Raw genomic sequence first — 72,089 nt, forward strand, 5'->3', positions numbered from 1 at the left:
CGATCGCCTCATAGCAAGAGTGCTCCTAGAAATGAAGGAGAGATTGATGAGCCGAACCCAAACTGGATGCACATTAAGTGATTCAGTGAGAGGGTTGAAAGAGGTTGTCCAAGGCTTGATGGAGAGGGAGTGCACTCCCCAAGCCCAAATCTTGCTCAAAATCAAATCCCTATAAGCAGAAGGAGTGAAGGAAGCAACAAAAAATCCTTTAGCATAGGGAAAAATCTTGATATTGAGAGCAACCAAAGGCCACCAGGAGTCACTTACCCAGTGGTCAAGGTCTAATAGGGAAGGCTAGAGCCCGGAGAATTTGCACACCAAAGCACAACGCTGGTAAAACCCAATGTTGTCCACAACATCCTGTCTACAAACCACCACAAGGGAGGATTTCGCACAAGGGAGAGGACGGACCCCCTTAGAGGGTTGGGCAAAAGATCTGGCCACATGAGCAAAGCTATGCTTACCAACAGGATTGGGCAAAGGACCAACAACACCAGCGGCAAGCGGCAAGGTCGTTTCCCCAGAAGCCAAAGAGTCGAAAACAGCAGGATCCACAGTTGGGGAACTGGGGGGTGGAAGCAACACCGAGCGCATCAACAACCACCAGAGGGGTCGTCGGCCAAACAACAATAGCATGGATCGTAGGAGCCGAGGACCCCGCGCCATGAAGGGGGGGGATTTGAGCCCCAAACATCCACAACAAAACAAGGGGCATTCAAAAAGAGGGAGGCGAGAGAGCCATAGGAGGGAGATGGTAGAGACATTATAATTTGTACACGTTCATGTTATTTTCAATTAAGTTCAATGTTGCTAGAATCTAATTGACACCATACACGTGAACATGAGCTTGTATACTTGCACCCTCATGTTTATGTATATGTGCTTTCATCTCAAGGATTTTGCAATTATAAACTATACTTTTGTATTACCAACATAGTTGTAATAACAAGCTTTGACTCATAGTATTAGAGTGTGAATACTTGCTATACATAGAGATGGAAATATACCCTCCCTTTATTTATTCTTAAGAACTGAATTCTTAAACATTGTTTAATTTGTTTTACATCTTCACCATACGTGGTGGTACAAGTAAGATTTAAGCTCAGTTCCAGCTACTATTTCTTTTCAAGCTTATCTCAGCTTAATTAGACAACCAATGAGCATACAACTGTATGCATCAACATTAATTAATATGATAATAATTAATTGCCGCTACTAAGGTTTCTACCCTTTAAGGGTTTGAAAAAATACGTATTCATTGCTTGCATTTTTAGATTGTAAAAATGAATTATTTCTAACTCTGTTATGTGTGTGAACAATTTCATATTGATTTTGCTATTGTTTTGTCTCTTTGCCTCCTTAAACAGGGACTCAAGCAAAGTGCAAAGCCCTGCAATATTAGCCTTGCATTAAAAACATCAAGGCCACGGTTAACTTAATACTATCCTCTTTTTAGTTAATAAACAACTAGCTGCTATTATGAGCTTATTCGACCTGTTTTCTCAGGTCAGGAATGCACTTCTTTCAGTAACAAATTAATTAAGTTAAACTTCTTTCAATTTCCAAAATAACAATGTATTCATAGAACATAACTTGGCTCTATGCCTACTAACTAAGTCATTATAGTTATATGCACCTTCTAATTTCCTTGAGCAAAGTTCCTCCACTTCACTTGTTCCATAACACAGTCTTTTGTCTTTGGCTTCGTCAGAAACGATGTTTTTATTAACATACATATGCCTTGAGCCTTTAGAATGTCTTTCCATTCCCTTACTATGCTACTAACTTCAAAAACCCAACAATGATCTTAATTCCAAAACAGTTATATGTATTTCATTTCATTTCAACGAGTTTCAAATTCATTTCAATGGATTCCATTTGCTAATACATTGAAGTCCATCACCCATGTTGCTGGGTTATATATATCTAAATCCACGATATTATGTGGCTTCCAATTATAAATGCTTGGCACCACCACACTTTTATAAATATGGCCAATATACATGTGGTTGCTCATACTTACATAAATATGGCCATCGACCAATATATAAATTGATCATGATTTAAAGAATGATTCATACGATACTCTTCGTATTACCACCATATAGTTGTTTGACTATGTACCACATTATTATATATATATATATATATATATATATATATATATATATACACACACTCTTTATACTATACATACATAATCATTTATGTATTAAATGAATTGCATTTAAATTATAGTATAAGTTCAAAGTGATTTATCAAGTCAATTTTTAATTTTGAACTTAGTTATACAAAGGCTTAAGTCAATGTCATGAGTTCTTAATACAAAAGGAATCCTAACAACTTAACTGGTAGTCTAGGGCTAACCAAACTAGGAACCTAGTTAGTGATTTCACAATCCTAGACTCAAATATCACATGAAATGACCAATACTTGCAGGCTACAGAGACTCAGATGGCAACTCAACCGTTCACCTTTTTACCTCCTCCACTTGATGATACTTCCCCTCCCTTTCCAGAGGACAATGAGTTTCTTGCAACCACTAGGTCATAAGGATGTAGTTAGCCCAAAATCGCAACTATCATTCTTAAATGTAGAAATATGATTAGATAGCAATACGAAACTTCATTAATTGTCCAATGAAATCATTTATCATAAGAAATTCCAAAGCAATGTTTGATTAACTTAGATTAAATATCACATAATGATGCATATAAAACATAGCATAGTATCAATGAAAAAGAGGGATGTAATACTAAATGACAAGAAATTGACAACTTTTAGCAAAAACAATGAAATATAGAGCTAGAAATCAAAACAATAGTTCGGATTTGGAAAAAGGATGTAGAAAGGAACCTATAGCTACAAACTAAGCTTGAAAATATTGAACACGGTTGTTGGACCCTAGTCTGAGCATGTCCACACACATAGAAAGTTGTAGATTCATAATTAGGAGGTCATGTAGGTCGGTTTCTTTGAAATACAACCAAAGTGTTGAACATAGTTGGAGGGCACCCTAGTCCAGGTGTTTTTTCCTATTAAAAACTTGAGAATGTTTGTCACTATTTTCTTTTCACACCTGCAACACTCTGTATGGCTAGATTTGAACTTGTGCACATGAAAACATGGGAAAAGTGCTACGTCGTTTAGGGGCTTGTCTAAGTCAAATCGCATATTGGTGTTCCCACCTCCACTACAACAATGATTGATGAAAATAAAGCTTTTCCTTAGAAGGGCAAAGATTGAAACAATAATATATTGCCTTAGAAGATATGATACCCTTATCTTAAAGTCTAAAATAGGGCTTGATGTTGCTTGAAAGATGTTAATGCATGTCATCATCATGGAGGAACACATTGTGATTGATCATGATTGTTGAAACAAAGATGTGGACTTGAATGCTTGGACTTGAATGCTTGACTCCTTGATTACAGATCTATGCTCAATTGTGTTGCTTGTGCTCAATAGGAATTGAATTGTGTGACTTGATGTTTGAAATGAGAGAGGGAGTTCTATTTATAAGTAACTTACACCTTTTCAAATTTAGGTTTTGGGGAACGCCGAAATTGGAAGATAGTTTACCACTGCTTACAAAGCCAACATTCACAATTCAAAGTTTGGGGATAAACTGCTTCGATAAGGGCGTCGGACACCCTAGTCCAGGATAGGGGTGTTGGGTGCCCCAGTATAGGGTGGGAGTGTTGGCACCCTAGTCCTAGTAGTTTGGGCTTGAACATAGGATGTGAATGCACCAAATTACCATAAACAATCTTGAAAATGAGCACAATCAGACGAATTAGATACACCTTAGGCACAACCGCCAAAGTGGGTCCAAACTAAGTGTGAAATTGTAAAGGGGTATAATTTAGTATACTACATTTAGCCCCCACTTTAACAAGAGTGTCAACTATTAGAATCTCTGATACCAATAGTGAACCAGAGGAAAACTGAGAGGGGGGGGGGTTGAATCAGTTTTCCACAAGTTAAACAATTAATGCAAATTATAAACCATTTACCAGAGCACAATATAAATAGCACAGTGGAAGATAAAGCATGAAAGCACAAAACACACAACACCAATATTTTTGACGTGGAAAACCCGGTAAAGGGAAAAACCACGGTGGGAAACCCTACCCAAAGCTAGATAATACTTCTGCAACAATATGTGAAATAATTACAATGGGGATTGCACTTGCAATCAAGCCAACCACCTAGAGCTCACTGCTCATCACAAAAAAGAAGTCTCACTGACTTACATGAACATCAGACTACAATCCAGAGAAAATGAACTGTGAAGATAACATCTCCTAATGCTTGATACAGTTCTGGTTAAGCATAGATATCTACCCTGCAACTCTAAATCCTTTACACCCTTCGTTGAATGATATATCTTTGTTCGCACAATTACCTCTCTCTGATAATGCAAACATAACCATACATACCATACCATCCACACCATACCCAATTACATGAATAAGTCGCCTATAAATACATATCATCAACCTTGATAACAAGGTCGACTAAACCTTAAACCCATAAATCATAATTACAAAAATTACATCACACGATACCACCAGACCAATATTAAGATTTACATTACATAGCATGCACCTAATACAAATTCCCAAACAATTATATCGGCCAGAAATTCCGCTAAGACCAATATCAACACGTTTCACCAACCCGTAGAAACCCTGAGTGTAATAACACAGAATAACCAACCGTATCCAAATAGAATCACCAAATCATCACTCCAGCCAATGTGAAGCCACCAAACAATTAGGACATGATCAAGAACACCTTCTACACATTAGGAACCATTTCAATAAGCTAGACCAAAATCACTTAACTATTTCATCGAATATCACCAACCGGTAAAGCCAACTGGTACCGAGAATATCAACTGGTAAACCAAAACATAAGCGATAGCTTCCGGAGCACCAAATCATGACCAACTAAATGTGACAAGCATATAACCAACCTGAATAACCATCCAAAACTGAAACCAACGATCCGATGATACCATATCAAAATCAGGCCAAAACCAAGTCCAACCAGGACAACAACAACCAACCGGGTAAGAACCATATCCAACCGGAGCATGGTTTTGACATTAATGACAACACATAGTCACTATTTCCAACAATCTCCCCCTTTGGAATTGATGGAAATACTAAATGTGAAAAACATCCAAGTGCCAAGGAATGCCAACAATCTCCCCAAACAATCAAGAACCAACACAATATCTCTCCCCCTAAGATTATTTGTTTTTCACATGAATACTACCTCCCCCTTTGACATCAATGACAAAGGGCTGATGCCAAACCAAACAACTGACTACTCCCCCTGAGCAGCAGCATCATCCCATCAACCCAGATCAGAAGATGTATCTGATAAGCTCATCGGATTGATGCATCCCTACATCTCTAAGTCTCTGCCAAAGGGGTGGTGACTCCCAACTGATCTCTGAGATATTCAAAAGTATCTTTAGGCAATGGTTTTGTTAGGATATCTGTAATATGTTCCTTAGTAGGCACATAAACCAATCTGACTAACTTTGCTTCAACCTCTTCCTTCAGGAAATTATACCTTATAGAAATGTGTTTTGATTTGAAATGAAATACTAGATTCTTTGACATATCAATAGCAATAGTATTATCACAGTGAATAACAATAGGCTCATCGTAACTTACCCTTATATCCTTCAACATTTGCTTCATCCATAAGATCTTAGTGCAATTTGTTGCAACAGCTACATATTCAGCTTCAATAGTAGATAATGAAGTGCATGATTGTTTCTTGCTAAGCCATGAAACCAACTTCTTCCCGAGAAAGAATGCACCATCTGTAGTTCTCTTCATGTCATCAACATCTCCTGCCCAATTTGAGTCTGTATAGGCACATAATCTGAAATCATCATCCTTTGGATACCATAACCCATAGTCTGTTGTTCCTGCCAAATAGTTGAATATTCTTTTAACAGCAATATCATGACTTCCTCTCGGATCAGACTGAAATCTAGAAGCAATGCATACAACATTCATTATATCCTGTATGGTCAGAGTTAAGTACAACAATCCACCAATCATTGATTTGTATCTAGATGGCAATTTGCAACCGATTATCATAGGAGTACCAACAAGTTTTGAGTTATCAAGACCAAATTTCTTAAGCAATTCCTTCACATACTTAGTTTGACAAATGAAAATACCTTTATCAGTCTGAGTAATTTGCAAACCTAAGAAAAAATTCATCTCACCAATCATAGACATTTCAAATTCATTCTTCATATCATTGATTAAAGTGTGCAAATTAATTGTGTTGATCATATCCTCAAGCTTCTTGATCATATCCTTAAGTGTGTCAACTTTCATACTTAATGCTTTTAGAGTCATAGGATGTGGTGGAAGATCATGATAGATAAATCTAGTTTAGAATATTGTCCTTGAGTGTAAAATTCAAATTACTTAAGCTTAAGATTTATAAGTATAATTTAGAATATTGTTCTTGAGAATAAAATTCAAATGGTTGAGCTCTATTAATTCCAGACCCTAGGTAAGAAATATTAATTATAATACCTTTCATAACTAGTTTGATTCATTATGATACCCAGTTGCTTCACCTCCTACATGGGAGGTCTTAAGTTCAAATTTCAAAAGCATTGTTCAATATTAAAAAAAAAAGGGACTAAAATAATTGTAAGTTTTTCAAAATGGTTTCTCTCACCGTCTGCAACCTGACTGTTGCACCCTCTATGCCTAAGCTTGTGCCTTCGTCTGTTCATGTTTGCCCTCATGTGGGTGTTTTTCGTGTGCCTAGTGTGGACATTGCGACTAGGGTGGGCGATATTGTCGTGAATGGTTCTGCTCCCCCACCCATGTGGGTGCTCTCCGGTGTCCTACTTCGTTTGTGTGTGCCTTGGTCGGGTCCTGCGTTCGTGGTGGATGTCCTACAGTTTATGTGGGTGCACATGTCCCTTCTGCACCCACGACATCTATTCTATGTGATCGTTCCTTGGTAGGTACCTCTATGGCGAGTGTCTCTGCTCCGGTTTTGGTTGTTGATGCCCTTCCTAGGGTTGTTGTTGCTAGAGATGCTCGAGTTAATGGGGACTCCCCTCGACTTGGTGATACTAATGGTGACCCTCCTACAGGGGGCTATTGTTCTGCCTAGACCTTCCTTTGCTGGGAAGCGTAGCTTTGCTCGTGTGGCCAAATTCGCTACCCAACCTTCCAAGGGGGTTCATCCTCTTCCCTATGCCAAGTAGTCCCCTGTGGTGGTATGTGGATAGGACGTTGTGGACAACATTGGGTTCTACCAACGTTGTGCTCTGGTGTGTAGATTCTCTAGCCTTTGGCCTTCTTTACTTGATCTTCACTACTGGGTGAGTGAATCATTGAAGCCTCTGGTTGATCATAATATTGAGCTCTTTCCCCATGCTAAAGGTTTTTTCATTGCTTCCTTTACTTCTTCATTTGATTGTGACCTGATTTTGGGCAAGATGTGGGCTTGGGGATTTCACTCCCTCTCTATTAAGCCCTGGACAACTTCTTTCAATTCCCTTACTGAACCACTCAATGTGCGTCTGGTTTTGAATCTTCCTCTTCATTTTTGAGTGCACTCTTGCTACGAGGCCGTCGACAACTCTTTTGGTCGATTCTTCATGGTTGATGATGTCGTGTCTTCCATGGGCCACTCTATCTTTGCATGCATCTTGGTGGATGTTGACATCTCCTCGCCCCTCTCTAGGGATGTGGTCCTTACAGTCGGGGATAGGCCTTGGACTCAACTGCTGGATTTTGAGGGCCTCCCCTTCCACTGCAGAAAATTCTTTGCTACAGGTCATTTGGCATCGAATTGCTCCCTCCTATGTCACAAGGGTGCAACTACTTGGTGGCAGGATGCCACTTTTGATCACCTAACTGTCTATGCTACTAACTCAAATGACAAGCCACTTACTGCCAATAATGTTGTTGTTACTGTCCAAGAGGATTCAACTCTCGTTGCTCCTGATTTGCAACCTCATTCCACTCCTTCTAAACCTGCTCCCTATATTGTCTTTTCATTGTTCCTCTACAACAGTTTGTCACTGTTTCACAACAACATGTTGTGGTTCTTCACCAACACTCTATCATTGCTCCTGATCACAACTGTGTGGAGTCACTCCCACTTGATCTTTCTCTTGATGGGTTTAATGATTGTATCGCCTAAATTGTGGTTCGTCGTAGGCAAAAGGGGAGGTCCTCCCCTCTTTCTCAAACCTCTCCATGTCAAGGCTTGGATGTCTCTACCCCTCCTTGAGTTGGCCCTGGTTAGTTTTTGGTCTGATAGGCTTCTGTGTTTTCTTGTTTGACCTAGTTGTTTGGGGTCTTGCTCCCATGGTTGATTTTCTCATTGCTTGTGGGTTGTTGTATTAAGGGTCAACACCCTTGTTTGTGCTACTTTAAATATCAAAAACTAGTTTGATTCATTCATTATATTATTTACATTCTATGAATCTTGTCAAAATTTCTTCTAGTTTTCCAATAATGGTGATTGACTACTCATATGTGTCAATTTTGTTATAGAGTGGCACCCTTTCTATTAATCCATCTGATTATAATTTTTCACTTTTCATATTCTTCCTGGCATTCTCGATCAAGATGTTCATCACATGGAAACTCTACCACACTCAAATCTACAAAACCACTAAAAAATAATACCATTAACATAGAAGTTTTATTACTATAATCATTTTGAATTTGATTTACTATATGCAATGAAGAGTTGATGGTATAACAAACTTTTGATGTATCTAAATTTCAACAAAGTTTTGCAAATTTTTCTTTTTAATAAAGTGTTGTAATTTCATAAATAACTTTGATGTTTGATGAATAAATAATTTTCATGGATTTGAAAAATATTATTCTTTCTTATGTTTTTCTTTTACATGAAAAGTTTCATGAATCACCTTTTACATTTGAAGAATAATTTATGATTTCATGAATGCAAAATTATAAAGGTTTTATATTAACTTATATATTGAATTTAAAAATAGTTTAGTTACAAAATTAAATGTTTTAATTATGTAGATATTTCTAGATATGGATGATCATATTTCTCGTCACGTTGATCAAACTTTTCATTAGGATGATAGACTTCTCATCAGTCTAATCAACCTAATGAGTAGATTCATTCTAGATCTAATCTTATATGCTAACACCATTCAAAGGTTAGATCATATCTTGCATTGTCTAGACCACACAATATATAGTACCTCAAACTTGTCAAATAGAGACAAGGTAGTCACTGTTAGGAATGAGTTTACATGTATGGTTGACTTTATTTGATCGTATAATCCCTACAATGATATAAGCATTGAGTACTTTTATGATTCTCATTTTAGGAGTGCTAGTGCCAATGAGAAATGTTCGTCTATTTTGAGGTAAGTTTCGTTAGATAATATTCATAGCATGTTCCCATTTTATCAAGGATGAGATAGACTAAGAGGGCATGCCATCACCAGGTGCACATACCAACTTGTGGCTCCATTTATTTATCCTAGATGGTTGGAAGAACATCATAGATAGACTCATAATGATATGCTACCGCTTTATTTTTGTAAACAATTATATACTAAATCTTATAATTTATAGTTAGTTGTTGATTATACAACTTTTCCTACATATTTTGAATAGGGGAGAGGGAGGTTTTTTGAAAAACCTCAATATAGATTACCAGACTTTTCATCACCCATGAACAAAAGGATGTTAGTTGGTCATGTTGGAGACTATTGATGTGTTGTCATTGATGTCAACATATGTGGAGATTGTTGATGACAAGATTGTTGGAAAATTTTCTTCTATGTATTCCAGAGTTGTAGTTTGATTGGATGAGTTGGCTTAGCCCGTGTGTTGCAGATGAACTGATGCGGTTTAAAGGGTTTCTGGTATATTGTTTGTAGATGGTTCATTTCCATTTTCAGAGGTCCACATGATGATCTGATTAAGTTATGAGATTCAGTAGTGAGGATGTTATGCAGTTGTTCGTGTTATTCGGTATTCCAGTTTGTGCTCTGTATTGCTCCGAAATTTCTATATCTTTGGTTGCAGATGTTTGGGATGTGTTTTGGACGTTGATATGTGTCCTTAATTCATGTGGTTCATGATTTGGAGGTCCGCAAGCAAATCTTTCAGTTTGACAGTCAGTTATGTTGATATTCTTATGCTCCGGTAGAGAAATGATGATGATTCTAGTCATCCGAGTTGTTGTGGTTGTTGTGATGCAATTCACATTGCTTGTGAATGTCTCTAGATTGTGTTCTATGCACATTGGTGGTCTGCATTGATTATTGTGTAGGTTATCAAATATTTTCCTTATCCAGTGATATTCTTCATGTTATGTGACATTTTTTATGATTGTAGCGTGTTGTGAATGATCGAGGGATATTATTTTGGTACAAACTATGTCTTAGCTGACATTGTTTTGGTCTGCATGAATTATTGTAGTGTGTGAGGATATTATTTTGTAATTTGTATTGCTCGGGTTTGGCCAACCTTGAAATATGGGTTGAGGGTTTGTATAAATATATCTGATAATCATGTAAGATGTATGTCTACAAGTGTCTGTGTTGTATATGTGAGTGTATGATCGAGTTGGATGTATAGGGGTTGCAGAGCAGGCTGTGTGCTTAACCGGAACTATACTCAAGCAAATGGGGATGCTAAATTCGCAATTCATGTAATCCAGATTGTAGTCCGAATGTTTTTGTAAGTCAATGAGACTTCCTGTAAGGAAGTGATCCTTCCCTTAAGGTTGTAACCTTTCTGGGTTTCTTATTTTGAGCAGTGAACTCTAGGCAGTGTGCCTGAATGCATGTGCATTCCCATTGTAATATCCACATTTACTCCTAACAGGGTATTATCTCATTGTGGGTAGGTTCCCACTGTGGTTTTTTCCTTAATCGGGTTTTCCATGTCAAAAATCTTAGTGTTGTGTTTTATTGATGTGGTGTTGTTTCATGCTTTAACTGTTAATTATTAGATCTATTTTATGGTTTAAGTTGCAGTGAGTTTTTGGTGCAAACTGATTCACCCCCCCTCTCAGTTTGTTGCATCGTTGCCAATAGGTCAAACCTTTTTGTTATTCGAAAACATTTGGAATCAAGAACACTAAAAAATTCAAAACTCATCCCTTCTAGATGTGGTATTTTTTAGAAAATTTCCACTATTTCAAATGAGGTTGATTAGATCTCATCTAATCACATTGGTAGATATTTATTACATTATCAAATTAGCCTTGCACACATTAAGGCTACATCTAGTACCTATGATCATTACATTCATGTTGATTTACCTTTTCCATTTGATGTGGCATGAATGAATGGGGTTGATGTTTTTTGTAATTTTCTTGCATATCTCACTAATGATATATTAGATGCATACCAATTTATGAGCAATGATCATGGGTTACCTCTTGATGTTTTTGATTAAGAAAGAAACAAGAACAAGGATGTTGACCCTTAATACAACAGGTCGAAGGCGGTAAGAGATACCACAAAATACGGGGGAAACCTTGAAAACACACAGTCAGATAGGCCAAAAGAAAACCCTATCAAACCATAAAACACCCAGAACCTCAATCAAGGAAGGGGAGAGACACCTGAGTCCTAACAAGGAGGGGTTTGTGGGAGGGGAAAAGACTTCCCCTTCCTCTTGTAAAAAACCACAGTCAAGGATATATTGTCATTAGGACCATCAAAGGAGAGATCAAGTGGGGACGAACTCGTCGAAACACAATCAGAGGCGCCAGTAGAGAGTTGTTGCAAAACAGTTGCAGGCTGTTGCAGAACAATAGGCTGCTATAGACAAATAGCACCATGAGCATTTTCGGTAGGAGTGGAACGGAGCTGCAAAATAGGAGCAACAGGAGTTGAATCCATAGGGACAACAATAACAACATCAACACCAACATCATCCGTAATGAGAGGAACAACATCATCCCAGGGGGAGGACACAACCTCCTAAGAAGAGTCAACAGAGTCAAAAGCGTAGACAATCAAGTGATCTGTAGTGGCATCCTTCCACCAAGTAGCAACACCCTTGTGACGCGAAAGGGAGAAATCATAAGCTAAATGATCCTTAGTGAAGCATTTTCGACATCGAAAGGGGGCCCCCTCAAAATCCAACAGTTGAGTCCAAGGCCTATCCCCAACCATAAGAACCACATCCCTAGTGAGCGGAAAGGATATGTCAATATCAACTGAGATACGAGCAAAGGTGGAGTGGCCCATGGAAGACGTGGCATCATCAACCTTCAAGAATCGACCAATAGAGTTACCAATTGTGGCCTCATAGAAAGAGTGCTCCTACAAATGAAGAGGAAGATTCGGAAATAGATTCCAAACCAAACACACATTAAGTGGTTGAACAATAAGGGAGTTAAAATAAGTTGTTTGAAGGCTTAACAGAGAGGGAGTAAATTCCCCAAGCCCATAACTTGCCCAAAATCAAGTCATGATCAGAGGAAGGGTGTCCACACCACCCACAGTCACAGTCGGGGGAGAAGTACCAATGGCAACCACAGTAGTACCAATGTGACGGGGACATCCACCTAACGCAAAGGGCATGGATGCAAGAGGAAAAGGGGTCTAGGAAACAGGAGCAACATTTGCACTTGTGCAAACTGTAGAACTTCCACCACTTACAATGGAACCGACCCAGCACACACGAGAGGGGGGAGCAGAATTCTCCCGTAGAGGGAGCTGACATATTCAAACTAGCGAGGGCAAGAGAACCATTGGAGAGAGAAAAGTTAGAGTGAGCCATAGCTTATGCTTTACCCAATGCACATTCAAACCAGCAAGGGCGAGAGAACTGTCAGAGAGAGTGGAGCCAAAGCTACCTCCTGATGTTATATTAACAAATCTCAAACAATATTTTGGTAGATAAAGGAGCCATGGTCATAAAAATTCATAGGGTATAGAGGGACATTAGGATATTATAGTTGATCATACAACCACCCTCAACATGGCTAGCTGGATCCTATAGGACCCCCTCAATATTTTTTTATTGATCCTACAGGCCCCCTGAGTATTTTTGAGATCAAGTTGAGGTTATTGCACCTAATTTTAGAGTTATTGGCATTTCATGTCACCTAGTAGAACGCTTGCAAAACTAAGGTTTAAGGATCATCCGATGTTGTATTTTCTTGCCTTAGTCCATAAATCATAGGTTTTATGTGCACTAGTTGTCTTATGTTCTACATTTTTTTATGTTAACTTTCTAGTCCTAGATGCCAGTAACTTAAGTTTTAACTTAAGCCCTTCCTTTTTGTGCATCTATCATCCCCTTCTTCCTAGTGATTCAATGTTCCTAGCCAACACAAATACGATATTAGTTGCATTAAGTTTATGAAAAAAGAAAATGTGTTGTGGGTCCTGCCCTTTATCTAAGCAAGATTCAAGTGTCATTATCTCATTACATCACTAAAGCTTTACCTATTGCAGTTTACTTAAGTTTATAAAGCCCCTACCCACAATGTCATGAGATCATGCCATGTGTTAATATCTATAAATAGGTTACATGTCTATTTGTCCCTTTCCCCTTAGTGCATGATGATTTAAGACTTTATCATGATATTCTACATGGAACTTTGATATTTTTTCAAGCTCCCATAGTGTATCACAATTTTTCCTCAATCAAAAGATCTCAAGTTGTGAATTTGTGAGATGTCAACATGTATCCATTTCAGTCAAAGAGTGATTGAACATTCTTTTTTCCTTAGCCACAAGAAATGGTCCCACCAACCTCCAAGATGGCATACACAAGTAATGTTTTGATTGCAACATATGTATTCTTTATATCACAATTTATCCTTTGAAGGGATCCCTCTTATTATAGGTTTGTGAGATATCGATGTGTGTCCTTGATCCAATGATTTGTGTCTCTTATGTACTCTCTAGGTTTGCATTAAAGGATGAAGTGGTGGGCTCAGGTTTTAAGTCATGGAGCAAGATTGACCCAGTCTCTTCATTAGATACACTTTTGTCAACTAGTATGTGGCGATTTTTTAATGGATCAAATCTCTTTCAACCATCACAGGCTTCAAGAAGCTAACCCACTTTAAATTTGTGAGAATGTGATATCATACCATGTGTAAAGAAATCCATGGGCCGTATTGCCCCAACCCATCTTCATATTGTATGTTATGAAACCTAGAAATATTCAGGCTACAATGATTTAAAACTTGGACACGTATCATAACTTTGAGCTTGCCAATTCATTCAATCTTGTTCCAACAAAGGCTTTTGGTAGCATGATCCATGTTGTAACTTATTTCTAACTATAGGCTTATCATGGGATACAAAAATATGAGCCTAGCTATAAACATGATGGTGTGATAAGATGACTATGGGTCACTCCTACTCGGAAGAAGTTGTTTGTAGTGTGGCCCACATTGTGATGACTTGTAAACAACAATAAATGATGATACGTGGATGACTCAATAATACCCCCAAGGACTACACACATCATGTATATACAATCAAGTATCCCCCCAAATGAAGAAAAGGGAGAGACTACATCGCCCCCCATAATGTATTATATCTTGCAGAAATGGTGAGTGTTTGGAGAAAAAATACAATCTAATGCCTACAAACAACATTTCTCCCCCTGGGAGAAAGATAAACCAATTACAAATTTAGGAATGCTTCCCATTCTGGATAGGAATAGGTAGGAACCAATGAAAATTGGTTCTGAACAATCTCCAAACACAAACATGACGTGACAATAGATATGCCATGAATGTCATCATAGAAAAAAAAAACCTCAAATGTGTCCTCCAAATCTGAAATGTGAGAATCTATAGATGATGAAGCAATGTCTATCAAATAAGAACTCCTATTAGGAAGACAAATAGATACCTGTTGCAATGATTCACCAGTAGTATTCAATGAATCACCAAAAAAAGATGAATTATCTTGCTTGACAAGAATAAAAATCTCAATCAATGAAGGTACAACTATCACTACATGTGAAGTAACAACTTGAGATTTTGAAGTGGTATCATATGATGGACCAAAGACACTCTAAGAAAGAGCTGAATAGAATTATGTGAGACACGAGGACACCATGTATGTCCATGTTGATTACTCCCACAATATCTACATCTACAACCCCTATACATGATTCACTTTTCAAGATAATCTCTAAATTGTTATAAAAATATATACCCTGAATACAGATGGAAACATAAATTTGCACGTTTATCAAGAAAGGAACCCAAAAGATAAGATCTTAATCTGATTGAAATAGTAGATGCCTGGTGAAGATTCTAGATAAAAGGGCCTAAGATCTATGTAGAGGACTAAACTAGCATTTTGGTGCCACAAGAATCAAGAAAAATAGAGTCTAAACGTGAAAGATATAGCCCTCCAAGTGCAAATAGCTAGATATGACTTCAGATGCCTATAGAATTTACTAGAAGTAAAATTTGTAAAAAATATAGCACCATTGGCTCAAACTCAGACCCGACTTTCCAATGATATCTTATTTGCCCAATTTCGACACCATATGAAAAATTTATGACAAAAAGAAAAATAGGTTTATTTAGCTAGTCGAGCCAATTGACACGACCCTTCTGATTTGATTTCAAGAAAATATACCAATTTAATGCAAAATCCAACAAATGCTTCAATGGTTTTTTGGGCCTATTAACAAAACCTAGAAATATTTTTTTTCAAAAAAAATATGAGAAAAACTTATGGCCAAATCTTAATTTCCTTTTGCTTTTTGCCTTTTTTTTTGTTTCTTAATTTTCTTGCAAAAATTTGACAAATCTTGGCAAACTAAGAGCAACCCAAATGGTTAATCCCAGTTGTAGAGATAACCCAAAAATATGTTTTCCTCTAAGATGGGCCAATTTTTCTCCTCAAGGTTAGACGTATCATAATATGGACAGGAACTTGGCATATCTGGAGCTCTGATACCATGTTGGAGTTATTTGTTCAACTCCGCAAGTCTATAAATCTATCACATCTGAAGAGAAACGTTGTGATTAATGCTATGCAACTTTGAGAGAGAATGATCTAGAGAGGAATCTAATAATTAAATTAACTGTAGAAATTGGATAGTTTACAATGAATAAGGACTTGTTTTTATAGAAAGAAAGAGAAACCTAATCTAAAATTAGAAAAGTAAAATTAGCTCAAAGAACTAAAAATGAGCTCAACTAAGTGAAGCTACTATTAGCATAATCTAATAAAGGTAAAAAGAACTTAAGTTTAGCTTAAGTGAATAAAGTAACTAAAGGACTTAACTAAATAATTGATTAGATAATATCCTCATTACTCCAACATGTGAAACACCAAAAAGTGCCACCCAAATTTGCCTTTTCATTTCCAACAAATTGACCTTTGAAATTTCTTTGTATGTCTTGAAAATTCATTAATAAATGCTTCCAAATATGGCACCCAAACTTGCTACACAATATTCAATGCCTTGCTATTGTAGATATCTTTGAAAAATAAATAAAATCATCAACCAAGTTGTGCTTATTCACCCAATATTGGAAATTGAAGAATCATAAATTATTTTCTAAAAATCATTAACTTTTTCTTCATAAATTAAAATAATAAGACAAGAATGGATTACGAAAATTCACTTTCCTTATACACACTTCCCTAGCATCCAAATTGAGTGAAATGGTTTAATTTTAATTAATTTTACTTTACAAGTTCCCTCTACCATGCTAATGAACTCCTTCAACCCCTAAATCCTTGAAACTATGCAATATAGTCACATTAAATAGCCTAGTTACCTTTGATTTTTGAAATGGAAGCCAAATCTTTATAAATAGATATCATTGCAACATTCCACAAGAAATTCTTGAAGCTCAAACCTACACCAAAAATGCAAAAATTGAACTTGAAAAAAAAATTGGGGATGCGAGATTGCTTGTGAGCTTAGATGCTCCTACATCAAATATTGACCTCATAAATGCAGTTGAAAATAGAAAATTGGTGTAACAATGAAAGAAAACGTTGAATATGATCGCATACCTCGATTCCTATCAATGGTTGTGCGATTTCAAAAAAAGTAACGCTTTGTTTTGAATACGTATGTAAAAATGGCTTCCAAAGGAATTAATCAAAGAAGATTGTTGAAGTGCTTAGCATGGTGTGTTTGCCCCAACTACTTTACTGTGCGAAGTAGTGAACATGTGTTCACCCTAGTCAACTTTGTAACAAGTAAACTTAGCCAAATACATCACTATACAAGCTGAGTTAGAATGTTAAGCATTTAACTTTTCATCTCCAATTTGGGTGCTTTGTCTTTCAATTTATTGTTGTTGGGAGGATAATATGAAACTACATTTTGTAAAGGATTCACTCTTATTGTACGATAATATTTGGCCTAATTTTTCATTGTTGTGTACTTGTTGCGGTGATTCAAACACTTTGGGAGTATGTAGATATGCATAGAAAGCTCTCATAAATGCATACTTACTTTGACAAAATGAAATGGATAATCATTGTTCCCTAGGCTAGACTTTTTCACCTAGAAGTGTGTTTTCTACAAGTTAACTATTGTGAGTACCATTTTGTGGTTGACTCTAGGAACTTTGTTTATATAAATAGTGCATTTCAATATTGTTCTAATTAGGTAATTTGGGAGAGACCCAAATCCTTCAATAGTAGCCTACCAAGAGGAAAAGAGGGATCTCAGAAGTTGTGAAACATCCAAAGAAGCCAAAGAAAAAGCAGAGGCAAATATTTTGACCAAAACTTTAAATCAATAGGAAATAGAAGTCTTGACCTAAAACAAAGACAACTCTTACTCAACTCAAAGAAGAGGGCGAGAAGAGGACACATTACCTTTTCTCCGTTGATGGACCACAGTCCAAGCAATGCAATCATCTAGAATCCCACCAGGAAGGGAAGAGAGAGAAAGTGTCCCATCAAAAGGGAAAACAAAGGAAGATAGGGGTACAACAAAAGAACAAGGAGAAAGAAAAACAAAATTCAACATGTGTTGAAGAAGAATGGATCAGAACATAAGCGCAAGAGCTCAAAGAAGGAGCCACCACAGGGTCTACGAGACATGACATGGACAACCCTGAAACAAGCTCATCAAAACCTTTAGAAGAAGCAACCTTTAAGGAAATAGCATCCTCAACAATCAAATGATCATAAAAAGTGTTAAACCACCAAGAAGCAAGAGCTTTCCTACGACCTCAAGAGCAACCTGATGCTAAATGGACAACATTGAAGAAACGATGACAACAAAAGGGGACCCCCTCATATTCCAATGGTTGAGACCAAGGTTGATCCCCAACCATCAAAACCACGTCACTATGAAGAGGTAAGGAGATATCTATGTCCACCAGAAAATGAGCAAAGGTAAAATGCCCCATGAAGGAAAAGGAATCATCAACCTTCAAAGACCGGCCAATGGAGTTTTCAATAGCTTCAATCATAAAACTAAAGGGCAAGATTCATAAACCACACTCACATCAAACACATATTAAGAAATTTGGAAATGGGGTTGAAAGAACAAGTCCATGGCTTGAGAGAGAGAGAGAATTCTCTCCCCATGACCATAACTTCCCTAAGATCAAATCCCTATCCTCCAAAAAAGAAAAAGCAGCAATAAAGAATCCTTTAGCATAAGGGAAAAGTTTAATCTTAACAACCTTGGGAGGCCGCCAAGAACCCATAACCCAACGATGAAGATCCAAAAGGAAAGACTAAAGACTAGAGAATCTACAAACCAAAGCCATTCGCTGGTAAAAATCTTCATTCTCAGCCACATCTTCTCCACATACCACCTAGAGGGGGGAATTGGCACAAGGGAGAGTACAAGGAGGAAAACAAAGAGGAAGAACAAAAAGCCCAACAACCTAGGCAAAACTTTGAGCAACCCCACCCCCGCGCCAAGACAAACAATCCCTACAAAACTAAGCACCAAAGGAGGGCCATTAGAGAAAAGAAAGCTCAAGCCTCTGAGAGGCGACGAAATCCCAAAATGGAGCTTAGCAAAGTAGCCCAACTACTTAGCGAAAGGCAAGAGAGAGCCCCTATCACACACCCCAATAGAAACATATGCCTCCACACCACCGAGAACAACAGAAGAAGACCTAGGATGGAAGCCAAACAAAATAGTAGAGTAACCCAAAACCCCCATGGAGACTCTTAGTGGCTCCAAAGCATGCACATAGGCAAGAATTGCCACCAGAATAGACAAAGAAATGCAAGAGAAGACGTTTTCAAAAACGTAGAACAAGAGTTTGCAAGAGCAAGACACATTGTTTATGTTGCATTTCAATATTGTTGAGGCATCCATTATTGAGTGATATAAGTGTAAATTAGTGGTTTGTTGAGTTTTTTGTAATGAATATATCTATTTGCTAAAGACAAAATATGGTATAACTACCTTGTTTACATATCTCAAATGGAAGAGAATCACTTATGCACTGCGATGTTAATATGATCATTAGAAATTTGAAGCAAACACAACAAGAGCCATTGTTGTTGTAAAAACTAATATAACACTAAATTTATTACTCTATTAGATATCAAAATACCAATTACAATAAGATTCATTTCCTTTTATAGAGTTTAGAGGATAAAACCAAATAAACATGCAAAAAGATAAACATGACAAGTCTTACTTTAAGTGCTAAAAATAACAAACTAAAAATAGTAGACTCACTTAAGTCGCTAAGGTTTAATATTATTCTAATACAAGCTTTAAGGTTTATTGCATTGAAACAAAACAAACTAAAAACACTCAAAACCATGAACCCTTTAGAATTTTTTCTTTTTAAACAATTCTTCAACCAAGTAGACCTTCATCAAACTATGTCATAACCCTCATAAAGGCATAGCTCCGAATTGAATTCTCAAGTTCTAGGATTACCATCTCCCTAAACCCTAGAATCACGAACCTCTAAACCAATGCATAACCAACCATGCTAATCTACACAAATAGAGCTCCAGCAAGTTGTCTCATAACACTCAAAAGGGTATGATTCCCATGACCCACAAACTCCCAAGCTAACTAGACAATCATCCATTCATAGCTTTGTCCACACTAGTTTCCTTCTTGTCTTTAAAGTGTGAGATTCTTTAAAATGCATCAATCACAACTTAAACATTGTCAACATTTGGAGGATCTTCAACAATAGCCATATTAGCTTCTATGAGCTTTCCGTTGAGAATATCATTTGCCCTAATTCTACAATTCCAAGTTGTGTGGCCCATTTCCTTGTAATACTAGCCTTTTTTTGTTCATCTTTTGTCCTAATTCAATCTTTTATGATTTGTGTATAATGCCATACCTCAATTTGATGATCGTCTTTTATATCTCTTGCAATAGGTCTCTTTTCTTCAATTAGGAGAGCTAAACCCATATCTTCAACACTTTCTAGAAGAAAGTTAAAAGGAAAGATAGCACTACTAAATTTTGAAAGTAAATTGGCTTTAGTTTCCTCATCATCAACTGCAACATTGACTTATGCTAGTTGTCAAAGAAGAGATCTCATATTATTCATCTAGCTTGACATGGTGACTCTATCAATCATCTTGAACTTTAAAAATTGAAACTTTATAGAAAATTTTGCATTAATCATGAATGCCCCAAATAGTGTATTCAAATTCTCCCAAGATTCCTTTAATGGTTTAACCAAATCAATATGATGTAACTCAAAATTGAAAAGGGCAAGACCAGTAATGGCTTTGGCTTTATCATATCTACTTAGCCATTCCAATACTTTAATAGCACCTTTGGGAAGTTTCTCTTTTCCATTTACTATTCACCACATATTCTTGTGCATCAGTTGCATATGAATTTTAACTTTCTAAGTATGAAAATTGAAGCCAAAATATTTATATTATGAAAATTCCATTTTCAAAAAATATAGAAGCCAAAATAATGAAACAAAAAAAAATCAAACCCCGATACCTCCTTGCCAAACTGCTACTTTTTAAATAAAAATTTAGGATGTTGGTTTGCATAAAAACATCAAAAAAAATATTTACCTTGGATCTAAACCCTAACTGTTGAATTGTTCCAATCAAAAACCCTAACTTAAGCCCTTACCACAAATTACTTTGCCAAGTGGACTAGTTGCAATTTGCAAAACTAGACTTTGGCTTGCCTTCTCTAGCTGTAGAGCTTTCCTCTGTGTCTTCATCACAACCCTTTGTTGTTGAAGTTCATTGGTTCTTGACTATTTAAAGCTGTTGATCTTTCCTCTGCATCTTCATCAAAACCATTTGTTGTTGAAGGTCATTGGTTCTTGACTATTTAAAGAACATGTCGCACATTTTTTGCAAAATAAGAACACTAAAACTCTTATCAAATTTTGCATAGCAAAAATAAAAACCACAATTATGTTGTTTAACTATCACATTTTTTGCAAAAGCAGACACGATTTCTATTATTCTGATGCCTGCGATTTCTCATTGCAAATGTTCAACATTTTTAAGAAAAACTTGACCACAATTTTTAATTTGTAATTTCTTTAAAAGTGCAAACCTTTTCAGTGATATACTGTAATACCATGTTATAATATCCAATGAAACACAACAAATCATTATTCTATTAGATATTAGGATATTGATTACAATGAGATTCATTTCCTTATATAAAGTTTGGAAGATGAAACTAAATAAACATACAAAAGGATAAACATGACCGGACTCCCTAAACACTATAAACAGTAAATTCACTTATGTCGTTAAGATGAGTATATTGTAAAAGTTATCATTTAATATTACTCTAATAATTGCTTCACCATGTAAGTGACTGATCTAGGTGGCTGTTCGAAAAAAAATCCTCCCGATTTATTGATAAACTAATATGCCACATTGTGGCAGGTATAATTTTGAAACCATAGCTCAAGACAAACTTGAAAAAAAAAAATTATGCATGCAACAGGGTGAAAGGATATCAAAATCTGTTGCCTGACTTCTAAGCCCAAAACTGCACCAAACGCCTGAAATTTGTAAATTTTAACAATGTAAACAATAACAAATATTTTGAAAAACCAAAATCTTCTTGGCAAGAGGATATGGAAATCTGTTCAGCAAACTTTTACCCCAACAGCCATACAAAAGCCTTGATATTTGTAAAATTAATGAAATTCTCAAGAACAAAAATCTTTCTGTTGAAAGGATATGGAAATCTATTTGGCAAATTTTTACTGCCTAAAACTGGACCGAAATCCTTGAATTTGTAAAATTAAAAAATCTTAATGTTAAAGAAATTTTCAAGAAATAAAACATCTGTCTTTTGTAAGCTTGATTTCGCAAGACCTCTCAACCTCTTGATGGAATGCTTCTCATACGGCTTTTCTATATTAGAATTGTTCATTTTTTGCTAAAACTATCTATAAAAATTAATCCAATGAAAAACTCAGAGCTTCGTAGCTTAACATCACTTACTCGAATATCTCTTCCATTTTGTTATATGCCAAACATACAAACAACAATCAGTGTTAGCTTCACATTTATTCTCAATGATTGCTACCTTCTTTTTTTAATAAACAAAACAATTAACTTACTTTATTATACTTCTTCTCAAAAGATAGTTCTAACTTGACATGACTCATATTAATTACGAGGAAATAAGTTCTTTTCCTCAAATTGTCTTCTATTATCACTATTTATTCCTGGTTCATTTCATAAAATCTCTGCAAGTATTTGTATATCCAACAATTTAGTGCATTGTCTATTAGATTCCTACTATGGATTAGATCCGTCAGGACTCAGCATAGTTGCTTGTCATCATGCTTCTAATAGCTTTCATCCCAAGTATAGGTGACTCATTAGCAGTACAGGTTGAGGATGCAAATAAATTAAAGCCACTCTAGAAGAGATGTAGTTTCTCATTATGAGAAGTCTACAATTAACTCACTACATGTTATCTGTGTTGACATAGCAACAGCTATTCGTCAAAGATTTGTATACTTGGTTTAGCTTGTCCTCTGTTGATTTATTATATTCCTCTGAAAACAGTGGAGCTGCGATGGGCATCAGATGAAACTAAAGTCAATTAACTGTTTTTCAGATAGCTATAGAGTGTTTCTCGTCTTTAAGGCACTTGTTTCAATTATTGCATATCACAGAAAGGAATATTTACAGGAACATTGAACCAAACCTCAGCCTTTTATTGAACTACTTTGGAGCTTGCATGAACTAGAACACATTTCTGCTTCGGAATGGTTGCAGACTGCAGTAACTATATGACAATTCTATGACATAGATACCCCAATTCATTCTCTGCAGCATTTATCATATGAGGACAATTAATTTGGAAATTAAACTAATTGTCTTTTTCTAATCTTTTATTTCTCTTAAAGCAATATGAAAATTCCTACCATTGAAAGGTTTGCTGGCAAGCAGACGTGGGATATCAAGCATAGAGATTTTAAAATAAATTAGTCACCATAAGTTGAAATAACTTATGATGATTCCATGTCGAAAGGGTACAATAAGCAGGGCATGCCGCAAAACAATTCAAAAGAAGAATAAGCTATTTTAAAAAACAATATCTATATGGAACAGTCATCCATCTGCGGTTAACGTAAAGGCTAAAAGTCCAATGCCAAGTGAGAAAATTATGACAACGGTAGCAAATCCCCAAAGGACTCGTTTTGCTGGATTATGGCCTTGAATAGGATTATTTAATTCATTTAACATCTCTCGTACCTTCTCTAGATCAGCATCTTTAGCTGCCTGAACCAACCTTCCTTCAATTTGAGCAAGTTGCTCTAATCTCAATGTTTTCGATCGATCCTTTGAGGACCAAAAAAGATTGATAGTCCTCCATAACAAAATACCCACATATATAGCCACAACACAATCAACACTATAGTGATGTCTCTCGCGTATTTCCCTTTGGGCGCTATGCAGTACTAGAAACCATATTCCTGCCGACGTCCAACCTGGGTATGCTTCCTGCAAGCAACAGTTTGAGCATGATCATAATAAGCAACTTTAAGAAAGTTCAAACTGGGTAATGGAAGGATGCTCAAGACAAAGACATACTGTCCAGGCCATTGCTGTAAGTACGGCAACAAGCATGTGACCACTATAAATAAGATCATTGCAGCCACCACCAGTTCTCTTAAGAGTGCTGAACCATGATGTACCATCATCTGACAGTGCTGCACTCGATGGCCTCAAAATATTGACCAAGAATTTCATCCGTCCCCATTCTGGTATGATTTCAGCTGGATAATCACCAATGGGTGCTGACATATTTCACAATTAAATAATTCAGTCACTAGAAGCATGAAAAAAATTAATATAAACTCCAGCAAAAGTATCTCACGCTATGCACTTAACAAGGAATCAGATTTGGAAGTGTTTCTGGCAAGACAATTACAATAAAAAATAATGATATTATATATAAATAACAATAGATGCACGCTCATCTGATTGAATTTTTCTCCCCAAAAAATTCCTTCATTCAATCAATTCAAAAGGAGGTTTGGAACCAAAAAATGAGTGGTTGCTTCTATTAACATTGAAAGATTGATAATTACATGAACACAGACCACAAAATGGGAACTATTGCTATTTCGCAGTGTTTTCCTGGAGTCTGGTGACATCCCAGACATTCTTCTACTGTTCTTGACTTCTCATGACATGACTATCTCGTAAGGCATACGCCAGGGTTACACCATCACTCTAAATGAAAGTCAAAAATAAAACAGCAGCTTGACAGAAATAAAACTACCACTGTTACAAATCCACTGACTTGAGCAAACCAACGGTTTCAAAATTGCCACTGAGAATTACAAAACTGCCCCTTCATAATTCATAGAGACCTATAGCTTGTGGAGACCATAATTTTTGCATACAGACTAAAAATTGGGCACTTTTTAAATACATTACATAGCTATTCGAGAGGAATACAAATATATAGGGATATCAGAACTTTGATGAAGTTGATGATGTTTTTTCTAGGAATGAAAATGCACAACATTGCCCTTTTAAGTTTTCCTCTCTTTTGTTTATCTTGACATGTCCTTGAGTCTTTGGGAGTATTTTGATGACTTTCTTAGATCCTTACATATCATCCCTAGTGTATAGCTTCTTCAGTCACCAATCACGCACCACTTCTGGCTCCAAATGATTTATCCTTCCAAATATAAAGCTTAAGTTCTTTTGTGCTGCGATTTGATTGTCAATAACCTTCTTTAGGCATATAAAACATGGAAGATTGAATGAACCCACAAAAAGGGGGTAGCTCCAACTTGGATGCCAAGTTTCTGATCCAATAGTTTACATTGTAAGGCCCATAGGATTTTGGTATAGCTTGTTTCCCTTTTGTTGTTTGAGTGATAATTGTGTGTATGGTTGAGCTTAAGAAAGACCCAATCTCTAATTTCAAAGTTTCTTTCGTACCTATGCTAGTCTACTATTGTTTCATAAGGATTTGGTGAGAATCATTGATTATGCACATGATCTACTACTTGAACCTTTGAACACCCATGCAAATATGTTGTGGAGATGGATAGTTAGTGTTTTAAAAGGTTTAATCATCATCGATGATGCATAGAAAATAATTTGTTGATCTAGATTGGCACCAAAATTGACTAGATCAAATAAGTGTATGCCAAAGCCAAAGAGATCCAAATATTCATCACCTATCACCACGTGTTATATAGTATATTTAAATCGTTCTGAAATTTTTTGTTGAAGTTAAGTGAAAAATTATAAAATTTTGATATTTATGTTTCACTTTAATAACTTAACTTTTTAACTTAATTGTGCTTTCTTCTTTCTTTCTTATTTTTTATTTTTTCTTTTTGAATACATTGTCAAACCACCTCAAACACAATCATTTTGAGATAATTTGTGAAGGCTTGGGAGGCATTTTCTAGCATGATCAATAGTCAAAATTGGTCCATACAAAGGCAACCCAACACTTAGAGAGCAGTGAATATTAGTGTATAATCCTAGATGACATTTGGCAGAATTGTGTTGTAATGTCCCTTTTCCTGATCACCTTATATTTTGCCCTAAATTCACAAATCCAATAAAAAAAGGAACATAATATAGTTAGAGATATAATTTTTACCCAAGGATAAGATAATAAATATCCATGTTGGACACCTGCAATAATGTTAGGCAAATATTGAAGATATAATCCACAAGATAAATCCATTACAAGGGTTAAAACATATATTCATAAACATATAACAATCTGATCTACTATGTAGGGTTCAACCATAACGGGGCATGGGATAAGGAGACATGATAGGGTGCCCAAAGAGATCCTCTACCCTAGGCCCAAGAGTGGATATCCCATCCCTCTTGGCCTCGTGTGGCCTTCCGCCATCTTATATGAGGTGGTGTACCCAGTGGGACATCAACAGCCATTCTCCTTCATCATGCCATCCTTCTTCACCCTCTTATGATTGAGACTCCCTTGAGTTCTTCCCAACAATCGATCAGTGTAGAGGTTGAAGGAGAAACTACAATAGGGTGCCCCAAAGTGATCCTCTACCCTAGGCCCAAGAGCGGATATTCTCTCCCTCATGCAATCATGTGGCCTTTCACCATCTCATATGAGGTGGTGTGCCTAGTAGCCATTCCCCCTCCTTGTATTCCCTTCTGCACCTTCCATGATTGACTGTTGCTATTTAGAAATCCATATTTTTAGTTATGTCTAATATATATGATATTATGTGCCAAATATATTATCCTATATTAATATGTAAAGAATTATATTTCTGCATATATCAGGCGTACATATTTAAACATGTATTCATGCATCCCACAATGAACAAGAAAGTTACTGGCTGCAACAAATAGTAATCTCTGATCAAATCTATGGCCTGGTCGCTGATATATTATGGATTGATCTGTTCTTTATGAGCATCCATACTAATTCAATGCTTTCCTTGACTGATGGATTGTTGTAAAATGATTGATATTCGAATGAGTGATTGATTCAACAAATGTTGATTCGATAGAGTAATGCTTGAATGATGAATTGATTGATTCCTTAAAACACATATGATGATTGATTTCTGATTTAAAGATGTGAATTGATAATTGATGATGTTTCGATTGCTTGTTTTTCCACTTTGTTGAATTGATCTTGCTAATTGATAGATTGTTTAATTTGATTTTTGCTGATTCATAGATTGCTGGATTTCTTGATGCATTGCTGAGTGATGATGTATTGAGCTTTGCTTGGAGTGATCTCCCCTTTATACTTTATAGGTGAAAGGGTCATGACCTTCCGTAAGATTTGAGTCACCACTTTTCTTGTTGTCTTTGAGAATAATAAATTATTCTCCAAATTGATCTCCCTTGGATGTCCTACTTAAATGAAACCTTCTCCTTTATATATCTCCCAATGTGAGGAAGAGTCACACCTCTTCACCATGTCTGCCCTTTGCAATAGTCACAACCTTTCACAATTACTACCCTTCAAAAGAGTCACAACCCTTCACCACATCTCCCCTTTGAAAGAGTCACTTCCTTATTTTCTTCTCATTCCTTTCTTCTTCCATTAATCCTTAATTTTATTGAGAGGACACGTCTCTTTGGAAAGAGACATCCATTTAAAGGGTCATGTCTCCTTATTGTTGTCTTATTATTCAAATCAGACCTGCACTTCTAATTATTGATTAAAAATGCCCCTTCCAATGAAGTTCTCTTCTCCCTTTTATACCCCATGTTTGAGGGAGTCACAACTTTTCATTTCATGCCTTTTGACCATTCATTAAACTTGAATAAACTTTAATTATTTTAATTTTATTCTTTATATTTTTATTTTTATTTTATTGTTTGCTATTTCAAAATGGGGACATTACATGTGTCTAATACCTAACCTTAGTTTCATCAAGCCCATTATTAGTATGATCAATTATACTAACATGGATAAGCCCTTTTTGGTAAAGAGATATGATGGAATAGACTCAATGATTGAGAAGATCAAGACCATCATACATGAGAAAGAGTGAGATCTCGAAGACAAGTTTTTAAAACAAGTGCATAAAACTATTGAAGCAAGTGGAACAAAATGACCATCTTGTTACATCTTCCTACCTTTGAACTGAGCCCAAAATAATATAGCAATAAAATCCTTTTTGTGCCCACAAAGGCTGCACCTTACAGATATTTTGAAGTCAACAAAGGGTACAACAAAACATTTAGAATGCTCTTCCCTAATCCTAATTTGTCAAATGTAATGATGAATGAGTTTTTTAATTTTGTATACTCCAATGGTCAAAGTATTGAAGCTCTTTGCAACAAATTCAAGGACACTCACAATTGGCAATATTTCCATGGCTAAGCATTCTAACACCTACAACCTTTTGCCATCCAACTTTTATCACTAGTTTGTAATGTCCCCTAATTGGGTATGCCCTAAGTTTGCCCTAGTTCTTGATTTCCAAGTGAATAAGTGGATTTAGAGAATACCGTTCACAAGACTGAAGCCCTACAAGCAGATTAAAAAATCTGTTACAACAATAATCCCAGTAGACAGATTAGTGAGTTCATATCAGAACAGTATATCAAAACAGGAAATCAGATTAAAATAGTAAACCAGATTAGTGAATTCAGAACAGTAGATCAGATTATCATAATCAGTAGCAGAATCATCAATTCAATCATTAAACATTCTAAATGTCTTGGAGGACTCAACCATAGGAGAGCATGGGAGAATGTGACTATGATGCAGTGTCTCAAACCCTCTACCCTAGGCCCAAGAGCAAATATACCATCCCTCTTGGCCTCGTGTGGCACATGCCATCCAAATGAGGTGGTCTATCCAGAGAGGTGTCCCCATTCCGTTATCCCCTCATCTTGCCAACCTTCTTCTCTCTATGATTGGTTTCCTTGTATTTATACACCATGATAGGAGAAAGAGGTTGCAACAGGGTGCCCTGGAAACCATCTCCTCTAGGCCCAAGGGCAGAATCCTCTGTACACCCCTGGCCTCATGGAACCATCTAGTCCCCTCATAGAGATGGCATACCTAGAGGAATGCCCCTTCACCATACCCCTCTTGCAAACCCATTTCCCTCATGGCTGGAAACACCCAAAAAATATGAAGGAATACAGTAACACACAATTAACTGCAGAATGTTATTAAATCAGACTGGTATATGTAAGAGTACGTATAATCAATTATGACAAGCAGTATATTAATAATTAATTACAAATAGGCAGAGATATAAATTCTGGCACAACACTTATTATGTTGCACATAGAGAACTCATACCAACTGTCTTAGTCAATCGCACTTCCTGAGTATTAATATCTTATAAATTATCAGTCTCAATCCTCTCAATGCTCCTTATATGCTGAATGTTGTTCTTCTTATAGCCCTTCATCGGGGTAGAGGGTTATGTCTTTCCCTTAAGGTCACAGCCCCCTCAAGAGTGGTGTCTCCTCATACTGTCTTTTGCCCCTTACCAACTCATTGTTGTTTGGGTGTAATCATATCCCCATCACTAATTAATTAAACATGTATTAATTTAAACATGACCCTTTTACATGCATCTAAGTCTTATCGCTGCATCATTATTTGTTATTAAAATCGCTGCCTTAATTGGAATCGCTCCTCAACAATAGCTATATGTCCCTTTGTAAAGTGGTTGCTGTGTATCTATCAACCTATGTACTGGTGCTGAGTTAGATTGCTTTTTCCCGATGGGATACAAATCATTACCTTCCCCTTTGCTATTTGTCTTGGTTTGGTCTGGATCACAGAAAATTGTGGAGTCCTATAAATAAGACAATTTTCTTTGTGAAGTTGTTTCTTAACTTACTCAGTGATGGTGTAAATATTGATGTCATGGAGGGGACATGAAAAAGTTTTATGAATTTTAATTATTTTTGCCTTTAAAGTTTCATTTATAATTTATATTTTATAACTCTAACTCTCTAACTTTGTCTTAATAAATTGTTAGTTCATCTACATCTGAGACGAATTGGAACACACACTCCATCCCTCAATAAAGTGCAACCATCTACACTTAAGAAATGCAAAGGACTGAGTAAATATATTCCAACCTGTGCCTCCATTTGTTGGTGTAATTAAGTGTTGTACCTAGTCATGTCTTCACCTAGGTCCACATTACACTTATTACTTAAGTTTTCTTAGTGACCACTTTAAAAACATTACCACTATAAGTGGAGTTCCCACCTTTAGGGGAATTATCGCACCATCACTTGTCCACCTTATGTGGGTGATAACTTATCATTTCCATAGGATTATGACACTTGTCAACATCTTGTCTAATCCTTCATTTCACCTTGCCTATATATGCAAGGTTCATCATGTACATTTTCATGTCCATTAGCAATTCATCAATCTTGCATTGTGAAGCAATCTTTCTTGCCGCTTATGGAAGTTATTTTGGTCTTTTAGTGATTCTGGGGTGTCGTAGAGTCACCTAATACTCTAACACCTTTCACACAAATAGACTACAAGAAAGGCGCCACGAGGATGTGGGATATAAAGCTAGAGCATGCTAACTCAGCTGCTTCCACTTTCCAACATGTTACACTTAAGGAATCAAATAGAAGACATATGAGTGCCACACTACTTACAGTTCTTCTAATATACCAATACCAACATCATCTAATATTCATGAAGATAATATATTTTTTGAAGACCCATATGATGTTGAAGCCTGATGGTTAATTGTTGGCATTATTATTTTTAACTTTTACATTGAAATTTGAATAATAAGTATTTATTAGGGCATTTGGGTTTGACTAATTGACATTGTAATATTTTAAATTTTTATAGTGATTTTTTTATTGGTATTCTAAACTTAATTAATACTACAAATATGTATACATTTATTATTTTTATATATTTGTGTATGGACAAATCGAAACCCAAAATCATGTATTATGTAATTAGGGATATGATATTGTAAGGTATTTAGGTGGATGGAGATGTCGACATGTGGCACACATCTCTTAAATTGGTTATATTGGGTCATGTGAATAATTTGTATCATTAGGATTTACCCTTTCGTTGTATTATTAGATGGTGTAAAAAAAGGAAGGTGATTATCATTGTAAGAGATATGTGTGGGGTATGATGTTGTATTTGGGGTCTCTTGGAGATATAGCGTGGAGTGGCTTCTATTGTAAGAGTATTGTATGGTGTTACTCTACCTCAAGGTTATACTCTATTTTTGCATATATTCGATATTTGGGCATATTGACCAACAAATATTTCATGTTGTGTGAGATCTATATTCTGCATCATATTATTTCCATTATCATGTGTGGATCCTATCAAGTGGTGTCAAAGCTACGGTTTGGGCAAACAAAGACAAAACCCTAGTTTTTAAATATTTACTTATAACTTCCAAACTGCTACGAATTTTGCAGCAATTTTTTTACTGGAGTGGAGGATCATATAAGGAAGCTCTAGTCCGAAAATCAGGTTTTTATCATTTAATATTTTGAGAGTTATTGCAATTTCATGAATTTTCATAAGTTTGCCTTCCAAGTTGCAAATCAAAGAATTTATCTAAAAATTTTACATTTTTGAAAAGACCATCAAAATTCCTCAAGGGTCTATTAATTTCATTTTTTAATACGAGGCTAACTATATCATGTTTTGGTGGGTCAATTGGATTTCATAGAATGGTTATCTATTAAAAGCATTTTTTAATTACCCTAGTTTCAATGGAGATTGTTACTTTTGATGGAATTGGAGATACACTAGAATGGTGATACAATTATAAAATAGCTCATGAAAAATATATGGTATGGAAAACATCTTTTCGATGTTGTTTCAAAGGTGAAGCTAGACAATGGTATGAGCCATTAGATGAAGATGTTTTTGTAGACACCTAAAGTTGACCACTTGCATTTGGTCAATTTATCCTTGATTCATCTAATTTTCTATTGTTTATCTTAATTACATAATATTTTATTATTTAACTAAAATTTCCTATTTTTATTTATTTCTTCCAAGTCCTAAGGTAAATTCATTGATTTTATTATCTCTCCCATTTATCCTACATTGCCCTTTCTATGGCATAAATTAAATAAATAAATCTTATTTATTTATTTAATCCTCCTCACTTGTCACATCCTCCATCACTTTTACTTAACTCCTAATCCATTCCTTAATCATTTGCATACACTTAATCCTTGATTACATGTGGTCAACTCCCTCCCGTAAAATCATGCACATGGGCTTTTGTACATGTGACATGGCCTTGGTAGCATATCATATGGGCCTCGTCCCCTAAAGTACTCCAAAAGAATTTTTAATCCCTTTATTCCTCCCATTCGTCCCTCTTTAGAGTGTGAGGACAAACTTGCCTTTATGGCAAAATCTCCTCCCACAATCCAAAGTAACATCTCTCTCTCCTCCCACCTCATGGTGCCACTTAGCACCATCCCATAAAGTGAGAGGACCAAATCATCCTTTACCCTTGATTTTCATCTCCTAATCTTGACCATCCATTCAATTTTACCCCGACTATATATATCCAACATTTAACCATTTTTATCCCTCTCTCACTCATTTTACAATCGAGTGTCATTATGTTGCCAATATCATTAGTGAGCACACATGCAATCCAACATCATAGGCAGATCTACAAAAGGAGTCTAATATACTTTAATTTTCTTAAAATATATGCTTGTTTGACTTTCTTGACCCAATCGTGAGTGTTTGCATGTTATCGAGTTTTGTTTGGTTTTATTGTTAAATCGTTTACTTTGGAACAAATTTCACGCACACAATTTCTTTTTTGGATCAACTAGATAGATCGAGAGGAAAAAGTGGGGGAAGAAAATGAAGAGAAAGAAGAGGGGGAGGGGAGGAGAATATGAAGAAAAGGAAGAAGAAAAAGAATATGGCAAAGGAGAAGACTTGGACGAGGAGGAGGAGATGGTACAGGTACATGCACTTTAGCTCCTAGAAAGGAAGATTCAATCTTTCTTTTTCATGGATAAATTCAAAAGGAAAAGGTTGTTGTCTCTATAAACCCTAGCAGAAAGAATAATTTCATCAACATAGAGTTAGCCAAGAAGCTACATATACAAGCAAAGAACATCAAGGATAGTCAAATATTAAATATAGATATTCAAATTTTTGAAGATTTAAAGGTCTCTATGGATAAATATGTTTTGCATTCAAACTTCCATGTTTTGGATATGGATGGATTGGATATTGTTCTTGGTTATCCTTAGTTAAAATCTTTGGGAACAATAAATATCAATGTCCAAAGTAAGTTCATAAAGCTTTAGTATAAAGGAAAAAAAATACATTTCAAGATTTTTTTTTTTGATCGGTAATTGGTTCCTTCTATATTACTCGCTTTTGACTAGAGCTACGAACCAGTGGGGTCACAGTGGGAGACCCCATCCCCGTGGTTACATCTTTTCACCTGCTAAGGCATTAAGACCTCCCTAATCTTGTCTCACGTTGATCTTGGTTCTCTTTTCATCATTTGGGCAACCTCTTATCTCTCCATTACTCTCCTTATCACTCAATTCTTCTCCTTATCCCTCCAACCCTTATCACTCCACGAGACATCCATATCACTCCGCAACCTGCATACCAACTCGACGTGCACCATTTTTCCTCCTTATTCCTCTACGCACACCATACTCTTTGTCCCTGGACAAAGAGGCATTAACACCTCAACTGCAATAGTCTTGGGAGATTGGTCACTATCACAAGTCCGTCGTGTTGCAGGTGCCTATTAGCATCACCTTTTCTGCAAAGACCGAGCATTTCCTTGGCAAGGTACCAACTGGGCATCAGGGCTTGAACAAACTCAAACCCAAGACCTCCCAAACAAGAGGCTCACGAGATACTGGTACGGTGTGGGGTCATCCCCACAGTACAAGATACTACACATAAAGAACTCCAAGGAAAGTCAAGGAAGAGAAAGTTCAAGAATCCCATAAAGATTGTAACAATGAATTAGAAGGCAAGAAGATCAAGATGTTGAGAAAAATGAAGAAATAAATAATTCTACTAAGGAACCACTAAAACAAGTGGCAAAAAATGGTGAAGAAATAGAGAAGGTTTCAATGACAACAAAGGGTGCAATATACAGGCATCCACATCATTGTGAGCAGCAAAAAGTAATGCCTACTCATGGAAGCAAAGAACTTACTATGGTAAGGAATGGAATCAAATGGGTGCAACAAATTATGGCTCAAGGATGGGTTCCAAGAATTAGAAGGCACAACAAGGAATCAACTATGGATCTCTTTGGCTTCTTCTTATGTTTCGAGACAAAACATGTTAAGGAGGGATGGCATGTTATGTAACTAGGGATAGTATATTATAGCGTATTTAATTGGATGGAGATGCCAACATGTGGCACACATCTCTTTAGTTATCTCGGGTCATGTGAATAATTTGTGTAATTAATTATATCACAAGTTTTGAGCATGGCTTCATTAAGATTTACCCTTCCATTGTATTATAAGGAGGTATATATAAAGGAATGTTATTATCATTGTAAGAGATATGTGTGAAATATGATATTGCATTTGGGATCTCTTGGAGATATAGTGTAGAGTGGCTTCTTCCATAAGGAGTAGAGTATGGCATTACCCTACCTCAAGGGTTTGCTAGATTTTTGCATATTGGATATTAGGGCATATTCACCCACAAACATCTCTTGTGTTGTGTGAGATATATCTTCTGCAATATATTATTTCTATTATAATATGTGTATATCTTATCAACTTATTTGGTTAGATCCACAACCAAAACCAATAACTTAGCTAAAAACACAACAAATGCCCAAGATGTACCTATGTTTCCTACTTGCATTTAAGGATGTAAATAGAAAAATAAAAAAATAATTGAACATAATATATATATAGCAAGATGAAGTCACCCCTAAATTCTCCCAATGCTAGGGTTTTCGAAAACAAATTTGCATGGTTGGAGGATGAATTAACTGTAAGGGACAAGATCGATGCTAGCAAGTGGGAATATGTAGAGGATCCAAGGTGTTATGACAAGATCCATAATGCCCTGCGTTGATTGGGCTTTGGGTCAATTCTTATCCTACTTTGCCACAATCTTTTATCATTATAGTGGCAGGACAAATTCTCAACTATTCTTCCCACTAGGGGAAAACATCAAGGATGCCAATAGAAAGGACATGCCATCGATCAAGGATGCAACTACCCCAATACATGAAAGCCTCCACATTAATTCAAACGATAAACATGGTGTTTAGGCTAGGGCTATTTTGCCACAACGTAAATCATTTTAAGGACATCATTTTGCTTGGAAACAAAAATGCCATCAATTCCTCCCAAGATTCATCAAATTTAAGCACAAATGGCAACAATCTAATAATAACAATGGAATCATAACGCCCCTTCAATATGCTGGCAAGCCTTTTGAACTAATTCAACTAAGGCATGGTTGGTTTTCAAATGACAAGGAGGTTGGTAATGCGACAACAAGAAGCTTGGAAATACTTAATTTTTCCAATCCATTTATGCCTATTGCTCCCCTTTCACACTCCACGATGAAGGATATGCTTTCTAAGGTTTTGGTTGGCAAAGAAGGGAGAAATCTATGTCCTTGGCTTAACCTTGGTTTAGATTTTCAAATGGTCATAGATAACAATATTGTCATGTTAGTGTAGAATATATTTTACGTTTTTTTTAATAAGTAATTTCATGTGTATTTCTACACATGGCTGTAAGGCACCTTAGGTAGGTTATGTGGCAACTTAGAGTTGGTCAAACTCATCCAAGACACATGTTGATACTTCTTTGCCAATTGGTGTAGCTTACTTGACACCACTCATTGAATGTTGGGATCGACTTCTAATTTGACCCAATCACTCTACCTATTTGTACACACCTTATTCATTATCAATTCACTCCAAATTCGATACTAGCACAATGCTTAGTAGATCCTAGTTCTAACATATCAAACTAGATCAAGTGTTTATGGTGGACTTTGTTGACGAGGTGAGCAAGTCTGAAATTTGGCTGCAACAGGGAGCTTTAGTTTGTAAATTTATGATTTTTGACCCAATTTGGTAAAATTACATGACCGATTTACCCTCGTTTTAAACCCTTATGAATGAGGGTTTTCCTAATTTCCTTTGTGCTAAAGGATGGTTCTTAATAGTGTGTAATTCCGATACAAAACAGGGATATTCTTCTTAAGAGTGGTCCCTGGTATTGGGACAAAGCATATTTAGGATTAACTTGGTTTCTAGATTTCAATCCTCAATCAACTTCTCTTCCCAACTCCCCAACATGGGTCAAGCTCCCTAATTTTCCCCTACAATTCTGCTCTAAAACTTGACTTTATTCCATTAAAGACTCTCTAGGAAGACTTATTGCTATCACAAAACTAGATAGATGTTCACTCATTTCACGTGTCAAAATTTTGGTTGGCATGGATTTTACAAAAGTTTTTCCCTAAAGAAATTCATCTAAGAGTGGGGAATTGGATTTGGATACAACAAATTGATTATAAAGGTTTACCCTTCAAGTGTAGATCTTGTTTTGCTATAAGTCATTTAGCACCAAACTACTCTAGTTTTCTCACCTAGCTCCTTGGTGGGTTAGGGTTAAGCATAGACATCAATTGATTGAGGATGTTGTGGATTTGCATGGTGTGGCTTTTGAGGATTTTTCCTCTTCTAATTCCTCTATTGATGATTCTTCAATTGCTCCAAAGATTCCTCCCAAGTCTCCTTCTATGCAGGCCAACAACAATAGTAAGGAGCCTCCTTCTAGGATGGTGGGTGTTTTGACTCAAACAATCAAAGTGCAACATTCCTCTCCAACTTAAGCCCAACAAGTCTTCTAGTTCTCCCTCAGCTGAGGTTTCTTCATTCCCTTCTCAGGGTCCTAAGAAGTTTGAAGAATGGATCTCTATGGTTAGACAAAAGAGGAAAGTTCCTCCAGGTAACATTGGGGATAGTAGGATGGTCCTACAAACACATAATAAAAGGGGATAAGGTTGAATTGCTCGTATGTTATGTATCTATTTGGTTTTTGCTTGTGTTAATACCGGAAATGTTAAGGCCTTGGGAAGAGGTCATCCCTTTTGTGGCCTCTCTCACTCAGGTCCAAGTTAAAAATTAATTATTTAAATTTGGAACAATATATAAAATTGTTAAAAGTATATATATATATATATATAAAAATAGTTTTTTTTTGTAGACTTGTATACTTCTTAACAATTTTATATACTGTTCTGATTATATATATATATAGCAGAGAGAGAGAGAGAGAGAGAGAGAGAGAGAGATTTAATTTTCTTAGCCTCCCTCCAGCATTTGCAAAATTCACACTGTGTTCCATCTTGGAAACCATGCCCCCTGTACCCTATCCCAAAATTCATGGAAACATTAACAAAATGTTACACAGATTTGAAATGAAATTAAAAAAAGCTGAACATTTTGGACATGATTTTCATGGATTTGCTCACCATTACTCATATCTTCTCGAAGAAGCTGACGAATCATATTAGGGTCAGATGCATATGGCACATAATATTTCTGTAGCCAAGGATGAGGATGGTTAGGAATTTCAAATCGAACAGAAGCACACCATGGTCTTGCAGAAGGCAGGATTGTTGAGAGAAATGTTATAACCCTTAGTAGTCGGCCAACAGCCATAGTGAACATATACCTGGCTCCAAGCCCCAACCCAGGAGCTTTAACACAGTCAAACAAAACTGAAAATGCAAGCATCAGGAACAACATCAAGTAGTGATGTAAACCAATAATGGGAGCCCTTAAAACTTGCACCACTACCATTGGAAGCTTTTCATTCAAAGCTAAAAACAACCACTGTCCGGTGTCGGGAAGAGGAGATGCAGTCCTGGAACCAATAAAAAGAATCATACATTAAAAGACATTCAATAAGGGAAAATCAGAAACCTGCATAGCAATTTTAGCACTTCAAGAACAGAAAAGAAGAAAATGTTGAAACATTCTATGAAGCAGAAGAAAAAGAAATAAATAAAGACTACTAGAATATTTTTCCCAAGTTTATGGTCTGCAGTTCCAATGAGGACAAACAAGCATTTATTTGTATCAGGGTGGGACAAGTCCAAAAAAGACCCTATCTACTCGTAGAATACCAAGTAAGATAGACTTTCTCACATGCCAATGAATCAAAGATTATCCCCCATAGCTTGAAAAGCATTGAATGTAGAAGAATTTTTCAGTAATGAAAAATCTTTGCCATCCGCACCATGCTTAGACAACAGTATTTCCTGTTGGAACTAAAAATAAACATAATAAACAAAGATTTGCAAAGAACTGCAGAAGTACCAACCGTAGACTTGTATTGCTCTGTTCCTTGATAGCTTCATTAAAAGCTAAAAGAATAAACAGCTCTGTGGTACCATTAAAATCATCTATTATAATCTTCTTGTAAATTTAATTTTGTTAAAATCCAACCTAAGTAAGAGAAAGTGTAGTAAAAACCCTCACAGACGTAGACCCCTGAATTAATCACATTAGCTAAGAAAATTATAAGGCAAAAACTGTCACCACATAAGCATAACCAGGAATTGGCATGCATCAGCATGGTTTAAGATGGGCATAGAATAAGTAAGGCATAAAATTGAAATGAAAAGTTTTGTTACTGTCACGTGGTTCCAAAAATAAGCGACACGAGAATGTCATTGAAAAATTTCTATCAGAGCCTTCTCGAGAGTTTCTTTTAGTTACAGTCCAGACAGAATGAGATGGGCAAAGTAAAGGAAAACAATGACTAGTATAGATCCTTCAGTTCATCACACAATAGCCATGAAAATCACAATGCAAAAATTGAAATTGGCATGCATCAGCATAGTTCATGTTGTAATAAAAGTGACGGATAAAATTGAAAGGGAAAGTTTTAGTGTAGCAGCATGATTTCAAAATTAATCAAAGTGACCATATCCAGTGCCATTGAAATCTTGTATTAGTCTTCGAGTTTCTTTTTGTTATAGTCCAACCAAAATAAGACAAACATAGTAAGAAAAAAATTAGACAAAAATAAACCCTTTAATCTCAGATACTAATTCTAGTTTGGGTTTGGATTCTCAATTTCAGCTAGAAGAAAAAATTGGGGGTTGGGTTTGTTTTGAATTCATCCATACAAAATCAAACAAAAAAATATATAAATATATACATCATAGTTGGACTATTCGGACTCGGCAAAAACTCGCCAAGCCCAAAAACTTGACTTGGCAAACAATCAGCAAAATCCCAGCAACTTAAAAAATTGCTTAAATTTCATTAGAAACACAATTTTTTGCAAAATTCAATGAGATGATGCATCTAACGAGTACAAAAGTGTTTTCTATCATATTTGATTCAATTTTGTTGAAATTATAGCTAAGTTCGGATTACATGTAATTATAGCTTGCTATGAATATTGGGCAAGACCTATATAATGTAACTTGTAATAGGGCAAGACCTATATAATGTAACTTGTGGATAGGACAAGACCTATTGAATGTAACTTGTAATTAAGCAAGACCTATATGTAACTTGCAATTGTATTGGACAAGACCTATATGAATGTAACTTGTAATCTATAGGTTTGATCCTATTCTTGGTGCCAAAACAATAAAGCCGAGCTAGGTAAATTGGGAGGCTATGTCACATATATATACAAAACATCATTCATGCTTATTACACATTCATTCCACACAGTGATCTCCTTCAGCGACAATCAGAGAATACATTCATTAAGCAGTAATCAGCAAATCCATGCAGTCATCAGCGAATCCATTCTTATCAGCAGCGAATCATCTTCTATGCTCAGTGAACTGCTTTCTGGATACAGCGAACTCCACCTTGAGGACAGCGAACCTTATTCAGAGGACAGCTAACTAGATACAAAGGGCAGCGAACCTTCTTGAGGCAGTGAATTGATCTGCAAATGGTGTCTTGAATCAGCATTCAAGTGTACTGCAGATAAGTCATTTTATTAGTGTATGCCCTAGTTTGAGTACTCCATACTTCTGTTCACATTCTGCAGTTCTGATTGCTTCAAGTGTTGAAGCAGATTTGTAAAGACTCGTACTGATTTGTCATAATAAGATTTGAGATTATAGCTGGGTTTTTCACCTCCACGTGGGAGGTTTTCCCAAGGTATTCTGGTGTTCTTTATGTGCATTGATTTTTTGGTTTTCTGATTTTGCTATCTATATATTACAGTCTGATCCAAAAACTAACACATTTGAATGCAATTTGGAATGCTGATGGCTGATAGACTGAAACAAAATGAAAATAGTAAATTGTTATTGTAAAATTAAAAGTAAATACTACATTAAAATATTTTGTATCTTCCTCTTCCTTGATCTAGTGAAAACTAGGGAAGAGGTAGAACTAGAGGGTCCAATCCTTGGAGTTTGTTGTGGCTCCTCCGCTTCGCTTGGGGTAACAGGTTGCATCCCCTAGTTAAACTCCATCCTAGATGTAGATTCTAGTGGCAATGACGACTCCTCAACCTCATCTATGTCATCCAATCCCAAATCTCCTATTGCACCTACTTTCTCCAATCTCCAATGCCTGCCTCTCCAAGACATAGATCTCATCCTCAATAAACAATGGAGGTTGCTCATCCTGCCCTATCCAATCACTATAAGGATCTATCTCATCCAAATCAATTGGATCATCTGATATATATGAAGAGATTTGATGATGCTATCTTTAGTGTGATAGTGTTCTGAGATAGTAGTTGATGTCAGATGTGTTTTCCATGATATTGGTTGCTTCACACAATGATTCAAGGATAATTTAATGATCAAGAGATCTCGTTCATTTCAATTCATCTATTCTCTATACTTTTCAAAAGATAGTGTGTTGCTTTAGCTAGCTTGTGCAGTTCTTTTGTGATATTACTTATTTACTGTTATCATGTTTAGTTAAAATACTTTAGCACATGAATATGCTTTGAATATATTTATCTTGATTAGAAATTTGATGAAAAAAAAAATGCAATCAATGTGATGTTTTGAGTATTTAAAAGATGAAATATATCATGTATATATATGTGTGTTTTAAAAGAGTATCACTCATGAGAAGAACTTGGTTCGGTAATCTTATATATGTGCCTTATTGAGCTATCAGACATTCACATCTTAGTTGGCTGAGTTAAGTTAAATTAGTGGGTATAGTGGTAAGTTGCCTTATGTCAATTAGTGATATTTCATAATGTTTTGGTTTGAATACCCTTGTTTGGAATGTTGGATTGAATCTTTATGATAGGTTTAAATCTTTAAGCTTTCATATCTATCTATATATTAATCGATGAATATATATATATATATATATATATATATATATATAATGTTTAATTGTTTAGATTTAATACTTGATTATTTGATATATACAAGTATTAATATATGTATATATACATACATATACTAATATATAAATATATGTGGATCGGTCTGTATTTTATTATGGTGACCATGTCAAATAAGGTAGTCAACTCGTATTGACCAAGATGAGTAAGCCTCATGATTCACCCCCCACACACACATAATGGTGGGCACGTAGGTGTTAGTGTGGCCTGTGCATGGGAGGTGAGCACACAAGGTAAAGTGTCATGTGAATAGGGCAAGCCGCCACCTTTCTAAATACCTAGGTGAAGGGTAAATACCTTGCGCACATGTTTAGATGGTCGCTTGCTATTAAGGCCAATATATATGGTGTGGTATGTACTATCATCAACCATATGGACCTTGGACTGAGTCGACCAAGTAGGCATAACGTGTGACTTGGTTCTATGTGCAAACCGAGACTTGTGGAAGTCACTGCCCATGCATGCATGTTGGCAGTTTCTCGAACTAGGGAGACTTATTCCAAGGTAAAGGTGGTTGATTATGGCAAGTAACTAGCATCGACCTATTCCTTAGGCAAAGCGACTATGTGTAACAAGTGCCTCCTTATCTTTAGCATTTTGCATTGATAATGTAGTTAAGTGGTCATGCCAAGTATTAGGAAGACTTAGTCAATAGGTATGTGGATTTTGACTAGGTCGACCCACTTTGCAAGCTTCATAAGTGGAATAGATATAATACAAATTCTATTCTTTGATTTTAATAAGAGTTATAAACCTATTTGTTTAGGTAATTTATAGGTATGACTAATCATATTTAAATTAGTAAATATGAGTGATTTGTTGTAGAATTTTGTAGGACTGTTTATGTGTCGACTTTGTAATTAAAAAAGAAGCCACATAGTCTTAGTGGTGGCGATGGGAGAGAGTGGTGGCAATTCAATGAACTTAATTATAGCATTAAGTCTCTCAAACTTGTGTATAAATAGAGCTCTCTTTCTTATTGAGAGCATCTCTCGCATTTCACTCTCATCTCATCTTTACGTCTCCATAATCTCTTTTCATTTTTGTTCATTGTTTTCATTGTTCTTCATTAGTGAGTTAAAGAGGATGGTTCAAGTATTGTGAGGAATTAGGCTAGTTGTTATCATTGAGAGCTTGTGAATTTCTATGTTAGTGGATAAGTTGTGAAGCTAGCGAGATTGTGAGAAGGAATCGGTATTGTGTGGAAGCTATATACCAAGCATGAGGATTCTATCTTTTCTTTCATATTGTGATATTTATGTATATAGAATAAGTTATTGTAGAAGCTTAATTAAAGCAATGATTGAGATTGTGTTACTTGCAGAATATGCATCTTTTAGTTGATAGAAACTTGATAATTTTTATGAATAGATTTATGCACATGTATGTAATAGCTAAAGTTAGAGTTGTGCTAAGGTGTGTATCTTTAATATATAGGAATGACTGATTTGGTTAATCCTGGGGTCAGGTCAATCCGTGGATGGGAATAACCTAGTTAGTCATTCTATCATTAACCTTATGGGAATGATATGGGAATGATATGTGTATAGAATAAAAGGTCACTTACCAAATAGAGCAATGAAGTGGGTGGACATATGACTCACACTCGAAGTACCAGGTGATGAATTATTTGGCCAAAGTAGTGCAGGTTGCTACTGTTTACACTGATGGTTCACTGTGATCCAAGTTTACATACTAGACAGGGAATGCCATACATGTAGGTTGTAGCCAATGTATGGTAGCTCTAGTTATGTAGAACACAACACTACGCTCATAAGGCTATTATTATGAAGTCACCAAGCCAATCTCTTCATCGAACAGGTCGCTTCTATTAAAAGAGGCACGGGGGACTATAAAGTCTTGGTTGGGTGGAAAAGTGCTTGAGTGATGCTCTTCCTCATCCAGTTGGCAGCCAAAATTTGAGGATGTATGCCAGCAAGGACATTTGAACCATTTGTTTTTCTTATGTTTCATTAAGCTCATAGAAGCTTTGTATGTATTCAAATATTCCTAAAGTAAATGGAAGTTTGGAAAAGAAAAATATAAAAAAATTCATATGTTTATGAATATGACATTGTATATGATTTATGATGCAATGGAAAAAGTTGAAATGGGAATTATTTCAAATATGCATCTTGTTTATGAAATGGAAAAAGGAAAATTTTTGTTACTTGTATGTTGGCAATTTATTTCATTCACTTGTGGGTTAAAACTTAGTAAATTGTATGGGTAGAGCAATGCGCATGCTACACATGTCACCCAATCAAGTTTGCCTATGTCCTCCAAAAGAAGGTCAAAGACATGTGCTGCACAAGGTGACCAAAAAAGTGTCGTGTTTTGCTTGGAGGATTCTCCCAGCCACCACATATGTTGTTGCATTATCAGTTATTATTTGCACCACATTTTCTATTCCAACTCCACGACAACTTCTTTCAACATTAGAGACAAAGTTTCTACATTTTTTACTTTGTTGGAGGCATCCACTAATTCAAAAAAACCTCATTCTTGCAAGCTACTAAAAAATTAAAAATGGTGTGGTTTTTCCCATCAATCCACCCATTGCAATTTTTTCTCTCTCCCTTTGCAATTTTTTCTCTTCTATGGCTGCAAGTTGGGCATTCATTTCTCTTTATATTTCTTCAGTAGTCCCAAGATAACCCTTGGCATTGTGATGGGTAATGCCTACAAGATGGTATTTGAGGCAGTTGATGCCTCCATGATATGTTTTTTCACATCTAATGCAATGAACTGACCTAGGTTCTAATCCTTGATAGCCATATTTCCAAGCAGGGTAACTCTTACAGGACGAGTGCCTACAAACAATGGTAGCAGCACCAATGTGGCAGAGCCTGAGATTGAACTAGATGATTGAAGCATCTCTATTTGCCATTATAAATTAACCTACACATACAAAGTGAAAGTACAACATGTTAATTTTTTAATAAAAAACAACCTAAATTAGTTTAAATCAATAAAAAATTAATCTAATCTAAAAATTCTAAACCTTTTCTTCAAAAAAAGGATTAAATTTTTTTTCTTTTTTTAAAAGTCGGGTACGAAAAAATCAAGAAAATTTGACAAAAATGGGTGACGAATATTATTTTGTGGAATTTAAATCTAAATATACTACATAGTATTAGCATTGATGACTTTCTTTAACCTGGATGTAGCAAAAATGAAGTAAAATGTTTTTTAAAAAAAAGAAAATGAAAAAACAGAAAACCTACCTGTGCTTCCAATTTGCCTTCACATTCACCAAAAGATCTCTTTGAATCTGCTCTCCTCAATGAAAACCCATTGCAAATGGTGTGCTTGCTAGTTGAGAGGGCTTACTTGCCTTGGACAAGGAAAAGGAGCGAATTTGATAATTAAATGTATTTTTTGGTGTGGTGGCCTTTTTTACCTACACGGCCAAGTTTTTTGCACAGAGTCGCCAAGTCTTGGGCAAAAATTTGCCAAAAAATCAGCAAGTTTTTGTCCAATACTCGATGAGTTTTTCAGCGAGTCAATGGCATAAAAACTCGCCTAGGTTTTGACTCAGCAAGTATGCCATCACTGATATACATATTTGCAGCAATAATTAAATTCAGAATAGAACACAACAAAAAATTAAAAAAATTACCATGAAAATTTAAAAAAATACAATACAAATTAGTCAAACTCAAATGTCATAATAAATATTCATTGTTCAAACTTCAATATTGATGAAGGGCTACTCCACCCAACACTCACACATAGCACAACAACATATATTAGCACAAAAAATGCAAGAAGAAAAACAACCCACTTTCGATTTCTTCAATGAAATGAAACTATAGATTCAAAAATTACAATGCTACAAAGTACATCCACATGTGTGTGCCTCTTTACAAACAAAATCAACTCTAAAAAAAAACTTTACAGATCGAAGCCACAATTTGCACTCACGGAGCTATCTTTAGTAACCTCTATTCACCTCTTTATTGACACCAATAACTGTCTTAGAATGTTCTTTTAAGTGTAACTCCCCCTTTTTTTGGCGCTAGAGGTCCAATTGTTCGTTTTCCAATCTAGGAAATTCTTTCATCTAAAAATTGAAATTTGGTAGCACAACTTCCAAGAGCCATAACTTTTGACTTGAGCATCTGATTTGCTATTATAATATATTGTTGGAAGGCTTGCAAAAAGATCTACAATGCCAAAATCATCCGAATATCATTTCATCCATGTTTTGAGATATATTTTTGTTCACTTTAGGGGGTTTAATTGCCACGGGTCCCCCTAGGTTCGCCTAGGGTACCACCCAAGAACCTAAGGTGTCTAAGCAATACCCTAGGCATACCCACAAGAGAATCAAGACCAAATCTAAACCTAGATTGAATGCATATCAATACAGGGGGGTTTTGACCGAATCTAATAACAAAGCTAAATAAAACCCTAGCCATCACTTATGCTAAACACTAGTTGATTACCATAGTCGCTAGTTCAAAACACTATCACTAATTTGCACTACTCATAAACCCTAGTTATGGCCCTTCAACCCTTAGCTAATGATTCATACTATGCCCTAGCTGCAACTTAAACCTATAGAAAAAAAGTGACCAAGCCATGCAACAACAAACCTTGGTTGTGGCTGAAAAAAAAATATCGAAATTATTGAGTCGTCACTTTTTTCCTAACTACTAGTTTACTCTAGAGCTTGGCACAATTTTCCTCTACATAAGTTCACAATTTTCAACTGAAAACTTCATGCGGTTTAACTCTTGTCTATCAACACGATTTTAATTTAAATCAGCTGACAAATATTCTTTAAACCTTACAAGATTTCCTTGTAGAAAAGAGAGCTGATTTTCTTCTAGAAAAGAGGTATAATTTCAAATTTTCACTCAATAACTAACTGTGATTTTTTCCTTTAAAATAGCCTGCAATTTTTAAAGAATTCTTTTCAAAATATCAGGTGACTAATTTCCTATGTTAGAAACATTGAATCAATTACACAATAATGAACTCTTCAAAACATAATGACACCTCATAACCTGTTCTCCATTCCTTTGAAATAACTTACAAGGAAACCTCCACAACTAATATAACTCACAGTTGCATGACAACCAATTGTATCTTAAATTCAATTTCCTAATCCTTCAGAAAGCTTAGTCTTTCATCCCTTCGAAAGACAATCTGAATGAATTGCTTACAATCTTCTATCTTGCTCCTATCTTTATACTAATTCAGCTAAAAATCTAATCTTCCAAAATTTGGCTTTAATTACAAAAACATCCTTATCATTTATAAGAATGAGATAGAGTTAAGTCTAAATCACTTATGTATTTCTACACTTCATTAGACTTATTTAACTAAATAAAAGACTTTCACTTTAAAGTGAAATACAAAAAAATTTGAACTTTTCCCCGCTTTTTACACCGAACCTGTGCAGAAATTCCCATCTGAGCTGAAAACTCAACAATTGCATCATTGAATTCATATCCCAAATATGCTACTACACCCATTCAAATACTTAATCAATCCACAAAACCATAGGGCAACCAATACTAATATGCTGAGATAAACAAGTACTATGTGAGGTTAATTCTAATACTAATATGTTGAGATAAACAAAGTACTATGCTTTCATATAGTTGATAATCCTTATATACAGCTAATCTCATCTACTTATGCTATGCATTCTTAACATACTTGCAGAAAGTAGCATAAACAAGTGAAAGAAACACAATCAAGGGTGGATAAATTGACCAAGAGGGAGAGTAACATGAACTGTGCAAGTAGACAACACAAAGAGCCATTACACTTCAAAGATGACTCTTCAACTATGCTATTATGTAATGCATGAGGCCAATTTGACAATAGTTAAACCCATCCAGCATCTTATTTCCTCAAAGACAAGCTCAAATTCAATCGAACCTATATGACAAAGGGCTGCCATTGTTTGAGCACTCCTGTTTTACAATCACATTGGCAGGTGCAATCCATCTCAGGCAATAACGAGTCCCCATTTTTCTTCATGTTTGCTTCTGCTATTCAATATTTTCTCAATTATTTTGTATGAATAGTTTAAGAATGCAAAATGAAAAGATCTTAAATTGAAAGTTTCCGTATCCTGAAAATGTCCATATGAGCTTTGATTTGCAAATTTAAATGCACCAAGGCCACTCAAAAAAAGTTAGATGAGAAGATAAATGGGAAATGGAAGAAGAAAGTAAGTAATAGAATAGACTATTTTGTAGCCTCTTTGTGAGTGAAAAAAATTTCAACATTATGCTCTACTTTTTTGGTTCATGACACATTATTACCATAATCCATGTCTGAATATGTTATTGGCTGAACACTTGTCCAATACTTGAAATGCTCAAACAACCCGAGAATTGATCAATTAATATCAAGCATACCCAGTTTCCAGGTGAAGCAGACCTGTTTCAGTGATGGGTACTTGTCTGGGGACAAGGGGACACCAAGAAACGTTTCCAGTTAGCAGAAAATTGATAGAAATGTATCCGAAGAGTGGGAACGACACCGAAAACTTAGGAGGTGGTTGTTTGTCCTATTGTGACATTTTCACACCTCGCCCCAATAAATGGCCACTTTTCACTGGCTAGGTTAGGTGTTTTGTTAGTCTAGTGTTCAGTTGGCAACATTTTTGTGGTCTTTGGCCTTAGAAGGAGAGGGTTTCGTCTTGAAAAGTCCAAGAGTGAGTCCGGGATTGAGAGAAATGTCTTGAAAGATGAGGTTACAAGATTCCTTGCTTTAGTTATTACAAGGGTGGAATCACAAGGTCTCCTTGCAATTTCACCCAAATACTGCATTTAACCTTTGTATCCCCGAGTTGCACTGCATAGTTGCTTGAACTCCCGAATGTCAAAAGTGATGAAGTGATGAGGACTATACATGAACATTGCAAAATCCCTATTTCTTACATGAAATGCTCAAAATCCCTATTTCTTATATGAAGATCCAAAAATCCCAAAATCTTAAATGAGTAAGGAGAAATCTCGAAATCTTACATGGGATGATGCCACCTCCGAAAATGCAAGCATTAATCAAATTCACAACAAAGGGGGTAGGATTCTTAGTTTAAGTTGCACAAGGTATAGTGCAAAGGGAAAGAATCAATTTTTAATCAAGAGGTTGTTGTATGCATCGTTTTGTTGAAATGCTTGCAATGCACACATGATCAAAAAATCCGATCTGATCTATTTTGCAAAAGCATGACCATCACAATCAGATCTGTATATGTACATGGGCTTCAATGCAATCAATACATGAAGGCTGGAAATTCTCAAAATTGCAATGCATAAAAGATGAATTGAATTCATTACACAAGCCTCTAAAATGCATGAAATTTGCACTGAAATCAATACACAAGCATTTGAATTCCCGAACATGTTTGTGCAAGACCACTTGAGGGATAAAAAATGCAAAGGTAAGGTGTAAATAGAGCATGAAACCCTCAAAAGTCTAAAATCTTACATGAGCACATGAAATTTTCGATTTCTTACATGCCAATAGCAAAACGACGATTTCTTGCATAGACCTACAACATTTCCAAAATCTTGACCTAGTGAAAACCCCCAAAACCCTTGTGTGAATGCCTTATACTTTTCAAGAGGAGTTAAAATTTTCAAAAAAAGTTGGATAAATGACTAAGTTAACATTCAAAATTGATGCATAAGCAAGCTAGAATCCTGAAATCATACATGAAGAGCGCCTTGAAATCCGATTTTATGCATGGCTGGGTGCAATTTCCAAATCTGTGCATGACATCCTCGAAATCCTGAATTTATGCATGCATAGCTTGCAATTCCGAAATTGTGCATAACAAGAGTAAAATCCCGAAAATGCAGAGTAGAATTAATTAAATGGAGTGTGAATTGTGTGATTGAAACATGGAGCGCTTGACTTCACATTTATACCATTTCATGATAGGTAAAATGCATCCCCAACTTGGCTGACTTGAATTTAAAACATTTGATCCCTCCAAAATGCAAACATAAAACGTGTAATGGAATGCATCAAGGGCCGACATTGAAAGAAAAATTCATGCATAAAGTCTAAAACAAGGATAAGGTTGGCTAGAGATAGAAGTGTGTGCTGAATCAAGTACAAAATTTGCAAACAAACAATACAAAGGGTCGACCTCCCTTTATTCAAAATGCAAACAATTAAGACTGAGTTAGCTTAGGAGGGAAATTTCAACTTTCAAATGCCTGAATCCTATTAAAGGGAGATCAAATTCCCATTTCAAAACTTAAATCAAATGCATTTCATAGAATTGCAGAATAGAGCGAATTGGAAGAGCAGATCCTAAGTGCGAGTTGCAGCAAATCATAACAAATTTGCATCAGATTGGAAGTAATTTTGATCAAAGAGGAGTAGATTACCTACAGCAGACTGTCATGAGGACTTTCAAAAGCAAATTTCCAGCAAGAGACTCGAGTTCTTTCAAGCATTTAAAATATGGATGAGGGCAGAATTTATACATGACAAGCCTCAAGTTCCAAATTTATACATGAAGATGGTGAACTTCTGCCAAACTATACATGAGACCCTACAAGCTCCGTCATTTTTTTGTGCATGATGAGGTTAAAATCCCAAAATCTTACATGACAAGGTGAAAAGTCCAGATTCTTACACGAGCATGCCATATTTCTGCAACCTTACATGACGCTAAACTGGAAAATCACTAAATGGAGAGGTCAAAATTCCACAAGTGCACACATAGACCCTTGTGAAATTCTGAAAATGTATACATAAAGGGACTTAAAATCTTTATTTTTGGTACATTCCTAGTCTTGTTTGCAAGTTGTACAAGGGAAATGTTTGAATTAAAGATGTGGTTGTTCATATTGCTTCACATTATATGAATTGAAATCTAAGGTATTTTGTCTTGCTTTTATTAGGAGTGTTAGATGCAAGGAATGATGCATGGAAAGATATATTTCAACAAGATAATGGAAGACTCAACAATATCGATGCAAGGTGACATCAAGATACACAAGCAAAGTGAAGTGAAAGACAGACACATGGAGGGAGAATTAGGCAACAAGGAGATCAAGATCAAGGTCAATACAACAAGGAAGTAAACTGGGTCAAGGATATCGTTTGCAAGTTGGTGACAGGGAGAGACCATGCAAATGGAGGCTACACTCACAACGACTACACATAAAGATCAAGCATTGACATCATGAAGGCGACGAAAGATGAAGGTAGAATGCAAGTGCAAAGGACAAAATCAGTGAATGCATCTCTTAGGTAGATAGTTTCAGAAGAGTTAATCACAGTTGGAAGATGATGCAATTTGGGAATATGACCCATCACATTTGTCAAAGGATTGGATAATGTTGAGTATGAAGAGATATTGCCTGAAACTCAAAGACTTCTTTGTGATGATCTACAAGATAAGCATGATGAGGTGGCATCTAATCATCATCAAGCTTATCAAATCATGACAAGTCAAGGCATCCAAGTGCATTGAACCTGACTCATCAACAACTATACATCTAGAAGGCACTAAATTCAATGTACCTAACATTGTTTCTTATTGGTCCTTCACCTAAAAGGACGTGTATTTAAAGCGTTGTAATGATCTCATTAGTCGAGGAGGTGTTAGTTGTAACTAACCCAAATTAGAATTTCATCTTGTAATCGTGGTCGTTGACTTCAAAATTTCAAATCAATCGAAGCCATTCATTTGTAAAGGCAGGTCTATAAAAGGGCTTGCTCTCCTCATTTGTAAAGGTTAATAACCAGAAAAGAGTTCAGTAGTAGAAGAATAATTGGCTAAGTAGGAGTAGGATAGAAGGGAGGATAGAAATTGTTGCCAAGACTATGTTGAAATGAATACATGATTTTCATTGAAGATATGGTAGATATGCGTGTTGTGTTTCTACATTATGCATGTTTCTTGTTACTTCTCAATTGGTTAAAGTTCATTGATCTTGATGGAGAAATGCGATGATATGTGATGAATTTCTTGGTCCATACTTTTTGTGGTTTGCTAGTTGTAAGCATTGGGTAAAGTTAGCTCGAACCTTGTTATTGTGGATATTTGTTCAAGTTGTGCCAACATTGGGTATAGTTCGCAATAATGAAAATCATTCACTACCTTAGGAGATCACATCAGTTTTGTGTAGTTGTTTCTATCATGGCGAAGCAAAGCTCGGTTTGAAGGAGTTTGTCTATTAAAGCATTATTCATTATTAACATTGTTCATAGGTCTTAGATTAGTTTCTCTAAACCCTTTATCCCTTTTAAACTTTCTTTGAGGAGTTAAGTTAGTTTCCAAGTTCCAGCTACGATTCATAAACGTAGGTCCCTTTGTGATACCAGCAAGATCACATCATTCATTGAGTCTATCCATTGTGATGTCAAGAACTGACTAAAGAAACCTTGGGGTTACCTTACTTGATCATATCATTTAGCATATAAGGTTTCCTTGTTCAAGGGAGGATAGAATACTTAGTATTTCATTCTGTGTTTAAAAAACACATCAACACATCCCAGGGACGACTGGCCATCCCCCCACTTTTCAACATGATTTATGAATTTATGAATATTAATATTTTATTCTAGAACTAAAATACAATATAAATGCTAAATTATTGGAATTACTAATGAGTAATGCCAGTTCCCATTGAAGGGATGTCACACTTGATATCCTTCTCTATACCCAATTTTTGCACTTTAATTATAAATATATGATATTTATTATTACATCCGTTAGGTAATAAGTCACAGACCTTGAGTTTATTAAAGTTTATATAGTAGAGTCTTATCATCATATAGCTTTGAACTGAATCACCTAGCTGTATGCTTCGCACCATCAAGTAACATCAAATCCAGAAAACATTAAAAGTTGCAACTAGGGCTTTCTTGGATAGGGTGGATTGGCTTCATTTACCACGTAAATTTATGTTTCATTTATCTGATCCTTTGATGTGCAGTTATGTGACTTTTGTTTTCTGTAATTGACAGGAATAGATATTATTGATTCTTCCAATTAGAATACTATGAAAAATGAAGTGTTTTCATTCTTATAGATAGTATTTAAGTTACATCATGTATATGAAATTATCAATTTCAACTCTCATTTATCAACGTTATCCTATGAATATATTTGAAATTTGAAATTTCCCTATATAATTTATATTTTCCCTATTTTTTATATAGCTGTACCCTCTATCATTCCTTTCGTCCCCTAAAAATGGCAAAAAAAAAATCTGTACTGGAAACCTGTTTCCCCGTCCCCCCATCTCGGAAACTCAGGGTAACATAGATTGATATTCAAGAAACTCTCTAGTCTCCATACTTGGAAAACATTTCTTGCACAAATTTTTTGCGCCTTTTAATACTTGCATGCCCGCTTAGCAGACCAAATGACCTACCTTGACATGCATGAATCAAACACAAGTGTTGCAAGCTTATTTTTAACCCATACGGGAGAACCTTCAGTTACACCAGTTAATTTAGTCTACCATACCCCTGGCTCATGTTTTGAGTAGGCTAAATCCTTTTTGTGAAACCTTATGAAAATTTGTGGCATCTGAACTCACTTATGAAGCAAAGTTGGTCATACATACAAGATCTTTGTCAACTTAAGCATGTGGAACCCCTTTATTAAACCACCGGTAGAAACCTATGGTAATCAGATAGTCCAGTACAATATGGAAAAAGGAATAGTTTGAAAACATACAACGAAAAAACTCTTGGATCTGCTAGGCCTTGAAATTGATGAGTTGCACATGATACCAGCAAAAGTGCAGCAAATGAAATTTGTTAAAGGGGAGCAACTGATTTTTGTTAAATGCTGCAATCTACGACAAAGAACCTGATTTAGGAAGATAAAATGATTGACCAACCTTATGAACTACCACTAGTAAAAGGCAAGGAAGTCACTCAATTGGCTCTGGAAGCCAAGTGGTTGGAGGGTACAATATTATGATCCTAGGTTGTGATTAGTGAATTCAAATAATTGACTCATAAGAAAAGAAAATATACGATTCATGCCAATGCAATAGGAGTTAGAAAAAATCTTGTTATAGAGGTCGTCGAAAAGGAGTTATAAGGTATATCATCAGGAGTTACAACGAGTAATGATGAATTATAAAGTAGCTTAGATGAGGATCTTACAAAGAATGACAAGGGGGCTACAAAACATCTTAGCTGTCACTACTATCCCACGCGGAAAAAAAGGGGTTTATAAAAAGGTTTCAACCCTTAGAACAAAAGAGTGTCTTAGAACTTCTGTAGATGGATAGTGGGTGGAAGATTAGTTCTGTAGCTGTAACCAAGATGCAACAAACCAAAGAAATGACCAAAATCAGGAAACCCGAGTATTAATAACTGCTTCCCGGAAAAATTGATACTGGTCCAGACATCAGAATAATCATTCAAGACAATCCCTTCTTTTTGTTATTTTGTGTTTGAATGAGATAAAGCAGCTAACCAGGTGGCCAAGTGAGATATATGATATTACCAGCCATTCTTTTGGCATTTAAATGAGAATGTACTGTTGTAATAGATTAAATCTTCACAATTTCTAAGAAATATTTACAAATTTCTGAAATATTATGAGAGAAAGGCAGCGGAAGATTAAGAAAAATTCCGGAGAAAGATTAAGGGGAAAGGAAGGATGCTATACAAAGGGACTCTCCCTCTCACCCTATGTGATACTGGTGTATGACCATGACAGTTATGCAGTCTTGCTTCGTGAAGAAGGATTAAAAGTAAATTCAAACATTGATATGATGCTAATGTAATTGAGTAATCTAACCTAATGGATATTGAACTCTTGTTATCCAACTATCCAATACATTGAAATTCCCACTAACACTGCAGAAGACAATTTAGGGTGTGAAATGGGATGACCTCATATGGTGAACCATAGGAGCTTTCTAGTAGAAGCATGTGTTCAAATCTATAAACTCACATCTGAAGTTGCGTATCCAATGCACAAGGCCAGATCTAAGACCTGAGTGAATTTGACCAAAAGCATCCTTCTAATGTCACATCTAAGCCAAAGGAAACCCATAAAGAGAGTTTGCCAATTAGAAAAAACAATTTCCCGTATGTATTGCGAGATGGAATAGGAGAGGAAAATACCTGTGCCAATCGAGGCCAAGCAAAGCAGTAACGAAGTGCACAGAGGTGGCCTCGAGGGCCAAGGCAACGAGCATGAAAAGTAAGGATCCGAGGAAGGGCAATACGCTTCTGAGCTCTGTGGACCAGTGCGGGTAGAATGGCGCTCGGCATATAGCAGCCAGTGCCAGCACAAGCCACAGCTTAGGCTGAAGCGTAGCATGCCATGCTGGAGCTATTCTCCGTAGATAATCTATGCCCACATAACACAACGCTGCGATTCCCAGCCCCCCTCTCAAACTTGACACCCCAAGGTTCGCCATTTCTTGCACTCATCTAACACCAATCCATTTTTACCACACTCTCCATAGGCAGACTGAATATTTTCTGTTGTTTCTTCGAACAGCCCCGCGAGGTAAACGCTGTTTATATATGGTATACTTCAAACTGCGTCTATTTTTAAAATGGCTGGCACTTTACTGGTTGAAATTTGTATAGGAAAATCCATTTTTTAAATCTAGGCTAATTAAGTAAATAAGGTATAGTTAAATATTATTAATTAATTAATTTAGATAATTGTTAACGTTAGTTACTATTGAGTAGGGTTAAATTGTTTCTCATACAATTAAATATTAACTAGCTTATATATTGATTTATATATATAAAGAAAGTGGAGAGATATGGAGGCTTTCATTTTTTTATTAATTTATAAGTCTAATAATTTATTTCTAATTAATTATTTAAATAAATTTTAAACAATGAATTGTTTTATAATTGAGATATTTTAAATAATTAACGATGGTCATTTTTCATTTAGTCTCAGGATTAGGGTGTAATTTTGTTTAGGTTTACAATTTAATAATATTTTAAGTGACATGGGTTACGATTCAATTTCGTTTTGTTTCAGTGTTTACTTTGATTTAGTCTTAAATTAGGTTAAGGTTTAACATTCAATTTGATTTAGTGTTCAATTTTGTTTAAAATCAATATTGAATTTTGTATAGTGTGAGGGTTAAAGTTTGTTATTTGTTACGGTCAAGGTTTAATTTATTTTTGTGCTAGTGTTTATTTTTGTTTAGTCTACAATTAATTATATTTAGATTGAATTTGGTATAGGGTTAGGTTTAATGTGAGACATCCCACTTGTGCCCTAGATATTTAGATGTTATTTTATGCATCAATACTTGTTGTTCAGTATTAATAAGGAATAATGTTTTTGCAAAACATGTATGTTAATGATTTAGTTTTAATCATTAATCAATAAATGCAATGACAAAGATATGTCAGGATTTCAAACTAACTACGTAAATTTGACCTAGTGTGTGCAGGAGATCGTTGTCCTCCAAGAAGGGAGGGGAAGTATCATAAAGTTGGGAGGTAACAAAAGAAGGATGTAATGCCATCTGTAATCCTATTTGTAAGTTGACCTTGTATGTTCTTTTTTATGGATGAAACTTTCATGAAATCAATTGTTATTTTGATATATAAAATGAATTTACTATATATATATATATATTAAAAATAAATGATAAGTTTAAGAAACAAGCAAAAATGTCCACATTTAACCTAATTAAATGATATATATATATATATATATATATATATATATATATATATATATATATATATATATATATATATATATATATATATATATATATATATATAAAAGTAAATATATGTGTATTCATAATTAAATGATATATATACGTATTATGTATATATATACATATATATACTTATCAATGCATAAGAAAGGTTTATTTAAAATTCTTTAATTATTTAAATGTATGGATGTGGTTTTTTAAACTTTACCACGATGAAAGGGGACTCAACCACTTTGAGTCACTGTAACCATCAAGATTCACATAGCGTAAGATTATTATTTTAAATTTCATGTCTCTTGGCCCATGAATGGGAAAGAACGTGTGTCCTTATTAGTTCATGCGTAGCATAGAACTATAGCGGAGGGCTTGCACTAAACCGTGATTAAACTCATCTTTCTCAGCCAATCAAAATTCAATATTATTTGACCATTTCTCCTTCATGCAATGTTTTATACAGAAAACTGGTCAATATTTAATAATTTACTGTTGAACAATTATCTCGGCAGGCTCTGATTGGATGATACAGAGAATTCACGGTTATCAAGACCAGAGAACGCAGAGGTATTGAGGAGTGCCAAAACCAAGATAAGCGAGCAGTGATTTCGAGTTTTTGGAGATGGTGTATTAAAATTGAGAGGACACATGTGGTAAATGTCACGAATACAACATCCTACCTCTGAATGGCGGTGGGATTTCATGGAAAATGTAGAAAATAGTTGTTCCATCTACATGGTTGTTAGTTTGACGTGGTTGTTGAGGATATCGAGCTTCATCTTGACCTTTGGCAGAAAATATATGCCTTCTATCGGACTAGTCTCTCACAATCATCCAACTTTTACCATAAAAATTAGTAGAAATAATGTTGAAGAAGCTGAAGAATATCCCAGTATGGGATTCAGATCAAGCGCATATCCTCCAAAAATTACTAAAATTGCTAGAATTGTTTAGCTTCTCAATCTACCAGTTAAGTTTCCTTCTTTCCTCCTCTGCATCTTTTTAAAGAAAGCACTTCAAGGATTTTTAAGATCTGTTTCTTACAAGATTTAGAAGGTAAACCCCAGAAAATGCCGAAGGAAAAATAATCCATTAATTCAGAAAGATTTTTTCAATTTTGACTGCTAGTGGAATGGATGTTCAAACCCCAAATAAAATAGTTTTTTGAGTTCATTTTAAATACAAGTATTTTCAAAAGCTTTAATAACAGATCGGATGTCTTGACCGATGACCTCAGATTTTTGGTTTCACTTTTAATGCAAAAATTTTCAAAAGCTTTAATGATGAGTCGGATGTCCCGACACAAACCTCGCAGATCCATGATCTAATTTTTAGACAAATATTTTCAAAAAACTCTCTATATTCTATTGAAATAGTATTTTTTTAGGGTCTCATGTTTGCAATCACCTTTTAATTATAGCACTGAGCATCTTCTAAGCTAGTCAAAATATTAAAGCACTCGAAAACCAGAGACGCTATTCCACCAATTTAAGTTTTTTTGAAATTTATAAATCTAAATTCTCACACAAAAGAATAAACCCTAAATTTTCAGAGGCATATGTACCTCTCCACCATTAAAGCCAGTTAGTTTTCATTATTGTGTGGTTATTATTGGTCTGAAATACAAAACAATAAACCCTAAGTGTTTAGAGCTCTTTGTACCTCTCGACCATTGTAAAACAAGGGACTCTGGGATTCATAGCTTTATGTGCACAATACAGGGAGTAGAGACGAGGACACCTGGCGAAATTATTGGTTTCTTAAGGAAAAAATATTTTAGAAAAGCGCATCAAGTCTTTGAAGAATTCTTTTGAAGGAAAAAATTTCTAGTTAGGGTTTCAATTGGCACAATTTGGTATATTGCGTTTCATTTTCAAGTTTTTGTACTTTTTTATTCATATGGTACGTTTTCATAATTAGATTTTAGGAAAGCTAAAACAATTTTAACTGCAAGATTGATGATGAAATATTTCTTCTCGTCTTTACTAGGGAGGACGTTGGTTGCGAGCTTTGGAGTTTTATGGATTTGTACCATAAGTTTGTTACGGTAGAATTGACATTTCTCTTTTTTTTTATATCCAATAGTGTGAGGCTCTACTTTGTTAGTTCCAACCCTTTCCCCCAAAGGCTAACAATTACTTTGATTAAAATTGTATACGAATGCACCCATGGATCTTCTAAACAAGGATTGTGGGCATCTTCAATAGTTAACCTTTAGTTATATGCTTTTAAATTATTGACACTTTCTTACTTTTTTGTACATGTCATTGTCAGAACTTGCTTAGTAGTTTTTACTGTAGTCTAAATATGAAATGATCTGTTTTCCCTTAAATGTGTATTATGTCTTTTTTTAAGGAATTAAATCCGACAACTCTCAGTCTTATTGTGGTTCTGCAACGATCTGCATAGATCTCTCACTATATAAATTGGCCCCATTTTTTCAGGATTTCTCTGCAAATTGCACATTCTGGTAATAGTATGAACTTTCTATAAGCTATCTTTATTTTAGATATTAGGGTTCCATTACAGGAAAGCATATATAAAGTACTTATTAATTCTTAGAAGTGAGTATTTTCTTGTTCATCATGGGGATAATAATAAAGCATTTTTTCTCAGTCCCAACATTCTACAAGAGATTCATTCTTCATTTGTGCAACAAATCCATTCAAAAATCTTTCCTAGGGTTTCCTCCAGAGGGCTAGTCAATAGTGAGGCAGGAAATGCCAATCACAAAGAAATGTGCAAGCTTATAGAAAGATAGAGACGGATTGACATGAATACAAGGGTTTTTGTCTTGAGATCTTTACTTCCACAAGAATATATATTACGGTAAACATATTTCTTATTTTTTATTGAGAATGTTGGATAAATTTTGTTGATGGTTTTAGTTTAGGTCACGCTTAGGTAAACTAACAGAACAGGTTGTGTTGTGCAAGGAAGATGGTCACTCTTTGATCAAGTTGAGAGAGCAGTTGAGTACAATAAGCATCTAAAGGAACACATAAAATAGATTATTAGAAAAGAGAAGACATGGTAATCTCTTCCACGTCTAATTGTGAAGATAAAAAATTTAAGGCTCTATCATTGTGTTGTACGTCAGAACCTTTTCCTTCAGCGAAGATAGTGCTTGTTTGTTCAGGTATTGAAGTAGTTAGTGCTATTTCTTGCACCACAAAGGACAAAGTATTCCATAGTATATACAAGGTTTGTTGATATAAATTTTTAAAATATTGTTTGTTCAATTTATTAAGAACATAGGTTGATGTTTTTTGTTTTTTTTTTCTGATTTTCTAGCACAAATTAGAGAACTTATTCATACCCTATTATTGTCACAGATATGAGGCATTGGTGAGTTAGACTTGATAACATTTGTCTGAGTATCACAACATCAATACAATATACAATCTTTAAGCTGCATTTTAGGCTTTGGATCTTCAAAAGTTTGACAAGCCAAATCTTCATCAGAAGCTTTTCCATAGCTCAAGAAAAATACAAGCAATGTGGATTTTTTATTGTGAGTATGTTTTGAAGACTTTTGTGGTTGTTTTATCTACTAAAATTGGAATACCTTGATTTGTAATGGCTATCAAATGTTGCAAGTTTATACATTTTATGGTTTAATAGTGTTATATTTTGTTATAGTTTTTCTTAGTAAGCATTACAAGTTTCTATATTATCATTTAATATTCCCTGCATTTATCTATAGTTAACAACACTCTAGAGTACATGCATTAAATCTTTTGATTTTGGAAAGCTAAAACAAAGAAAACAATGCCATTAGATTTTCATGAATTATTTTGGAAAAAATTGGCAATGCATTATATGTTCTAAATTTATGCATGAAATTGATGTGTAGATAATTTCACTGTTGCATGCTTTCTTGAGGCATTAGATGACGCAGTTGCAAAGAATCCATAAACAAGTAGTACAATTGATTCATTACCTGTTTATACTGAGGAAACAAGGCAAGAGGACAATAAAGACATTGATTATAACCACCAGAAACAAAGTATTAGATGAGGTTTCATGGATGAAGGTCACTGGCAAAAATTATTACTTTTTATTTTTTCTTATGAATAATTTTTACCTATCCCCTCTTCATCCTTACGTCCAGTCCTTCCTGTTATATTTATCGGGATGTGGGTAGGGACTTCATTGTTAGAGTGTCTCTTATTTGTACTCATTTGTATCTTAAATCCAATTCATTATCTCATTAAAGATCTATTGCAAACATTTTTGGGTTTCTTACAGCCATAGAAGTTTCAGCTTGTCAATTTTTTGTGTTGGCTAATTAGTGAATCAAATTACTTTCATTATTTACAATACAAGATTGAGCTGACTTTTTCTTTTAGGTCTGCCAACAACTCAAAACAACAACGAGTTTACTTCTCTTTTAGGTTTGCCAACAACTTAAAACAACCACACAACCGTCCTTGCCCTCTTACACAGGAACTTCGCTACTCTGCAGCACTTGTTTATTAATCTTATCACTGCCTTCACATGGTGGAGAGATAAGAACAAAAGCATGGGTGATGGAATTCATTGAGCATTAAGCAAATTTACCCTAATTCAAACGAAATTATCTTCAAATGTTTTGGAATGCATTTAACCATTTCATTTAACAAAGGAATAAAAGGTTTTGGAGTTTGTATGTTATATACGGGAATGAAAGATTATTTGTAGGATATATACGTACGGACTTCTAGGAGCAACTGTCATTTTTGTCATATATCATTTCTCTATCCATTTGCCTGAAAGGATGCTAAGACAATGGTCTACATCTTGTGCATGCTCTGCTACAGTCATAGCTGAACTGGACTTAGGCATTGGGAGTAGTCTTGTAACTCAGACTTCAATTTCATTTAATTAGCTGGAAATAGTTTGAAATAGTAAGCTTTTAAAATCAATGAAGAAAGAAAAAATGTATTCTTCTTAATTTTTTTTTAAAATACATCTTTGTACATTCTTAGTACGAAGAATAAGTCCAGACAAGAATTAAGGAAGTTTTTAATTTACTCAGCATGCTGGAAAGCTCTGTTGCTTTGAGAAATGCATTGCATATATTAAATTTGAGAAATACCAGCTCATTATCTATTTATTTTGTCTCATTCAATCAAGAATTGTGTGAATTTATGAATCCCATATCTTTAGTAAAATATAAGCCTAGGAGGTGACAAATTTTACTACATGTAAGAAATGGGGGCTTAAAATTCAACTTACTCATTTGGAACTAGGACCAATTATTGGTCACTCTTCTTGAGTTAATAAGAACAAATTGTTGCAAGTCATGAACCATCAACCCTGCAACTTAGACTAAAATAATTCTAAGAGGGGAATGTTATGTGGAAGCTTTCTTAGCATTGTTTAACCGAGCCAAAAACCAATGAATAAATCTCATAAGAGGAGAATGCTAAATGTTAGAGTTATCATGTATTAGCTAAAAATTATTTATTTAATTATTAGTCTATTATACTCTGCGCAGCTAAACTTAGGCATTTAATAATATTAATTATTCTAATTATTAAATACACATTAATTATTTAGGGTTTTCACCTTTAGGGTTTCGAGTATCCTTTTATAGGGATTCTCTCTTTGTAATTTCATAACAATTGTAATTATTGAATTGCATTCTTGTTGCACAGTTAATCTGACTCCTTTTTTCTGGATCTTTGAATTCTGGCCTCCATGGCTTTTTTGCTTCTCTCCTTCTGTGACAGGTTTGCATGCAGGTGATCCTTGGGAGTTGTAGAGTTGATTTTTCCTCAACACCTATACTAAATAAACCTTATTGCAAAGAAGGTTAGATAGACAAAGGGTAGCTCCATGGTGCTCCTTAAATGCAAATTGGCATCGTGTATTCACACAATGTAAAAGCTTAGCATGAATATGAGAGCTAGCAGCCTTGTTGCCTATCTTATCTTTTTCGTACTAAGATATTAATACCATACTAAAGCAATGGAGTAATGAACCCTGAGGAGGAAAAAAGTTACACTTAAAATCAACAAGACTGAATATTTCATTTCTAAGTAAATAGGCTACGATACTCAGTAGAGAAATAGTGCTAATACTCGAATTATGTATATTGTAATTGGTTACCAAGTTGAAAGACAAGTGGTTGTTTATCAGTAAAATTCACTGTAGCTAACTAGAATCATAGGAAATCATGAATCCCTATTCTAGCTAACAAATTTTAATAAATCGATGAAAATATGCATGCATAACAACAAGGATGTAAAATAATCAAGTAAAACCCCCTGCACATATGCAAATTGCTTCTATTGTCCTTCTCTTCCTTGAGTAATGTTAGCTCTTAGATATTGCGTTGCTAACCTGCAATATGGCACAAAGATTTGAAGTTTGTGATTTTAAAAAATGAAGAATTGATGTTGAATTTATAGAATTTTGGAGAGGATTGAATGAGAGGCGAAACTCAAGTGAGCTCACATGTTGATTGATAGTTGAACTGTTGATTGAGAGGCGGAACTCAATTGATTGAATTGTTAAGTGAATTTATTGAATAGATGATTGGTCAGATTGCATAGTTAATTGATTTAACTGGGGAGATGACTTATTGAATGCCTTTCAAAAAAAAACTAATTGGAAGATAGAAAAAGAAATGATTGAGTTAACTGAATGAATGCTTTTCAGAAAAGAAAAAAAAGATTAAAAAAAAGCTAATTAGAATAGAAAAAGAATGATTGGAGGATAATTGATAAAATGATTTAATTAATCAATTAGTTCAATTATTTATAAATTTAGCATGTGTTGTAGGTTTTTTTTATTGAAATTCAATTTAATTCGCATGTGAATTGAACTTGATTTAGAAATTCAATTTGATTTTGCATATATTTGAATTTAGATTTTCGAAATTATGAAATTGAAATGCACATGTAACTTGAAATTAATTGAAATTAGAATTTGGGGAAATTAGAATTTGAATTAGAAGAATATTTGATGTTAGAGTTATCATGTATTAGCTAATAATTATTTATTTATCATGTATTAGCTAATAATTATTTATTTAATTATGAGTCTATTATATTGTACACTTAAGCTAAACTTAGGCATTAAATAAAATGGTAGGTAATTTATTCTAATTATTAAATACACTTTATTCCTTTAGGGTTTCTTTAGGGTTGCATATTGTACTTTTTATTTTGATTCTCTCTCCGAATGATAATCTTCTTCTTCAGAGCCATTATTGTCTTTTGCCTCCATTCTTCTCTTGTGACAGGTACTTTGCTTGTAGGTGTTCTTGGGATCTCTGAAGTTGTATTTCTCAACTTCTTCATGGTATCAGAGCCTACATCTACTACTGCTTGTTCTTGATTTTTTAGAAGATATTTTGGATGAGGGTTTCAAGCTTTTTCAGAGTTTTTTTATTTGCATCTGGGAAGATTTTTTGTTTCTCGGTATTTTGGTCTCAAACGGACCTCACCCATGAGCTCAAAACACCCAATTACCCCCATTTTCGTATAAAATTTGTCAAATTTGGACAATTGTGCCTTTGGCAAAAAAAAATTGATTTTTGCCCTTCTTGGGCACATTTTTGGAGATGAAAAATTTATTAAAAAAAATTGGGCAGTTTAATGGCTTGCCCAAGCCGAATGCCCAAAAATTGGTCAAAAAAAAAATTTATAACATTTTTTTTAAAAAAGGGAAATTATTTTTTTAAAAAGGCAAGCCCATTGGTAGGGGGGTCGACAGCCTCTGCAGGTCCATATGGCTTGCAGCAAACCGTGGACCTGGCCCCGTCCGTGCCCAAACCCCCGTGTCGCCAGATGTCGTCCCCCAGTCACCGCCTATCGCTCCCGTTGGCCTCCCTGCTATCGTTGCCGCCCAAGCCCCCACTCGTCGGCCACCAATCGCCCTTTTCCGGCGTTAGTGCCTTCTCCGACTCCCTGCAATTTTTTCGGCAAGCACGGCTTTTTCGGCGACCGCCAAACTTTCACGCGGATTTTTCCGACAAGGGGATTTTTTCGATCACCAGATTTTTTTTCCGACACATTTTTCAGGCAACCTGTTTTTTTCCAACAGGCAAGGAATATTTTTTTTCCGTATGTCATTAATGAATCTCAGTTTGCAAAGGTGGCAAACATGTGTGAGAAGTAACCCTCCATTAATTCTCCTACACCTGATACAGTGTGTTAGGAGGTTGCCGCCACCTTTAACAAAACAAAACACGACCACCCTCTGAAAACATATCCACTCAAGATATTATAGAAGATTTATTTGAGATATGTGACTCTTGGGCTGCACTGCCATACTACAACTAACAGAGCATTTAAGATTCAATTTGCCTGTGTCAAAACCATATCACCCCATACACAAATAATAGGAAAAAATGCCTCAATTTCAAGCTTTGAATTTGGAGCTCTATCGCTCAATTAATATTAGAGTCATTATTTAGGTCGATTTCAAATTTGACTTTGCCTACTTGTAACTTGAAAGCCCAGTTGGCACATAAATCAGCTTCCTTGTTTCCCTCCCTTGGACATGGGAAATCTGAAGCTATGGAAAGTAGCTAAGAATTCCTTTATGTCTTGAATTTCCCTGTCTATCTTCCAATTTTGTGTTTCCCCCGAACAATGGCATGAGTGATGATTTGAGAGTCCCCTTCTAAATGAATTTTTGTCACCCCAATCCTTCCCGCCAATTGGACCACCATCAAAGCATCTTTTGCTTTGACTTCATTATTTGTTCCTGGGGGAAGGTACTACTTGCCTTTTGCAACAACTTCACCATTGCAATCCTTAGCTAAACAACCCACGCTAAAGGGACCTGGATTACCACATGTTGCTCCATTGAAATTTATTTTGATCCGAATAGGTTCCAGGGGGAGCCAAGTAGATATCTTTTCCCGAGAAACATTATGATTAACCCTAATAGACTCATTAAAAGGTTGGTATTTGATAAGGGGACACTGTGCTTGAATTTTTATATTCTAGTTATTATAGGTATGCACATTAAATTTTCTTAATGTTGTGCTCACAAGTTCTAATATTGAACTTTCTATCCCACTCCACAATAGAATTTCATTTTCTTCGATTCCCTAAAAAATACGCCTTTTGCACTCCTTCCAGATTTCCCATAATAGAGTTAAGGGAGCTATGCACCAAATACTGGAGTAAACTAATTTTATTTCCCTTGTCCCCCAACTTTGAAGCCAAGCTTTGAGGTCTACATTTACCGAAGAATGGCATTCCATCTTTCCCAACAATTTCCCCCAACACTCGTGTGTCATTGAACAATGAAGAAGAAGGTGGTCAATTGTTTCTTCACACATAGTGCATCTAAAAGGGCCTGTGAAACCCAGTTTTTTCAGCTGATCACCAGTCAGAATTCTTCTTCTCGAGGCTAGCCAAGTAAATGATCTCATTTTTGGAAGACACTTCTCATTCCAACACAAATGGGTCGGCCAATTTTCCTTCGTTAGCTCTACATCCAAAATGCCATATCCAATTTTAACCAAGTGTTTTCCACTATTCGCACCACACCAAATCACTTTGTCCTCTACATTTGAAAGTCTTATTGATCTACAATTTAACATTTCTCTCATTTGGTTCTCTAAATCAAGAGGCAAATTGAGATCCTTCAGGTCACGCCATGACTAATTCACTACATCCTGAGTATCTTTCCTCACAACATAATTTGCCACTTTGAAGTCGCACGTGCTTTCTACCCTTCTTCTAATTTTTCTACCATGAATCATCCTCACTTAAAGTAGGATGGCCTTCCCATGAGTCGATCCAAAATTTGGCTTTCAACCCATTCCCCACCTTCCAAGAGATATGATCCACAATGATCTTCCTACACTCCAGGAGGAAGTTCCATATCGCCGAGCCTTTACAAGAGCTTCTAATTGTTATAATTCTTTTCGCATTCTGATTGTCAAGGTATTTATGGGAGAGGATCTTCGCCCATTTCTGATTTGGGTGATAAAACATTTTTTCATATAAGTTTAGCACCCATTACAATATTCATTAGATTCCAATTTATGATTCTCGTGCCTCCTACTAATTTTGATTTACATACTTTGTTCCTTGCAAGCAATGGAATTATGTCCTTCTTTTGGGTTCCATTCCAAAAGAAATTTATCATTCCCTGCTCAATAATCTTCAAGATTTTGGAAGGAATTTTTAAGCATTGCATAGAGTATAACGGAATAGCCGAGATTACTAACTTGAACACGACAATTTTTCCAGGCGAAGAGAGCCATTTTTGTTTCCAGCTATCCATTCTACTCATGTAACTGTCCACTAGCTTATTCAGAAGATGGGCTTATTGACTCCTTCAAAGAGTGGAATGCCTAGGAATCTACTTAGAATCTTTCCCAAATTGATACCTAAGACTCTGAAGATGTCTCTTTGTACCTCCTGTGAAGTGTTAAAGCAAAACATCTCTAATTTGTTCCAGTTAACTAATTGTCTTGAAATCCGACAATATTTATCTAAGACAGATCTAATGAATCTCGCTTCTTAGACAAAGGCCTCACCCATCAGCAAAGTATCATTAACAAACTGGGTGTGGGTTACAACATCAACACCCCTCACAATTTTGATACCTTTCCAACGACCTTCAATCTTGCTCATGTTGATCATGTGATCCAGAGCTTCTGCCATAATGATGAATAGGAAAGGTGACAATGGATCTCCTTATTGGATGCCTCTAGATGTGGGGAAAATCCCTTATGGGGAGCCTTAACCAGCATCGAACATCATGGCATAGAGATGCGACTCTAGATGGACAATTTATCCAATTAGCATGAAACCCAAATTTCTCCAATACCTTTAACAAGAAAGATCAATTTACATAATCATAGGCTTTCTTCACATCAATTTTAACCAACATTCTATTTATTCCTACTAGCCTTGCTGAGTGAATCGCTTCATGGGCTATGATAATTCCTTCTACAATTGATCTGTTGGGAGTGGAACTGCTCTGTTCTTCAAAGATGATCATTGGAAGGGTAATCTTCAGTCTATTGGCCATGACTTTAGCAACAATCTTATAAGTTGTGTTGCATAGTGAAATCGGTCTCAAATCATCAAAAGAATGGACCTCCGCTTTCTTTGGGATCAAAGTAATGAAAGTGTTGTTTAGTTCTTTAGACATATATCTCTTCTCTCTCGATTCCCCCACCATTTCTAGAAAGTCATCTTTCAAAATGTCCTAGAAAGTATGGAAGAAGAAAGGCGGAAAATCATCCGAGCCTAGTGTTGTCCCCTACCATAGAGAATAAAGTTGCTTTAACTTCTTCAAGGGAAATATTTTGCAACAGTCACGTTCATTCTGATTCTCTATGATTTTTTTTGGGGATGTAGTCCATGTTTTCCCCATCTGCCTCCAAAACATTCCTATTATCTTCTTTAAGCAAACTAGTGTAGTAGGATACACCTTCTCTATTAATATCCTCAATCTCAGTGAACATATTTCCCTGGTTACTCTTAATCGGATGAATCATGTTATAACTCCTCCTAGCCTTAGCTGATTTATGAAGAAATCTTGTGTTGCAGTCTCCTTCCCTGAGCCAACATTCCCGTGACTTTTGTCTTTAAAAGACTTCTTCTCTTGCTGGTATCTCAGATAACTTCTAGTGGAGCACCTTTTCTTGTTGGAATTCCGACTCTGACATACCTTTCTCCATCACTTTGCCATTTAACTCTGTCGACTCTGATTCTACTCTATTTATTTCAACGGAAATGTTCCCAAAGTAAGTTCTATTCCATTCTTTCAATTTCTCCTTAGTATGTTGCAGTTTATGAGCCAATGTCACAACTTTTGTTGTCCCTAGAAGTTGAGGTTCCTTCCACCATATTTTAACTAAGGTACACAAGCTTTTATCCCTTAGCCACAACTTCTCAAACTTGAAAGGGCATTTAATCGAGACTAAATCATGTTGTAAGGCTAGGGAGTTAGGAAAATGGTTCGAACCAGTGAAGGGAAGGATGATAGCTTCCCATAAAATCTACAAATTGTTACAAATTTCTGATAACAAAAAGTAGTCCAAATTTTGGGATATGCACTTGTTGCCACTTTGTTGATTTGACCAAGTGCAAAGACCATTTTTGAAACTAACATCAATAAGATTGTTGCTTGAGTTAAAACTTTCAAAGGCTAGGTGAATCCGGCTATAACCTCCTATACCTCTCATCTTTTCCAAAGGATTTATGGTAATGTTGAAGTCCCCTCCAAGGATCACAAATTTATTGTTTAAGGATAAGATGAAAGAGGAGATTTGATACCATACCTCATCTGTTTCCTTAAAATTTGTGGGGTCGTAAACATTTAGGAGATAGAAGACCTTCCTTTCTATCAGAGCATTGACCTTGATCGCTATCCAAAACCTGCTATTTGCAACCATTTCTCCTCTAACACATTGTGTTCTCCACAAGATATCCAAACCTCCTAAGGCACCCTTCGCCTCCATAAAATCTCCTTCCCATCCCGATCACAATTGTCTAAAAGCAGAGATGTCGTTTCCTTTCAATTTAGTTTTTTGAATTATAATGATTTTCAGTTTCACCTGACCAACTCCTCTTTGGATCAAACATTTCTTGTCAGGGGCATTGAAGCCCCTGACATTCCAAGATGGGATCTTCATTATACTCCAAGAAGGGTAACGCATTTCCTGGATCTCAGCTTTCTCTAGCCTTTGGCACTTCCCACCACAAGGAGTAGTTCTTTGTTAGATCTTTTCCCTCTTTTCTTTTTCTCCCCATTCATGGGCTTTGTGGTCAAGGATTCAAATTGCTCAATTATCTTTTTTCTCAATGATATCCTCCTCTTCCTCTTCATCAAAGGGATCTTCCTCCTCCTGCTCTACATTACTGGGGCTCTCAAAGTTGAGTCTTTTAGGGGGTTTGCCTCTCATTGTTGTTTTAAAGTTTTCCTCTCCCAGAGACTCAAAGTTTTGTCCTCCTTATTTTTGTCTTTCACCTATTTCAAAACGGCTTCTCTTCAGAGGGATCTTTTGTGGTACACTTTGTTCGAGGTCTCTTCTAAATTTGCTCCCTCCTTGCTAGCGTTGATCTCCATTTTCATACCAAGAGTAATCCCCGCAATCAAACTATCGAGAATCATCCCCATGTTGTTTGTTCTCTCTAGACTGCTAATGTCTTTGTCCAAGAACAAGTTATCCTCTGCCTTTGAGATCCTAAATACTGATACTTCCCCATTTACTAATCTATCACGGGCAATGGCGTTTTTATTTTCCTCTCTGTCCTTATCCAAGGTCTAATTATCTACTTGAGGTGGGCCCTTAGTACCTTCTACATCCAGGTTATCCACTATATAATTGATAATCTCTTCATCTATCAACTCGGGCATTCTGGGTTGATTCATGAGCTGGGTCTAGGGGGCAAGCCATTGGAAGGGGACCAATCTCACCCACCTTTTGTTTGCCTTTCCCATCTCTCAAACACTCTTCTGCCAAGTGCCCATCCCTCTTAAAAATTTGCAAGTCTCAATGGTTGATTCCACTTCTATCTTTTGTATCCAGATTCCTTGATTGGTAATAAGCTCTAACTATTGTGGTAGTAGAGGAATGGGTCGCCAAAGAATGCAGATTTTCATGTACACACTGGAATCTATGGAGTCCACTACTTCGTCTGATTTAATGTACCTTTCCCAATTTTTTATATACACTCCCCTTCTGCCCATCATGTAAGGCCCTCCTCCAAATACTCCTCCCTTGGGAGGTTAAAAACCCTTATCCAGATTGGGCCCTGTTCTACCTTAGCTAACAAGGGGTCAAAATATGGCTCCCAAATTTTGATATACACTCCCCTTCCGCCCATCATGTAAGGCCCTCCATTCAAAATGTCCTCCTTCTCTTTACCATCTCTATAGATAACAAGAAAGAAGCCATTAGGGAGGGATTTAACAATTCATCCCTTTCGCCAAATGTCTTCACACCATTTTATGACTTTTAATAGAGCCAGCCAGTCCCTGCCCATTTGATAAAGATGCCTCTTTTTCTAAGAGTTTTCAGCACAAGCTTCCACTCCTCTTCCTCTATGTGTAAAGAGACTCTTTTGCCTGCCTCAGTCTGCACCTTTTTTAATTGGTGTTTTATCCACTTTTGGCTTCCATACTTTTGGAGCGACATGATTCACATTCTCTCCTTTCGTAGGCGTTCTAGGGTTTTCCATCTATTTTCCTGCACTCTTCTTCTACTAAAGGTTTTCGATTGCCTCTATCTTCTCTCAACAAAGCCTGAGCGAGGAAGCATATCCTCCCAAACCCTCTGGGGTGGCCATCGTGGTAAAAACCATCCATTCTACCAACCTCTCCTTCGACCTTGAAAAGATGAATGTTGCAATCTTCGGCTCTCCATTGAATCCCACTGAATCCAATTGAAAAGGGTGGTTGTTGATAGCCACACATTCATTCATATTTACTGGTAATAATAAGGTTATTGCCGTCATGACCAATAACATTTGTGCAGAATATGAATAATGAAGGTTAGTGAATGTGTATTTATAAATTGATGTGAAAATGACTTTAATAACTTGGTATGCCAGAAATACTAAAAATGTACAATGACAGAAACAGTTGAGAAGACAATGTAGAGAGAGATTTAATAGTGTACGTGAAAATGTTGTGTGACTTCTTTAATGTCTGTCACTCCTCAATTTTTATTTGTTTTGAAAATTTATTTTACACATCTCTTGAAAAGCTAAGTTACATTGGCAACAATGGGCATGTTTTTATCTTCTGCACATTTGGTCAATTTATACAATGGATGTTTCTAAAGAATTGCTTGACTATGCAAGTTATTATCTCTTATTATTGGAGTCATAAGAAATTGGTGCTCTGCCTTTAAAATGTCCACTAAAATTTTCAAAAATTACAGCAGACTCGAAGAGTATAAGATTGTTTTTGTTACATACCTTTTTAATTATCACAATAATCGTTAGGATTGGAATATCATTTTTGGAAACAACAAATTCAAGTGGATTAGGTATTCCATTTTGAACAAAGAAGATATCAGTATAGACTAAATTCCTATGTCAAGTAGCAAAATCATTCTAAAAATGCATGTTGTTTGTTCAAGTGTTGATTTTCTAAACAATTATATTAGAATTAAAAGTATAAGCTTGTTTCTAATGAACTTTATTACATACCTTTCATACTGCACCTCAAGTTCAAGTCGTGGAGCCACTGTTGTTGTATCCTAAACGTTTTTCTTCTCCTCTACAAAGCCTTTGTTGTATGCGTAATAATTCCATAATAGTTTTTTTTTTTTTTTTCTTATAACATTGGAACCCAAATAATAATATGAAATTAAAAAATCAAGGATTTGTTACAACTAATTACCACGATTCCCATTTCATTTCATATGCATTTGAATGCATTATTAGGTTGGTCACCACCATGTCCCCTAATGTTTGCAAAAGCTCATAAATATCTGTCATATTTTGGTAAATTCACCAGTTTTAACTAATAGTCATAACTTCTTTAAGTTAACTAATAAATAACAAATAGAGTTGTTTGAAATAATCAATGGTAGTTATTATTCTTGAGAAATTTAAGGAAATGTGTGGAAAAAGTTTACATGGATGGAATGATTAAAGCCAACTAGCTCACATTCATGCTAGGATTGTAGAAGCCTCACGGCTTAATTATTTAGATAATTGTTACTGTTGTGAGTAGGGTTAAACTTTTTTTCAAATTAAAAGGCTCTTTAAATAAAAACATAAATATTTATTTTATTAAAAATTAGTAGGAGTTTTGCATTTCATATAAAATATTATTATTAGTATGTCATTAAGTTAGAGCTATTGCAATCATTTTACAGTTTGTAGTTTTAACTATTGATTAAAAATTGTTTGGACCAATTACAATTGAGTATTTTACCATTTTTTTATAAAATATGATTTTTTTGTAATCTAGATGCATAAATCTTAAGTTTTGAAATTGTGAGAGATATTTTATGGCTAATTGATTGGCCAAAGCAATGGTTTTAATAGATCCACTATGTTGAGACATTTTTTTAGGTAAAATTTTAGAAAACATTTTTCAACATTGATGTTTTTTAATTTAACCTTTACCATATCAATTAACTCGTCAATTAACTATTACTATTTATTATATCTCTATTT

General features: G+C 35.5%; 1 protein-coding gene across 1 annotated transcript; it reads right to left on the reverse strand.

Annotated features, from left to right (window-relative positions):
* Positions 1–23,394: 23,394 nt before the first annotated feature.
* LOC131063219 (protein PHLOEM UNLOADING MODULATOR) lies at positions 23,395–54,852 on the reverse strand. The gene is made up of 4 exons (XM_057997010.2): positions 54,407–54,852; positions 37,431–37,825; positions 24,032–24,237; positions 23,395–23,941 (listed from the first exon to the last, which is right to left on the reverse strand). Exons 1-4 carry the CDS (start codon positions 54,703–54,705, stop codon positions 23,549–23,551), a joined length of 1,293 nt encoding a protein of 430 aa, XP_057852993.2. The 5' UTR covers positions 54,706–54,852; the 3' UTR covers positions 23,395–23,548.
* Between the last annotated feature and the right edge of the window lie 17,237 nt (positions 54,853–72,089).

The sequence above is a fragment of the Cryptomeria japonica genome, chromosome 1, assembly GCF_030272615.1.
Source record: "Cryptomeria japonica chromosome 1, Sugi_1.0, whole genome shotgun sequence".
NCBI lineage: Eukaryota > Viridiplantae > Streptophyta > Pinopsida > Cupressales > Cupressaceae > Cryptomeria > Cryptomeria japonica.

What these genes read in the sequence shown, in the direction of transcription:
- LOC131063219 (XM_057997010.2), bottom strand. Translation starts at nt 54,705, where the DNA reads ATGGCGAACCTTGGGGTGTCAAGTTTGAGAGGGGGGCTGGGAATCGCA. An exon ending in CTTGGCCTCGATTGGCACAG is followed by an intron (nt 37,826 to 54,406) that starts GTATTTTCCTCT and finishes TATTGGTTCCAG; the next exon opens with GACTGCATCTCCTCTTCCCG. An exon ending in TCGAGAAGATATGAGTAATG is followed by an intron (nt 24,238 to 37,430) that starts GTGAGCAAATCC and finishes GAAATATGTCAG; the next exon opens with CACCCATTGGTGATTATCCA.